Source organism: Aotus nancymaae, unplaced genomic scaffold (genome assembly GCF_030222135.1).
Source record: "Aotus nancymaae isolate 86718 unplaced genomic scaffold, 86718_ANA_hifiasm-v0.15.2.pri h1tg000111l, whole genome shotgun sequence".
NCBI lineage: Eukaryota > Metazoa > Chordata > Mammalia > Primates > Aotidae > Aotus > Aotus nancymaae.
Window position 1 is genome coordinate 1,328,186 of NW_026988526.1, and position 71,422 is coordinate 1,399,607.

Genomic DNA, 71,422 nt, shown 5'->3' on the forward strand with positions numbered 1-71,422 from the left:
TTCACCATGTTGGCCAGGCCCAGGCTGGTCTCCAACTCCTGACCCCAGGGGATAAACCCGCCTCGGCCTCCCCAAAGTGCTGGGATTACAGGCATGAGCCACCGCGCCTGGCCCCAAATATCATATTTTTAAATAAAAATATACGCCGGGCGCGGTGGCTCCCGCCTGCAATCCCAGCACTTTGGGGAGGCCGAGGTGGGTGTAGCACAAGGTCAGGAGTTCGAGACCAGCCTGGCCAACATGTTGAAACTCCGTCTCTACTAAAAACACACAAATTAGCCGGGTGAGGTGGTGGGTGCCTGTAGTCCCAGCTACTCAGGAGGCTGAGGCGGGAGAATGGCTTGAACCCGGGAGGCTGAGGTTGCGGTGAGCCGAGATCGCGCCACTGCACTCCAGCCTGGGCGACAGAGCGAGACTCTGTTGCAAAAACAAACAAAAAAAAATACAGTTTCTGAGTGTCTCGGGGCAGAGACGCGTCTGCTATTCCTACACCCTCTGAGTCTCATGTAACTTCTTTCACGGTCAAGATCTCTTCGCGGTAGACCTTCCCTTCCTCTCCGGCGAATTCCTCCCAGATGATCTGAAAAAAAGAAGGATGATCACTGCAAACTCCACCTCCCGGGTTCAAGCGGTTCTCCTGCCTCAGCCTCCCAAGTAGCTGGGATGACAGACGCCTGCCACCGTGCCCGGCTAACTTTTGTATTTTTAGTAGAGATGGCGTTTCACCCTGTTGGCCAGGCTGGTCTTGAACTCCTGACCTCAAGGTGATCCCCCCGCCTCAGCCTCCCAAAGTGCTGGGATGACAGGCGTGAGCCACCGCACCCGGCCGGGGGTTGGTTTTTCCTGGGGTGAAGATCTGAGACAGATCCACCCATGTCATCTCATGGTTGGCGATGAACAGGGTGGCCTTGGGAAGAGCTTCTGAGCCTGAAGTCAGGGCAGGGAACGGGAGGTGATAAGGCCGTGAGGCCGGCGGAGCTAGGAGGACAAGGGGGGGGTTAGAGCCTGTAGCCACGGTCCTGGCAACTCGAGGTGGGGGACCCCTGGGGGTCAGTGGAAAGTGGGGGTCAGGGAGGAAGCTAGCATGGGGGTGGAAGGGAACAGAATGACAGATGGCCGGGGATGCAGGTGGGCCTCATCTAATCAGTTGAAGGTGCAAAGGGGAGAGTTGAGCCTCATCTAATCAGTCGAAGGGTTAAAAGGGGGAATGGTGGGCCTCATCTAAATAGTGGAAGGTCTAAGGTGAAGGGTGGGCCTCATCTAATCAGTCTAAGGCCTAAGGGGGGAGGGCAGGCCTCATCTAATCAGTCCAAGAGCTAAAGAAGAAGGTTGGGCGTCATCTAATCAGTCGAAGGGCTAAACCGGGAAGGTGGGCCTCATCTAAATAGTTGAAGATTTAAGGGGAAGGTGGGCCTCATCTAATCAGTCTAAGGCCTAAGGGGGGAGGGACGGCCTCATCTAATCAGTCTAAGGCCTAAGGGGGGAGGGAGGGTCTCATCTAATCACTCTAAGGCCTAAGAGGGCAGGCCTCATCTAATCAGCTGAAGGTCTAAAAGGGAAGGTGGGCCTCATGTAATCAGTTGAAGGTCTAAACAGGAAAAGGTGGGCCTCATCTAATCAGTCTAAGGCCTAAGGGGGGAGGGAGGGCCTCATCTAATCAATCTAAGGCCTAAGAGGGGAGGGAGGGCCTCATCTAATCAGTCTAAGGCCTAACGGAGGAGGGAGGGCCTCATCTAATCAGTCTAAGGCCTAAGGGGGGAGGGAGGGCCTCATCTAATCAGTCTAAGGCCTAAGGAGGGAGGGAGGGCCTCATCTAATCAGTCTAAGGCCCAAAAGGGGAGGGCAGGCCTCATTTAATCAGCTGAAGGTCTAAAAGGGAAGGTAGGCCTCATGTAATCAGTTGAAGGTCTCAACAGGAAAAGGTGGGCCTCATCTAATCAGTCTAAGGCCTAAGCGGGGAGGGAGGGCCTCATCTGATCAGTCTAAGGCCTAATGGAGGAGGGAGGGCCTCATCTAATCAGTCTAAGGCCTAAGGAGGGAGGGAGGGCCTCATCTAATCAGTCTAAGGCCCAAAAGGGGAGGGCAGGCCTCATTTAATCAGCTGAAGGTCTAAAAGGGAAGGTGGGCCTCATGTAATCAGTTGAAGGTCTCAACAGGAAAAGGTGGGCCTCATCTAATCAGTCTAAGGCCTAAGCGGGGAGGGAGGGCCTCATCTGATCAGTCTAAGGCCTAATGGAGGAGGGAGGGCCTCATCTAATCAGTCTAAGGCCTAAGGGGGGAGGGACAGCCTCATCTAATCAGTCTAAGGCCTAAGGAGGGAGGCAGGGCCTCATCTAATCAGCTGAAGGTCTAAAAGGGAAGGTGGGCCTCATGTAATCAGTTGAAGGTCTAAACAGGAAAAGGTGGGCCTCATCTAATCAGTCTAAGGTCTGAAGGGGAGGGTAGGCCTCATCTAATCAGTCTAAGGTCTGAAGGGGAGGGTAGGCCTCATCTAATCAGTCTAAGGCCTAAGAAGGGAGGGACGGCCTCTTCTAATCAGTCTAAGGCCCAAAGGGGGAGGGCAGGCCTCATCTAATCAGCTGAAGGTCTAAAAGGGAAGGTGGGCCTCATGTAATCAGTTGAAGGTCTCAACAGGAAAAGGTGGGCGTCATCTAATCAGTCTAAGGTCTGATGGGGAGGGTGGGCCTCATCTAATCAGTTGAAGATTCTAAAGAGGAAAAGGTGGGCCTCGTCTAATCAGTCTAAGGTCTAAATGATAAAAGCTGAGGTTTTCTGGAGGAGAGGTTTTTTTTTTTTGTTTTGACACATAGTCTCACTCTGTCACCAGGCTGGAGTACATGGCGTGATCTCGGCTCACTGCAATCTCCGCCTCCCGGGTTCAAGCGATCCTCCTGCCTCAGTCTCCCGAGTAGCTGGGATTACAGGCGCCCAACACCACGCCCGGCTAATTTTGTATTTTTAGTAGAGACGGGGTTTCACCATGTTGGCCAGGATGGTCTCAAACTCGTGACCTCAGGTGATCCAGCCGCCTCGGCCTCCCACAGTGCAGGGATGACAGGCGTGAGCCCCCGCGCCCAGCCCAGCCTACCTCCTTCTCTTGCTTTTCTTGACCACCCACCCGCCTCAGCTTCTCCTGAGGGAGCTCACAGAGAAAACGCTGGCCACGACCTGCCTACACCCTGACTCAAACCCAGGTGCAAGGGCCAGGAGCTGGATACAGATTCCCGCCTCAGCCCGTGGTGACGCTGAGGTCCCAGCTGGTGGCGAAGCAGGGCGGCTGACACTCGGCACCCGTGTCCCCGTTCCCCGGCTTCCCGCCCCAGCTCTCCGCTCCGCCCACCCCTACCCACCTGGTCCTCCGCCTGATTCTCGTCGTTGAGCTTGTCTTTGATTTTTGGAACTGGGGGGAAGAGTCGCTGCATCCGGACACATCTGAAGGACAGAGAGAGAAAGTGTGGAGGGGGCCCCAGGCCGCCAGAGTGTCATCCCAGCACTTTGCGAGGCCGAGGCGGGCGGATCACCCGAGGTCGGCAGTTCGAGACCAGCCCGGCCAACATGGGGAAACGCCGTCTCCACTAAAAATACAAAAAATTAGCCGGGTGTGGTGGCGGGTGTCAACCCAGCCACTCTGGAGGCTGAGGCAGGAGGATCGCTTGAACCCAGGAGGCGGAGGCTGCAGTGAGCTGAGATCTCGCCATTGCACTCCAGCCTGGGTGACAGGAGCGACACTCCATCTCAGAAAAAAAAAAAGAAAAAAGATCATTGCAAATGTAATTAGTTAAGGATGTCAAGATGACGTGATCCTGGATTGGAGACAGCGGCCGAGACAGCAGTGATGGGGCCACAAGCCCAGGACACCTGGTGCCCCCAGGAGCTGGGCGAGGCAGGAAGCATCCTCCCCTGGAGGCTCCGGAGGGAAGATGATACCATTGTTCTGAATCGAACTATCGTCCCCTTCAAAGCTGTCTGTACAGCCTCATTTCCAGAATTTGTGAATGGGGCCTTATTAGAGATACGATCTCTGCAAATGTCACTAAGTCAAGGATTTTGACATGAGATCGTCGTGCATCTCATAAATGCAATGACAGGCGTTCTCTTAAGAGACAGAGGACGGCCGGGTGTGGTGGCTCACGCCTGTAATACCAGCACTTTGGGAGGCCGAGGCGGGTGGATCACGAGGTCGAGAGACCGAGACCATCCTGGTCAACATGGTGAAACCCCGCCTCTACTAAAAATACAAAAAATTAGCTGGGCACGGTGGTGCGTGCCTGTAATCCCAGCTACTCAGGAGGCTGAGGCGTGAGAATTGCCTAGACCCAGGAGGCGGAGGTTGCGGTGAGCCGAGATCGTGCCATTGCACTCCAGCCTGGGTAACAAGAGCAAAACTCCGTCTCAAAAAAAAAAAAAAAAAAAAAAAGAATACATTTTGTGCCGGGCACAGTGGCTCATGCCTGTCATCCCAGCACTTTGGGAGGCTGAGGTGGGGAGGATCATGAGGTCAGGAGTTCTAGACCAGCCTGGCCAACATGGTGAAACTCCGTCTAGAGCAGAAGCCACACAGGGCATGAAGGCACCACCTCTGTGCCCACAGCTCAGCTCTGTGGGGGGCACGGGTGATCTCACGTCCGGCAAAAAGGCGGCGTCCCAGGTAAGTTCCCCGTATTACCGGATGGGTGACGGGACCAGTAACTATCTTTACAGGCTGTCTTTGTGTTTCTGAGAAACACAGACACGCTCTGGAGAGAGCGCCGTCCCCCCTGGGGGATGCCGAGGGGTTCCAGCGATTACCTTTTAAAGAGGAAGCCGAGGACCAGGGCGCACACCAGGGTCCCCAGGATCAACAGCACGTAAATGTGCACGGAACTGGTCTTCCTGTCATCAGACCCTACAGAGACACAGGAATGCATCTGCCGTGAATCGCTGACGGACGTGGGAAAGGAAATCAACTTTCTTCTTTTTAGTGGGGTGCAGTGGCTCACGCCTGTCATCCCGGCACTTTGGGAGGCCGAGGTGGATGGATCAGAAGGCCAGGAGTTCGAGACCAGCCTGACCGAAATAGTAAAACCCTGTCTCTACTAAAAATAAATTAGGTGGGTGGATTGCTCGAGGTCAGGAGTTCAAGACCAGCCTGACCGAGATAGTAAAACCCTGTCTCTACTAAAAATAAATTAGCCGAGCATGGTGGTGCACCTGTAGTCCCAGCTACTCGGGAGGCTGAGGCAGGAGAATTGCCTGAACCCGAGGGATGGCGCTTTCAGCAAGTCAAAGTTGACCCACTGCACTCCAGCCTGGGCAACAGAGCAAGATTCTGTCTCAAAAAACAAACAAAAAAAGAAAATCTAAAAGAGACCAAGCGTGGTGGCTCGTGCCTGTAATCCCAGCACTTTAGGAGGCCGAGGCGGGCGGATTGCTTGGGGTCAGGAGTTCGAGACCAGCCTGACCAAAATGGAGAAATCCTGTGTCTACTAAAAATGTTAAATTATCCAGGTGCAGCCGGGCGCGGTGGCTCATGCCTGAAATCCAGCGCTTTGGGAGGCTGGGGCAGGCAGCTCACTTGAGGTCAGGAGTTCGAGACCAGACTGAACAACATGGAGACATTCCGTCTCTACTAAAAATGTAATCCAGCTACTCGGGAGGCTGAGGCAGGAGAATCGCCTGAACCTGGGGGATGGAGGTTGCAGTGAGCTGAGATCGCGACACTGCACTCCAGACTGGGTGACAGAGTGAGGAGCTCCACCTCAAAAAAAAATAGGCCGGGAGTGGTGGCTCACACCCGTAATCCCAGCACTTGGGAGGCTGAGGTGGGCGGATCATCTGAGGTCAGGAGTTCGAGACCAGCCTGGCCAACATGGAGAAACCCTGTCTCTATATAAAAAAGTAAGAGGACATGACAGTATTCCTAACCATATTCTGTCTCTCTTTTTTTCTGACACGGAGTCTCGCTCTGTCACCCAGGCTGGACTGCAGTGACACGATCTTAGCTCTCTGCAACCTCTGTCTCCTGGGTTCAAGCGGTTCTCCTGCCTCAGCCTCTGGAGTGGCTGGGATTACAGGTGCCCGCCACCACGCCCAGCTAATTTTTCTCTTTTTAGTAGAGACGGGGTTTCACCATGTTGGCCAGGCTGGTCTTGAACTCCTGACCTGGTGATCCGCACGCCTTGATCTTCCAAAGTGCTGGGGTTACAGGCGTGAGCCACTGCTCCCGGCCTTTACCGATACTCAAAATCAAATCTCAGCACCCAGGACAGGGTAGCTGATCTCTGTTCCGCCTTCAAGGTGGTGTGGCAGATGGCACGAATGTCCCCGACATCCCCGCAGCACGCCCCAGGGCTTACCAAATTCAGTGGGATTGCTCCAGGGACCCCAGGTCAGAATGCGGAAGTCAGCGGCTCTGATCTTCACAGTGCGCTTAGCTCTGGGCTCAGAGCTTGGAAGGTTGTATGTATTATCCAAGTCACCCGGAACTGTAATCTTTGGGCGAAAAAAATAAAGGTTTTTTTTTTTTGTTTTTTTGCTTTTTTCAAGGGAGTTTCAAGTTTCTCTTGAAAACCTTCAAGAAACTTCATGACAAAGTTTTTCTTTTTTTTTTCTTTTTCTTTTTATTTTATTTATTTATTTTTTAATAAAGATGGGGTTTCACCATATTGGTCAGGCTGGTCTCGAACTCCTGACCTCAGGTGATCCGCCCACCTCAGCCTCCTAAAGTGCTGGGATGACAGGCGTGAGCCACCGCGCCCGGCTAAGACAAAGGTTTTCAACGGATGTTAAGAGAACGGTCTTCTACGTCGAGGAAAACCTTGTCTTCTTTTTATTCCTTTGTCTTTTAGATTTTTTTCTACTTTTTTTCTCTTTCTTTTTTGAGACAGAGTCTCGGTCTGTCGCCCAGGCTGGAGTGCAGTGGCGCGATCTCGGCTCACTGCAACCTCCGCCTCCCGGGTTCAATCGACTCTCCTGCCTCAGCCTCCTGAGAAGCTGGGATTACAGACGCCCACCACCACGCCCGGCTACTTTTTGTATTTTTAGTAGAGACGGGTTTTCACTATATTGGCCAGGCTGGTCTCAAGCGTCTGACCTCAGGCAATCTGACCGCCTCAGCCTCCCAAAGTGCTGGGATGACAGGTGTGAGTCACCGCACCCGGCTTTTCCTTTTTTTCTGAAACTCTGAATGTACCTGCTCTGATCTGGAACAGAGTTAACCCTGGTTAGTATTTAGATGGGACATTATCTGGGAAAACCTGGGTGATTTCTATTCTATTCTATTCCATTTTATTTTCTTTTATATCGACACAGAGTCTCACTCTGTCACCCAGGCTGGACTGCAGTGGCACGATCTCGGCTCACTGCAACCTCCCCCTCCTGGGTTCAAGCGATTCTCCTGCCTCAGCCTTCCGAGTAGCTGGGATTACAGGCGCCCACCACCACACCCAGCTGATTCTTGCATTTTCAGTAGACACAGGGCTTCTCCATGTTGGCCAGGCTGGTCTCGAACTCCTGCCGTCAAGTGATTTGTGGATGGTCGGAAACTCCTGACCTCATGATTCGCCCACGTCGGCCTCTCAGTGCTGGGATTACAGGCTTGAGCCACCGTGCCTGGCTAAAATTTTACTTTTCAAAACAGAAGGGGCGGGCACGGTGAGCCACACCTCTAATTCCATCACTTTGGGAGGCCCAGGTGGGTGGATCACCTGAGGTCAGGAGTTTGAGACCGGCCTGGACAACATCGTGAAACCCCGTCTCTACTAAAAATACAAACATTAGTTGGGTGTGGTGGTGGTGGGCGTCTGTAGTCCCAGCTACTCGGGAGGCTGAGGCAGGAGACTCGCTTGAATCCAGAAGGCAGAGGTTGCGGGGAGCCGAGATCGCGCCACTGCACTCCAGCCTGGGTGACAGAGTGAGACTCAGTCTCAAAAATAAATACACAAATAAATAATTCAGGAGCAACAGCTGATATTAACAGGCCTTCAGATGGATAGTTTGGCAGGGGATGTTAATATCACAATGTCCAGCATACTCACTGCACAGAGAAAGATACTGAGGGTCAGAGTGGCAGGGGGATTTGGAAAACATCCCACAAAAGTATTCAATCTGAAAGCATTTAGAGGAAGAAGTTATCTCCTGAAACATCCACGGAGATGTAGTCTTAACACGCCCAGAGGAAAGAGGAAAAAGATGTGAAGGTCAGTAGAAAAGGCTCAGCATCCATGTCTCAAACCCCGCGGCACGATGCTTGAGGCCAACAGCAGACCCCGCCCAGGGAGAACTGCGAGGTCTGTGTCTCCGGTTCAAGGTCACGGCCCATCCTGTCAACCCCTGGGTCACACTGGCAGTAAGAGTCCTGTAAACTCAAACTGTAGGGTGACCCTAGGGGTCCTGAGTTGGGGAGTGTGGGTTACGTGGGTGGTGAGTGTGGAGTGTGGGTCATGTGGGTGGTGAGTGTGGAGTGTGGGTCACGTGGGGTGGTCGGTGTGGAGTGTGGGTCATGTGGGTGGTGAATGTGGAGTGTGGGTCACGTGGGGTGGTCGCTCTGGAGTGTGGGTCATGTGGGTGGTGAGTGTGGAGTGTGGGTCACGTGGGTGGTGGGTGTGGAGTGTGGGTCATGTGGGGTGGTGAGTGTGGGTCATGTGGGTGCTGAGTGTGGAGTGTGGGTCATGTGGGTGCTGAGTGTGGAGTGTGGGTCATGTGGGGTGGTCGGTGTGGAGTGTGGGTGGTGAGTGTGGGTCAGGTGGGTGCTGAGTGTGGAGTGTGGGTCACGTGGGGTGGTCAGTGTGGAGTGTGGGTGGTGAGTGTGGGTCAGGTGGGTGCTGAATGTGGAGTGTGGGTCATGTGGGTGGTGAGTGTGGGTCATGTGGGTGGTGGGTGTGGAGTGTGGGTCATGTGGGGTGGTGAGTGTGGAGTGTGGGTCACGTGGGTGGTGAGTGTGGAGTGTGGGTCATGTGGGGTGGTGAGTGTGGAGTGTGGGTCACGTGGGGTGCTGAGTGTGGAGTGTGGGTCATGTGGGTGGTGAGTGTGGGTCACGTGAGGTGGTGAGTGTGGGTCACGTGGGTGGTGAGTGTGGAGTGTGGGTTATGTGGGTGGTTAGTGTGGAATGTGGGTCACGTGGGTGGTGAGTGTGGAGTGTAGGTCATGTGGGTGGTGAGTGGTGAGTGTGGGTCACGTGGGTGGTGAGTGTGGAGTGTGGGTCATGTGGGGTGGTGAGTGTGGAGTGTGGGTCACGTGGGTGGTGAGTGTGGAGTGTGGGTCGTGTGGAGTGGTGAGTGTGGAGTGTGGGTCACGTGGAGTGGTGAGTGTGGAGTGTAGGTTATGTGGGTGGTGAGTGGTGAGTGTGGGTCATGTGGGTGGTGAGTGTGGAGTGTAGGTTATGTGGGTGGTGAGTGGTGAGTGTGGGTCACGTGGGTGGTGAGTGTGGAGTGTGGGTCATGTGGGTGGTGAGTGTGGGTCATGAGGGGTGGTGAGTGTGGGTCACATGGGGTGGTGAGTGTGGGTCAGGTGGGTGCTGAGTGTGGAGTGTGGGTTATGTGGGTGGTGAGTGTGGGTTATGTGAGGTGTGGCGTGTGGGTCACGCAGGGTTGTGCCAGGGACTGTGGAGTTCCGGTAGCCGTGCTGACTAGCGGATTTGGGGTTGAACCGTGGGTTGTTTATGGGGCTATAGCGTCATGCTGGGGGTGGTGAGAACGGTCTGTGGTGTCACTTACCAGTGTGTTTTCAGCGTCAGGCTGGCAGTTCTGGAAACAGACAACACAGAATACAAGGCTGAGTGTTCAGGTTTCTAACACACTTCAGAAGGTGCATCCCCACATCCACCTCAACCCAGCGTCGACAAAAGGAGATCGTGTCCTCTGTCCATCCAAACCCAGTGTGGACAGGAGGAGACCCTGCCCTGCGTGTGAAGTTTCCAACCCACTTCACACGCTCTCCGTTTGTGTGGGCCCCGAATGTGTAGCGTCCTGAGTAGCTGCAGGCGGCTCTCCCTCCACAAACCCCAAAGCTCCAGGACACAGAGGTGAGGAGCTGCAAACACAGAATCCCTACCAGCCAGCGGTCTTCCTGTAACCACAGCTGCTGACCCACCCATGCAGCCCCCAGTGGGTCCACGTGGAGGTGGGGCAGGGTCCCCTCCTGTCTACACTGGGTGCAGGTGGAGGTGGGGCAGAGTCCCCTCCTGTCTACACTGGGTGCACGTGGAGGTGGGGCAGGGTCCCCTGCTGTCTACACTGGGTGCAGGTGGAGGTGGGGCCGGGTCCCCTCCTGTCTACACGGGGTGCAGGTGGAGGTGGGGCAGGGTCCTCTCCTGTCTACACTGGGTGCAGGTGGAGGTGGGCCAGGGTCTCCTCCTGTCTACACTGGGTGCAGGTGGAGGTGGGGCAGGGTCTCCTCCTGTCTACACTGGGTGCAGGTGGAGGTGGGCCAGGGTCTCCTCCTGTCTACACTGGGTGCAGGTGGAGGTGGGGCAGGGTCTCCTCCTGTCTACACTGGGTCCAGGTGGAGGTGGGGCTGGGTCTCCTCCTGTCTACACTGGGTGCAGGTGGAGGTGGGGCAGGGTCCCCTCCTGTCTACACTGGATGCAGGTGGAGGTGGGGCAGGGTCTCCTCCTGTCTACACTGGGTGCAGATGGAGGTGGGGCAGGGTCCCCTGCTGTCTACACTGCGTGGAGGTGGGGCAGGGTCCCCTCCTGTCTACACTGGGCTCCCGGGTGCTGGCACCCACCTCTCTGCACACGTGCAGCTGGTAGCGGAACTCCAGGTAGGGCAGGCGCTGGTGGGTCCTGGGCTGTCTCCACCGCACCACACACTGCGTGTTGTTGCAGGTCACCGTGACGTTGCTGGGCGGGTCGAAGCGTTCTGTAACGAGGGTGCAGGACTCACCCGTGAACCCGGGACCCACACGCCCGCCCGCTCCCTCCCAGACAAAGTGGGTCACGCCTGTGATCCCAGCACTCTGGGAGGCCGAGGCGGGCGCATCCCCTGAGGTCAGGAGTTCGAGACCAGCCTGGCCAACGTGGAGAAATCCCATCTCTACTAAAAATACAAAAATTAGCTCATTGGGAGGCTGAGGAAGGAGAATTGCTTGAACCCCGGAGGCGAATCGTTCATGAACAGCCACGGAAGGGGAGGCTGTGGGAGCCGGGCAGGACGTCCGAGCAGGTGCCAGGCACAGCAGAGGCGCCCATGGGGGCAGGGCCCCGGGTGGGAGCTGGGGATGGGCTGGGCGAGCGTCCGGGGCCTGAAGAGGCCGGGGGGGGCGCCGAGGGGATGAAAGAGGCCGTGGGTGGGGTGAGGTGGGCTTGGGAAGAGGACAGAGTGTGGGTGTGGGGGGGCCGCCTACAACAGCCAGCCTGGGGGGCGGCCTGGGCACGGAGAAGGAGCTGCTCAGGAAGGAAGGAACGGGGAGAGGGAGGAAGGAGGGATGGAGTGAAGAAGGGAGGGGAGGAAAGAATGAGGGGGGAGAGAGAGAGAGGGAGGGAGGAATGAATGAATGAAGGGAGGGAGGAGTGAATGAAGGAACGAAGGGAGGGAGGGAGGAATGAAGGAACGGAGGGAGGGAGGAAGGAATGAAGGAAGGAAGCGAGGGAGGGAGGAATGAAGGGAGGGAGGAATCAATGAAGGAAGGAAGGGAGGGAGGGAGGAATGAATGAATGAAGGGAGGGAGGGAGGAATAAATGAATGAAGGGAGGGAGGAATGAATGAACGAAGGGAGGGAGGGAGGAATGGAGGAGTGAGGGAAGGAAGAAAGGAAGGAGGAAGGGTGATGAGGAGGGAGGTAGAGAAGGAATGCGAAGTCAGGCAGGGAGGGAGGGATAGACGGAAGCGAAAGCCAGTTTTCAGATGTGCCGCCGTCATTCCCTCATTGACGCAGCCACAAATGAGAGAAAGCGTTTATCCATTAAGTATGGTCACGTCTTTTTTTCTTTTTCTTTCTCTCTTTCCTTTTTTTTTTTTTTTTTTTTTTTTTGAGATGGAATCTAGCTCTGTCCCCCAGGCTGGAGTGCAGTGGCGTGATCTCGGCTCACTGCAACCACCGCCTCCCGGGTTCAAGCGATTCTCCTGCCTGAGCCTCCTGAGTACCTGGGATGACAGGCGCCCACCACCACGCCCGCCTAACTTCTGTATTTTTACTAGAGATGGGGTTTCGCCATGCTGCCCAGGCTGGTCTCGAACTCCTGACCTTGTGATCCACCCGCCTCGGCCTCCCAAAGTGCTGGGATGACGGGCATGAGCCGCTGCGCCCGGCTGTGAGTTCGATTCTAAAACTCGAGTCTTGATTCCCTGACTGGAGCCTTCTAAGGTGTGTTTGCACAACTGGGCCCTGAAAACTTCTCCTGACACCTGAAATGTTACCCAGTCTACAAGCACCTGTGCAAACGTGACCCGCTTAGCTTCTATTGAAAAAAGGTTTTCTTGAATTTTCTTTCTTACCTCCCTCCCTCCTTCCTCCCTTCCCTTCTTTCTCTTCTTCCTTCCTTCCTCCCCTCCTTCCTCTCTTTCTTCCCTTCTTTCTCTTCTTCCTTCCTTCCTTCCAAGAATCTGGCTCTGTCACCCAGGCTGGCGTACAGTGGCGTGATCTCGTCTCACTGCAACCTCCACCTCTCACATTCCAGCGATTCTCCTGCCTCAGCCTCTCAAATAGCTGGGATTACAGGCACCTGCCACCACGCCCGGCTAATTTTGTATTTTTATTAGAGATTTGGTTTCTCCATGTTGGCCAGGCTGGTCTCGAACTCCTGACCTTGTGATCCGCCCAGCTCGGCCTCCCAAAGTGCGGGGATGACAGGCGTGAGCCACCATTCCCAGACTGATTATTATAGTTTTTAGTAGAGATGGGGTTTCTCCATGTTGGCCAGGCTGGTCTCGAACTCCCGACCTCAGGTGATCCACCCGCCTCGGCTTCCCAAAGTGCTGGGATGACAGAAGTGAGCCAGCGCCCCTGGCCAGTTACACAGATTTTAACGCAAATTCCATCTCACCTATAAACAGCAGGAAATCATACGTTTTATTCTCTGTCTCTCTCTCTCTTTTTTTGGTCCACATGTTTGCAAGCAAGTTATTCTCACCTATTTTGTTTGTGTCCAAAAGTGAATCGAAGAACTGGATCCCGACTTCTCGGCTGCTTCCAGTAACCAGGAAGTAATTGCGGGAGGTTAATCCCGTCAGGTTGTGCAGGTGACAGCCCACGTGGGTTCCCGAGTCCTTCATGTAATAAGGACATCGAATCTCCCTCCTGCCCCTGAAGGGTTACAAAGTGTTTAGAGAGCAGTGAGGAACATCAAACAGAACAAAAACGCAAACCCACAAAGCAGAACCACAAAACCACAAACACACAAAACAAAACAAAACAAAAAAACAGGCCAGGCGCGGTGGCTCACACTTGTAACCTCCGCACTTTGAGAGGCCGAAGCGGTGGAACCACGAGGTCAGGAGTTCGAGACCAGCCTGGCCCACATGGCGAAACTCCCGTCTCTAATAAAAACACAAAAATTAACCTGGGCACGGTGGCTCATGCCTGTAATCCCAGCGCTTTGAGAGGCGAGGTGGACGGATCCCTTGAGGTCAGGAGTTCGAGACCAGCCTGGCCCACATGGTGAAACTCCCATCTCTAATAAAAACACAAAAATTAACCTGGGCACGGTGGCTCACACTTGTAACCTCCGCACTTTGAGAGGCCGAGGCGGTGGAACCACGAGGTCAGGAATTCGAGACCAGCCTGGCCCACATGGCGAAACTCCCATCTCTAATAAAAACACAAAAATTAACCTGGGCACGGTGGCTCATGCCTGTAATCCCAGCGCTTTGAGAGGCGAGGTGGACGGATCACTTGAGGTCAGGAGTTCGAGACCAGCCTGGCCAGATGGTGAAACCCCGTCTCTACTAAAAATATAAAAATTAGCCAGCATGGTGGTGGGTGCCTGTAGTCCCAGCTACTCAGGAGGCTGAGGCAGGAGAATCGCTTGAACCCAGGAGGTGGATGTTGCAGTGACCTGAGATCACACCACTGCACTCCAGCCTAGGCGACAGAGTGAGACTCTGCCTCAAAAAAAGAAAGAGAAAAAAAATTAACAGCATTATTTTTCCCCTATCCCTGCCTTCCTCATCATTCTTCACATGAGGTGAACACTTACTTTGCATCTTGCATGGACAAAAAATACTGGACATCGCGGGGGGCGGTCGGACCCCTCGCCCAGCTACAGTTCATGAAATCCGCGTTGTAGATGAAGCAAGAGAAATTCCGGGCAGCGGTACCCTCCCTCCCTGGGGAGAGGCAGAAAGAAAACAATTTTCACTCAAAAGTTAAACGGGGCCGGGAGTGACGGCTCACGCCTGTCACCCCAGCACTTTGGGAGGCCGAGACAGACAGATCACCTGAGGTCAGGAGTTCGAGACCAGCCTGGCCAACATGGTGAAACCCCGTCTCTACTAAAAATACAAAAAATTAGCCTGGTGTGGTGGCAGGCGCCTGTAATCCCAGCTACTCGGGAGGCTGAGGCAGGAGAGTTGCTTGAACCCAGGAGGTGGAGGTTGCAATGATCCAAGATGGTGCCACTGAACTCCAGCCTGGGCAACAAGAATGAAACTGTGTCTCAAAAATAAAAGATAAAAAAGCCAAAAGTTAGGTGTGGTAGCACATGCCTGTAATCCCAGCTACTCGGGAGGCTGAGGCAGGAGAATCGCTTGTGCCCAGGAGGTGGAGGTTGCAGTGAGATGAGATCACATCACCGCATTCCAGCCTGGGGGACAGAGCCAAACTCCAGCTCAAAAGAAAAAAAAAGAAGTTAAATGGGGTGTAGTTTGATGGTCTTGGGTGTGGCTTGGAGAGATTCCTGCGCTGTCTCCCTTACCAGAGTTTGGATAAGGCATTTTTTCTTGAAATACTCCTTGGCTGGTATGCACGTGAACCTCAAAAGTGACTCCTCCATGTAGAGTGACCTCACGAAACGTGCACGAGCATTCTTTGTTCCTGAGCTGAGAAGTTGGAGCACGTCAGAGCAGATTAGGAAACGAATTTGTCTCTCCTCTGCTGTCCATGGTGCTGGTTTCTCCCCGGACTCGGAGACACCCACCTGCCTCCCTTCCTCAGATCGTCCCCCTGCGCCTCCTCCGAGGAGTCTGAGTGGATACCCCAAATACCAGCTGGCAGGTGGAAAACGAATGTCAGAATCGAGCAGTGTTTAGAATATCAGACTAAGGCAGGGTGGGGAGGCTCAGGCCTGTCATCCCAGCACTTTGGGAGGCTGAAGCAGGCGGATCACAAGGTCAGGAGTTCGAGACCAGCCTGGCCAACAAGGTGAAACCCCGTCTCTACTACAAATACCAAAATTAGCTGGGCATGGTGGCGCGTGCCTGTAATCCCAGCTACTCAGTCAGCAGAGGCAGGAGAATCACTTGTGTAAGGCCGGTCGCCTCGCTGGGAGCTCGGACACACCCCCTCCTCGCCGGGACCTCGGACATGCCCACCCCCCTCACACAGCCTAGCCCTCCCTTAAAGAACCCCGCCAAAATGCAAAAGAAGTCTTGTAAATCTACCCAATAGCATTCGAGTCTTGTAAACCTACCCAATAGCATTCGAGTCTTGTAAACCTACCCAATAGCATTCGAGTCTTGTAAACCTACCCAATAGCATTCGAGTCTTGTAAACCTACCCAATAGCATTCGAGTCTTGTAAACCTACCCAATAGCATTCGAGTCTTGTAAACCTACCCAATAGCATTTGAGTCTTGTAAACCTACCCAATAGCATTCGAGTCTTGTAAACCTACCCAATAGCATTCGAGTCTTGTAAACCTACCCAATAGCATTCGAGTCTTGTAAACCTACCCAATAGCATTCGAGTCTTGTAAATCTACCCAATAGCAGTCGAGTCTTGTAAACCTACCCAATAGCATTCGAGTCTTGTAAACCTACCCAATAGCATTCGAGTCTTGTAAACCTACCCAATAGCATTCGAGTCTTGTAAACCTACCCAATAGCATTCGAGTCTTGTAAACCTACCCAATAGCATTCGAGTCTTGTAAATCTACCCAATAGCATTCGAGTCTTGTAAACCTACCCAATAGCATTCGAGTCTTGTAAATCTACCCAATAGCATTCGAGTCTTGTAAATCTACCCAATAGCAGTCGAGTCTTGTAAATCTACCCAATAGCATTCGAGTCTTGTAAACCTACCCAATGGCATTCGAGTCTTGTAAATCTACCCAATGGCATTCGAGTCTTGTAAATCTACCCAATAGCAGTCGAGTCTTGTAAATCTACCCAATAGCAGTCGAGTCTTGTAAATCTACCCAATAGCAGTCGAGTCTTGTAAATCTACCCAATAGCAGTCGAGTCTTGTAAATCTACCCAATAGCAGTTGAGTCTTGTAAATCTACCCAATAGCATTCGAGTCTTGTAAATCTACCCAATAGCATTCAAACCCTGCCTACCTGCCAATAGCAAGCTTGCCTGCTCCCTTTAACACCCCACGTCTGAGAGGAATCCGTGCAACTTCTCTGGCCCCTCCTGTCGGACCGCAGAACCTCGCCCTGGAGCTGAATAAATTTGCATTGGATCTTCTTGTGCTGGCCTCAGTTTCTTCATTTTAAACTCAGCAAGAACCCAAGGACCCTTACAGCTTGAACCTGAGAGGCAGAGGTTGCAGTGAGCTGAGATCACACCACTGCACTCCAGCCTGGGCAACAGAGTGAGACTCCATCTCAAAAAAAAAAAAAAAAAAAATCCTCCACAGACCCAGGCTCCCATCCAATTGCCCTCGCCAGGATTTGGCATCTCTTGGGGTGAAATACGCTCTGCCCCAGGGAGTCAGGCTGCCAGACCAGACACATCGCAGACACAAGCCAGAAGGACCTCCCTGGGTTCTTAATGTTTGTTGTGTGTTTTCTTGTTTCTGTTTTTGGTTATTGAAAGTGAATTTTGCTCGTCACCCAGGCTGGAGTGCAGTGGCGTGATCTCGGCTCCCTACAACCTCCGCCTCCCGTGTTCAAGTGATTCTCCTGCCTCAGCGTGCCGAGTAGCTGGGATTACAGGCGCCTGCCAGCACGCCTGGCTGATTTTTGTATTTTTAGTAGAGAGAGTTTCGCCATGTTGGCCAGGCTGGTCTCGAACTCCTTACCTTGTGATCCGCCTGCCTCGGCCTCCCAAAGTGCTGGATTAAAGGTGTGAGCCAGTGTGCTCTGCCTAATTTTTTTTCTTTTTTCTTTTTTTATTTTTATGTTTTGATATGTAGTCTTGCTCTGTTGCCCAGGCTGGAGTTCAGTAACTCGATCTCAGCTCACTGCAACCTCTGCCTCCCAGGTTCAAGCGATTCTCCTGCCTCAGCCTCCCGAGTAGCTGGGATTACAGGTGCCCCCCACCACACCGGGCTAATTTTTTATATTTTTAGTAGAGATGGGGTTTCACCATGTTGGCCAGGCTGGTCTCGAACTCCTGACCTCAGATGATCCACCCGCCTCGGTCTCCCAAAGTGCTGGGATGACAGGCGTGAGCCACCGTGTCCAGCGCTTGTATTGTTAGTAGAGATGGGGTTTCAGCGTGTTGGCCAGGCTGACCCTGAACTCCTGATCTCAGGTGATCCCCCTGCCCCGGCTTTCCAAAGTGCTGGGATGCCAGGCGTGAGCCGCTGTGCCCAGCCGGCCGGCCCCGGTGCTTTTAAGTCAGCGAGTGCTGTGCCCGCCTCACCCTGTACTCGATGGGTCCGTCCTTCTTGTGTATTAAGATACACCTGCTGAGGGTCGTGTTTTCAATACAGTTCCAGCTTAATTTCATTGTCCTGGAGTCGAATGTGATGTTCAGACCAGAGGCTGGGGCCACAGTCGGTCGCCCTGCAAGAAAGGGCCAGCGGATTCAGAATTTCCTCTTTTCCTGTTTTTTCTTTTCTTTCTTTTTAATGAGACAGAGTTTCATTCTTGTTGCCCAGGCTGGAGTGCAGTGGCGTGATCTCGGCTCACCGCAACCTCCGTCTCCCGGGTTCAAGCCGTTCTCCTGCCTCAGCCTCTCGAGTAGCTGGGACTACAGGCATGCACCACCACCACACCCGGCTAATTTTGTTTTTAGGGACGGGGTTTCTCCATGTCGGCCAGGCTGCTCTCGAACTCCCGACCTCAGGTGATCCGCCGGCCTCGGCCTCCCGAAGTGCTGGGATGACAGCCATGAGCCACCGCGCCCGGCCGTTCCTCTTTTTGCTCCTCCCACCCAGCTCTGGGGGCTGAAGTTCAGGGCTGGAGCCTGGTCACTGTCCTCTGTCCCCCATGTGGCCCCAGGATGTCCCACATCCTCAGGAGTCTCCTCCCTTCTCCATCTTCCCTCCGGTTCTCACTTCCCTGGCTGTTTCTGCAAAAGGAGAGGTCTTCCACAGAACTATTCAAAAAGCACCTGAAGGCCAGTCTCGGTGGCTCACGCCTCTAATGCCAGAGCTTTGGGACTTTGAGGCAGGCAGATTACGAGGTCACGAGTTCAAGACCAGCCTGGCCAACAGAGTGAAACCCTGTCTCTAGTAAAAATCAAAAAATTAGCTGGTCGTGCTGGCTGGCACCTGTTATCCCACCTACTTAGGAGGCTGAGGCAGGAGGATCGCTTGAACCCGGAGGCGGAGGTTGCAGTGAGCCGAGATCACGCCACTGCACTCCAGCCTGGGAGACAGAGCGAGAGTCTGTCTCAAAACAAACAAACAAACAAACAAAAAACACATGAACACTGGGGGCGGTGGCTCATGCCTCTAATCCCAGCATTTTGGGAGGCTGAGGGAAAAAGATGAGTTCAACCCAGCAGGTGGAGATCAGCCTCGGAAATGCAGCAAGATCCCATTTCTTAAAAAAAAATTTTTTTTCTTTAAATTAGGCTGGCATGGTCATGCACCTCCATACTCCCAGCTTGCTGTTTCTCCACATGGACAACTTTACTGCAGAATTCATCAAAAACCAGCTGGGCACAGTGGCTCACGCCTGTAATCCCAGCACTTTGGGAGGCTGAGGTGGGTGGATCACTTGAGGTCGGGAGTTGAAACCAGCCTGGGCAACGTGGCGAAAGCCTGTCTCTAATAAAAATATGAAACATTAGCCGGGCGTAGTGGCTGGTACCTATAATCCCAGCTACTCGCGAGGCTCAAGAGGGGAAGTCCTTGAACCCAGGAGCTGGAGGCTGCAGTGAGCCTAGATCATGCCCCTGCACTCCAGCCTGGGCGACAGAGCAAGATTCCGTCTAAAAATAAAAATAAAAATAAAAATGAAAACCCGTCTGAAGGCCGAGTGCGGCAGCTGACGCCTGTAATCACCCAGCACTTGGGGAGGCTGAGGCAGAAACATGACTTCAGTGCAGCAGGTTGAGACCAGTCTTGGCAACCCAGCAATATCCCATCTCTACAAAGAAAAGATAAAAATGAATTGAAAATTAGCTTGGCGTGGTGAACCACGTGTGTCGTCCCAGCTACGTGGGCAGCTGAAGTGGGAGGGTCACTTCATCCCAGAAAGTCGTAGCTGCCGTGAGCTGAAATCACGCCACTGCCTGACACAGTGACACCCTGTCTTAAAAAAAAAAAAAAGAAAGAAAGAAAGAAAAGAAAAGAAAAGAAGGAAAAAGAAAACCATTTGAATGAGAACAGGCAAACGCTCTTTATCCGGAGTGATGAGGCTCGGAACACGCATCCCAGATTACGGAACCTGGCTGGGCGCGGTGACTCAGGCCTGTAATCACAGCACTTTGGGACCCCAAGGCGAGGGGATCATGAGGATGAGAGAAAGAATGGAAAGAGAGAGAGAGAGAGACAGGGGAGAGAGGGAGGGAAGCAGGGAGGGAGGGAGGGAGGAAGGGAGGGAAGGAAGGAGGGATGGAGGGAGGGAGGGAGGGAGGCAGGCAGGGATGGAGGGAGGGAGGGAGGGAGGCAGGCAGGGATGGAGGGAGGGAGGGAGGGAGGCAGGCAGGGAGGGAAGGAGGGAGGAAGGGAGGGAAGGAGGGAGAGAGGGAAGGAGGGAGGGAGGCAGGGAGGGAGGGAGGGAGGGAGGCAGGCAGAGAAGGAGGGAAGGATGGAGGGAGGGAGGGAGGGAAGGAAGGAGGGAGGGAGGGAGGCAGGCAGGGAGGGAGGCAGGCAAGGAGGGAAGGAGGTAGTCAGGCAGGGAGGGAAGGAGGGAAGGAGGGAAGAAAGGAAGGAAAAATGGAAAAAGGAAGGATAAATGGAAGGAAAGAAGGAAGGATGGGAGGGAGGAAGCAAGGAAGGAAGGAAACAGTGGAAGGAAAAAAGAGAGAAGGAAGGAGGGAAGGAGGGAAGGAAGAAAAACAGAAGGAAGGAAGGAAGGAAAGAAGGAAGGAAAGAATGGAGGAAGGAAGGAGACGATGGAAGGAAAGAGAAGGAAGGAGGAAAAAAGAAAAAATAGAAGAAAGGAAGAAAAGAAAGGAAAGAAGAAAGAAAAGAAAAAAGAAAGAAAGAAAGGAAGAAAAGAAGGAAGAAAGAAAGAAAAAAGAAGTAAATCCGGAGGGAGAAATGGAAGGAAGGAGGGAGGGAGGGAGGAAGAGAAGGAAGGAGGGAGGGAAGAAGGGACGAAGAAGGAAGAAACACTTTGGCACTGTGCAGAGCTCAGTCCTGATCCCGGCCCCACGGCTACCTGGATGGTCTCTGGGTTAAACCGTGGAGGCCTCTGAGCCTTCGTTTTCTCGTCTGTAGAATGGGTGGACGGGCATGAACACAGGAAAGCAGGGGAGGCCAGTGAAGCTCTCACCGTCTGCTGGGTGGGCTGGTGCCTACGGGGTCCCTAATCAACATGACAGATAAAATGCAAGACATCTAAGCCGGAGCCACAGAGAGGGTTCAGCCAGGTTTCCATACTTACCCGAGTTCCCCGTGCTGAGGAGGACTGCGGCATGCAGCAACCCAGAGAGGAGAAGCGTTGTCACCAGGAGAAACTTCATGCTGACCAGAGAGAAGAGCTGCAGAGGGGCTGCCGGACAGAAAGTGTCACACGGTGAGGAGCAGGCTTAGCCAGGGCACTCCTGGCAGGGGGCCCCAGGGAACGTCCCCAAGATGTCCACATCCTGATCCCCATGTGGGAGACAGAATAATGGCCCCCAAGATGTCCACGTCCTAATCCCCATGTGGGAGACAGAATAATGGCCCCAAAGATGTCCACGTCCTGATCCCATGTGGGAGACAGAATAATGGCCCCCAAGATGTCCACGTCCTAATACCCATGTGACAGAGGGAATAATGGCTCCCAAAGATGTCCACGTCCTAATCCCCATGTGGGAGACAGAATAATGGCCCCAAAGATGTCCACATCCTGATCCCATGTGGGAGACAGAATAATGGACCCAAAGATGTCCACGTCCTAATCCCATGTGGGAGACAGAATAATGGACCCAAAGATGTCCACATCCTAATCCCATGTGGGAGACAGAATCATGGCCCCAAAGATGTCCACATCCTAATCCCCATGTGGGAGACAGAATCATGGCCCCAGTGATGTCCACATCCTATTCCCCATGTGGGACACAGAATAATGGCCCCAAAGATGTCCACGTCCTAATCCCCATGTGGGAGACAGAATAATGGCCCCAAAGATGTCCACGTCCTAATCCCATGTGGGAGACAGAATAATGGCCCCAAAGATGTCCACGTCCTAATCCCATGTGGGAGACAGAATAATTACCCAAAGATGTCCACGTCCTAATCCCATGTGGGAGACAGAATAATGGCCCCAAAGATGTCCACGTCCTAATCCCATGTGGGAGACAGAATAATTACCCAAAGATGTCCACATCCTAATCCCCATGTGAGAGACAGAATAATGGTTCCGAAAAATGTTTACAGTCTAATTCCTATAACCTTTGAGCATATGACCTTACATGCCAAAGGGACTTTGCAGATGTAATTAAATAAGGAACTCTGAGATAATCCTGAATCACGTAGATGAGCCCAAGGTAATCAATCACAAAGGTCCCATAGCTAGAAACAGAGATGTCTCTGAAGAGGAACGGAAAAAGTCTGACTTGGAAAAAGAAGATGCAGTTGGCTTTAAAGGTGGAATAAGCAATCCCGTAACTGGATATAAAGACACATGCCCATCGATGATAGACTCGATAAAGAAAATGTGTCACACAGACACCATGGAATACTATGCAGCCATGAAAAAGGATGAGTTCATGTCCTTTGCAGGGGCGTGACTTCATCTCCAAGCTCTTTATCTCAACCCACCTGCCCTCCATGACCTAATCCCCATGTGGCCCCAAGGAGGAAGAGGAGGAGGAGGAGGAAAACCTACAAATGGTGAATTCACGTAATTACACTTTTTTCTTTGAGTCAGAGTCTCACTCTTGTCGCCCAGGCTGGAGTGCAATGTCACAATCTCGGCTAACTGCCTCAGCCTCCCGAGTAGCTGGGACTTCAGGCGCCCGCCACCAAGCCCGGCTAATGTTTTGTATTTTCAGTAGAGACAGGCTTTCTCCATGTTGGTCAGGCTGGTCTCAAACTCCCGACCTCAGGTGATCCTCCCGCCTCGGCCTCCCAAAGTGCTGGGAGCGCCCGGCTCATGTCATTATACTTCTGTTCAAACCCATGGAATACACAATGAGAACTCTCTTGTAAACTGAACCGTCTCTGTGGCTCCTGCTGACGTGTGTGTAAGAGAAAAGACTGTATATTAACCCTTTGTAATTTCTGCACGTGGTGGAAACCACCCGGCCCCCCTGACATTCCTGCTCCAAACCTTCTTTCTCAAAGATTCCGTATTGCTGGGCGCGGTGGCTCACGCCTGTCATCCCAGCCCTTTAGGAGGCCGAGGCAGGTGAATCATGAGGTCAGGAGTTCGAGACCAGCCTGAGCCTCCGGAGTAGCTGGGATTACAGACCGAGGCAGGTGGATCACCTGGTTCGAGACCAGCCTGGGCAACATGGTGAAACCCCGTCTCTACTAAAAATTCAAAAATTAGCCTGGGGTGGTGGTGGGCACCTGTAATCCCAACTACTCAAAAGGCTGAGGCAGGAGAATCGCTTGAACCCGGGAAGTGGAGGTTGCAGTGAGCCAAGATCACGCTACTGCACTCCAGCCTGGGCAACAGAGCAGGCACATGTAATCCCAGATACTCACGAGGCTGAGGCAGGAGAATTGCTTGAACCCGGGAGGCGGAGGTTGCAGCGAGCTAAGATCGCACCACTGCACTCCAGCCTGGGTGACAGAGCGAAACTCAGTTTGCGTTGACTCAAACCTGCAATCCCAGCACTTTGGGAGGCCGAGAGGCAGGCGGATCACTGAGGTCAGGAGTTTGAGACCAGACTGGCCAACAAGATGAAACCCCATCCCTACTAAAAATACAAAAATAAAATAAAAAAAAAAGCCAGGCATGGTAGAGGGCGCTTGTAATCCCAGCTACTCTGGAGGGTGAGGAAGGAGACTCTCTTTATTTTTTTAATTGCATTTTAGGTTTTGGGGTGCATGTGAAGAACATGCAGGATTGTTGCATAGGTGCATACGTGGCAGTGTGATTTGCTGCCTTCCTCCCCTTCACCTATATGTGCCATTTCTCCCCATGCTATCTCTCCCCAACTCCCCACCTCCCTCTGTCCCTCCCCTATTTCCCCCTGACACACCCCAGTGTGTGATGCTCCCCTCCCTGTGTCCATGTGTTCTCATTGTTCAACACCCGCCTATGAGTGAGAACCGGGAGGCGGAGGTTGCAGGGAGCTGAGGTCACACCACAGCACTCCATGCTGGGTGACAGAGAGAGACTCCGTCTAAAAAAAAAAAAAAACAAATTGAAAAAAAAGAAAGAATAAAATAAAAAAAGAAAAAGAAAAAGAAAAAAAAACCCAAACAAGATTGTGTCTCTCAGAGCATTCCTCTCTAAGAGGAACCTCGCTGGCTGCAAAAGGGAAGTAAAAACGGACAGACCCTCTTCCCCTCCGCCCACTGCCCACGGCGACCGCCTGACGTGGACATGTGGCTGGCTTCCTCGTCTGGATGGCTGCATTCAGCTGTACCTGCCTCTGGGTCTTGAAACTGTTTCTCAGCCCTGGGCAGGCTCTCCTGAGGCACCCAGGCGGGTGGATCACGAGGTAAGAAGATCGAGACCATCCTGGCCAACATGGTGAAACCCCGTCTCTACTAAAAATACAAAAATTAGCCGGGCGTGGTGGTGGGCGCCTGTAATCCCAGCTACTCAGGAGGCTGAGGCAGGAGAATCGCTTGAACCCGGGAGGGAGAGTTTGCAGTGAGCTGAGATCGCGCCACTGCACTCCAGCCTGGGCCACAGAGTGAGAGTTCGTCTCATAAAATAGGTAAAAAATAAATAAATATAATTAGTAAAAAAAAATGTTTGTATTTTTAGTAGAGACGGGGTTTCACCATGTTGGTCAGGCTGGTCTTGAACTCCCGGACCTCAGGTGATCCAGCCGCCTCGGCCTCTGAAGGAGCTGGGATTACACACGTGCGCCAGCACGCCTGGCTAATTTTATATTTTTACTGGAGATGGGGTTTCTTCATGTTGCCCGGGCTGGTCTTGAACTCCCGACCTCAGGTGATTCACCTGCCTCGGCCTCCCAAAGTGCTGGAATTACAGGCATGAGCCACCTCCCCCGGCCACCGTTTGGGTCTTTATACACAGCTTCAAGCCTCTCCTCTGCCTGGAGACCCTTGTCAGGCTGCCTTGGGGGGATGCATGCCGTCTCAGAGGGAACGTGAGAGGCTACATCTGTCATAAGGCAGACGGCTCTCCATTCAGACTCCTCTGCCCTGAGCGCCCAGTTCCATCCTTCCGGTTCATCATTAGGGAGCAAAACATTTCAGTTCTTTATTTTTATTTTATTTTATTTTATTATTTATTTATTTATTTTTGAGACGGAGTTTCGCTCTCGTTACCCAGGCTGGAGTGCAATGGCGCGATCTCGGCTCACCGCAACCTCCGCCTCCTGGGTTCAGGCGATTCTCCTGCCTCAGCCTCCTGAGTAGCTGGGATTACAGGTGCGCGCCACCGTGCCCAGCTAATTTTTTGTATTTTTGGTAGACACGGGGTTTCGCCATGTTGACCAGGATGGTCTCGATCTCTTGACCTCGTGATCCACCCGCCTCGGCCTTATTTTATTTTTTTTAAAGACAGGGTTTCACCATATTGGCCAGGTTGGTCTCGAACTCCTGACCTCAGATGATCCACTCGCCTCAGGCTACCAAAGTGCTGGCATTACAGGCGTGAACCACTGCGCCCGGCACACTTCAGTTCTTTAGACTTAAGAACAATAAATCCCCCATCACAGACAGCCCAAAGGAGGCAACGTACCGCGTTCTAGGGAAGCATCTCCACCCCTCCACTCCGCGTTCTGTCTTCACGGGTTTCCTGCCATGAACTGAGAAAGGAAAATAAATCTCAGGACCCTGAAATCACGAAGCCGAGGTCAAGGTCATGCTGGAAGCCGTGTCGGGCAAACCTGCCTCTCATTTTATTCATAAACAAAAAAATACTACAGAGATTTTAAAAACTGCATCCCCGGGCTGGGTGCGGTGGCTCACTCCTGTCATCCCAGCACTTTGGGAGGCTGAGGCGGGCAGATCGCTTGAGTCCAGGAGTTCGAGACCAGCCTGGCCCACATGTGGAAACCCTGTCTCTACTAAAATTACAAAAAATTATAACTGGGCATGGTGGCCCATGCCTGTAATCCCAGCTACTAGGGAGGTTGAGGCAGGAGAATCGCTTGAACCCGGGAGGCGGAGGTTGCGGTGAGCTGAGATCTTGCTTCTGCACTCTAGCCTGGGTGACAGAGTGACACTCTGTCCCCCTCCCAAAAATAATAGTGATAATAAATAAATAAATATAAATATATACATTTTATTGGGCCTGGAGGTCAGGAGTTGGAGACCAGCCTGGCCAACATGGAGAAACCCCGTCTTTACTAAAAATACAAAAATTAGCCGGGCATGGTGGTGGGCACCTGTAATCCCAGCTACTCGGGAGGCTGAGGCAGGAGAATCACTTGAACCCAGGAGGTGGAGTTTCCAGTGAGCCGAGATCACACCACTGCACTCCAGCCTTGGCAACAGAGCGAGACTCCATCTCAAAAAAATAAATAAAATAAATAAAAATAAAAATACAAAAATTAGCTGGGCATGGTGGCGGGCGCCTGTAATCCCAGCTACTCGGGAGACTGAGGCAGGAGAATCACTTGAACCCGGGAGGCGGAGGCTGCAGAGAGCCGAGATCGCGCCACTGCACTCCAGCCTGGGTGACAGAGCGAGACTCCATTTCAAATAATAATAATAATAAATAATAATAATAAAATGTCTGAGCATCTCTGGCATCTGTCCTGGGTATTCCCTGAGGCTGTGCCACACCCAGACACCCGTAACCTTGGCAAAATAATCTTTCCAAAGGGACTGAGGCCTGACTCAGATAGGTCTTCCTGGTCTGCAACACGTGTTCTTCCAACAGAAAATTTTGCAACGGTTTTGGGTTCTGTAGGCACCACCTATATTTTCTCTTCTTCTTTTCACGTTCACAGACTGGGTTCTCTTTCCGCTTTCCACTGATTTCGGCTGATTCTGAAATAGAAGCCTCTGAGCTTCCTCCTCTGATTTAAACCAAGGATGATGGCGAGTGAGGAAAATGAAAATATTTCACCCCAAAACAGGGCTCCGTGCTATAAGGAGCATTTTGAATTAAAAACCCTTTGATATTACCAAGCTCTGGAAAACATTTCCTCTGATTTCAATAACAATAAAACTGACCTGCCCAGGAAAACAATCGTTTTTTTTGTTTTGTTTTGTTTTTGTTATTATGTTTCTCCGCTGGTCATCTCATTATCTGTTGCAGAAAAGAAGAGGAAGATTTTATTTTATTTTTTCTTTTTGAGACAGAGTCTCGCTCTGTCGCCCAGGCTGGAGTGCAGTTGCACAATCTCGGCTCCCTGCAACCTCCGCCTCCCGGGTTCAAGCGATTCTCCTGCCTCAGCCTCCCGAGTAGCTGGGATTACAGGCGCCCACCACCACGCCTGGCTAATTTTTGTATTTTTAGTAGAGACGGGTTTCCCCATGTTGGTCAGGCTGGTCTCAAACTCCCGACCTCAGGTGACCCGCCTGCCTCAGCCTCCCGAGTAGCCGGGTTTATAGGTATCCACCATGCCCGGCTAATTTTGGTATTTTGCATTTTTAGTACATTGGTCAGGCTGGTCTCGAACTCCTGACCTCAAGCGATCCACCAGCCTCAACGTCCCAAAGTGCTGGGATTACAGGCGTGAGCCACTGCGCCTGGCGTACTGAGATATTACCACACCTGAACAGACCATTTTACAGGGAAAAAGCCAAAATATCATTTACCATGACCCGTCCTGAGAACACGTGCCAAGGTGATCGGGAGGCAGCTTGGTTTTGTACATTTTAGGGGGGCATGGGATATCAGCCAAATACATTTAAGACACGCCTGTCATCCCAGCACTTTGGGAGGCCGAGGTGAGCGGATCACCTGAGGTCAGGAGTTCGAGACCAGTCTGCCCAAAATGGAGAAACTGTGTCTCTATTAAAAGCATAAAATTAGCCAGACCTGGTGGTGCATGCCTGTTATCCCAGCTACTCGGGAGGCTGAGGTGGGAGAATCGCTTGAACCCGGGAGGCGGAGGTCGCAGTGAGCCAAGATCATGCCATTGCCCTCCAGCCTGGGTGACAGAGCAAAACTCTATCACAAAATTTCCTTTTTAAATAAAAAAATAAAGTAAAATACATTGGTTTGGTCCAGAAAGGTGAGACAACTCAAAGTGCGGTCTTCCAGGCTATAAATGAATTTGAACATTTTCTGGTTGACAATTGGTTGACTTTGTCTAAAATCCTGGAATTGGCCGGGTTCAGTGGCTCATGCCTGTAATCCCAGCACTTTGGAGATCGAGGCAGGCACATCACCTGAGGTTGTGAGTTCAAGACCAGCCTGACCAGCATGGTGAAAGCCCGTGTTAAAAAAAAAAAACGAGTTTTTTTTTTTTTTTTTTTTTTGAGACGGAGTCTTGCTCTGTCACCAGGCTGGAGTGCAATGGCGCAATCTCGGCTCACTGCAACCTCCGCCTCCTGGATTCAAGCAATTCTTCCGCCTCAGCCTCCCGAGTAGCTGGGACCACAGGCACGTGCCACCATGCCCGGCTAGTTTTTGTATTTTTAGTAGAGACGAGGTTTCACCATGTTGGCCAGGCTGGTCTTGATCTCTTGACCTCGTGATCCGCCCAACTTGGCCTCCCAAAGTGCTAGGATTACAGGCGTGAGCCACCGCGCCCGGCCATCACCTGAGGTTGGGAGTTCAAGACCAGCCTGCCCAACATGGAGAAAACCCGTCTTAAAAAAATCAGAGGCTGGGTGTGGTGGCTCACGCCTGTAATCTCAGCACCTTGGGTGGCTGAGGTGGGTGGATCACTTGAAGTCAGGAGTTCAAGACCAGCCTGGTAAACATGGTGAAACCCCGTCTTTATTAAAAGTACAAAATTAGAGGCCTGGCACGGTGTCTCACGCCTGTAACCCTAGCACTTTGGGAGGCCAGGGCGGGTGGATTCCCTGAGCTGAGGAGTTCGAGGCCAGCCTGGGTGACAGAGGTGGTGGGTGCCTGTAATCTCAGCTACTTGGGAGACTGAGGCAGGAGAATCGCTTGAACCCAGGAGGCAGAGGTTGCGGTGAGCCGAGATCGCGCCATTGCACTCCAGCCTGGGTAACAAGAGTAAAATCTGACTCAGCACACCCAGAAAACACCCAACAAGCTGTGGAAATCCAGATTCTTACTACTCCCATCTGGGTGGTATCATATTGGCATTACAGGTGTGTGCCACCGTGCCCAGCCTGAAATGTTTTTGAGATGGAGTCTTGCTGTCACCCAGGCTGGAGGGCAATGGCGTGATCTCAGCTCACTGCAACCTCCGCCTCCCGGGTTCAAGTGATTCTCCTGCCTCAGCCTCTCAAGTAGCTGGGACCACAGGCACCCGTCACCACCCCTGGCTAATTTCTGTATTTTCAGTAGAGACAGAATTTTACTATGTTGGCCAGGCTGGTCTCGAACTCCTGACCTCAGGTGATCTGCCCGCCTCGGACTCCCCAAGTGCTGGGATTACACCACACCAGGTTTAGGGGACTCCATGTTGAAAGCGGGCTGGGAAAAATGAGGCTGGTGCCAGGGTGTTTGAGCAGATGAATGCTGTTTCCGAAACAGACCCAGAACTGAACAGACACAGCAACCTCCTGGTGTCTTGAGGTCTTCAGAATAAAAGACTTCCTAGTTTAAGAATACATTTTGTGGCCGGGCGCGGTGGCTCACGCCTGTAATCCCAGCACTTTGGGAGGCCGAGGCGGGTGGATCACGAGGTCAAGAGATCGAGACCATCCTGGTCAACATGGTGAAACCCCGTCTCTACTAAAAATACAAAAATTAGCTGGGCATGGTGGCGCGTGCCTGTAATCCCAGCTACTCAGGAGGCTGAGGCGTGAGAATTGCCTGGACCCAGGAGGCGGAGGTTGCGGTGAGCCGAGATCACGCCATTGCACTCCAGCCTGGGTAACAAGAGCGAGACTCCGTCTCAAAAAAAAAAGAATACATTTTGTGCCGGGCGCAGTGGCTCACGCCTGTCATCCCAGCACTTTGGGAGGCTGAGGCAGGTGGATCATGAGGAGTTTGAGGCAGGTGGATCATGAGGAGTTTGAGACCAGCCTGACCAACATGATGAAACCCCGTCTCTACTAAAAACACAAAAATTAGCCGGGCGTGGTGGCGGGCACCTGTAATCCCAGCTACTCAGGAGGCTGAGGCAGGAGAATCGCTTAAACCTAGGAGGCGGAGGTTGCAGGGAGCCGAGATCGCGCCATTGCACTCCAGCCTGGGCGACAGAGTGAGACTCCATCTCAAACAATAATAATAATAATAAATAATAAAATAATACGTTTTGCTTTAAAGATGCAAATACTGGCCCAGGTGCAGTGGCTCACACCTGTAATACCAGCACTTTGGGAGGCCGAGGCAGGAAGAGAGCTCAAGCCCAGGAGTTCAAGACCAGTCTGGGAAACACAGTGAGACTCCTGCCCCTACAAAAGTACAAATATTCGCACCACTGCCCTCCGACCTGGCTGACAGAACGAGACTGTCTAAAAAATAATAAAAGATCGGCCGGGCGTGGTGGCTCATGCCTGTCATCTCAGCAGTTTGGGAGGCCGAGGCAGGTGGATTATCTGAGGTCAGGAGTTCAAGACCAGCCTGGCAAAACACAGTGATTAATCGTTTATCACTTGAAGAGGAGCACATCTCCCCGTGATTTCTTTTTAATCATCTTTTTTTGAGGCGGAGTTTCGCTCTTGTTACTCAGGTAACCACAATCTCCACCTCCTGGGTTCAAGCCATTCTCCTGCCTCAGCCTCCCGAGTAGCTGGGACTGCAGGGGCCCACCACCACGCCCAGCTAATTTTTGTATTTTTAGTAGAGACGGGGTTTCGTCATGTTGGCCAGGCTGGTCTTGAACTCCCGACCTCATGATCCTCCCCACCTCAGCCTCCCAAAGTGCTGGGATGACAGGTGTGAGTCTCCACGGCTGGCCCCTTCAACTTATTAATAATCTTGCCTCCCGAGTAGCTGAGATTACCGGCACCTGGCAACACGTCCGGCTAATTATCGTACTGTTAGCAGAGACGGGGTTTCACCGTGTTGGCCGGGCTGGTGTCGAACTCCCGACGTCATGATCCTCCCCACCTCAGCCTCCCAAAGTGCTGGGATGACAGGCGACAGTGACCACACCCGGATTCCCTTTGGCGCAAACAGCTATGAATTCACCGGAGAACACCGAGCCAGACACTCCACCCAACTCCCTGCAGCTTAGCAATGTCTAGCCAATCATTCATCCGTTGTTTTTTTTTTAACCCGCTTATAACGAAGGCAGAATACAGTTTATAGCGGACTCGATCCCTGGGGCTGACTCTGCAGGGCAGCTGTGCTGACTTTTGCTCGAGCCAACGCAAGTTTCAAATCTGATTTTGTGTTTCTGTCTCTTTGTTTTAGATCGACAGGCAGAGGCAGAAACATGTCCCTGGTGGCTCCCTATGTGGAAAGACGAGGACATTAAAGAACGCGGCTTACCCCGCGGCCCCCGCTTCCCCGCCTTGCTCTGCTCCTCTTCTCGGGGGGACTCCGGCCCGGGCGCCTCCTTTCACGGCTCCTCGCTCTCCTGATGTCCTCGCCGCCTCCCGCCTCGGCTTCCTCATTTCACCGCATTGGGAAACGTCTAATTGTGACTCAGGTCATTGGCTCTTGACCTCCGCTCCAAAGAGCGGCTTGTTGGTCAGCTCAAGTGTGAGCGTTACACACACCTGCAGACACAGACACGCGCCGGCAAACACAGCTGCACACACATGCGGGCACACACACTCCTGCGCACACACCTGCATACATATCTGTACACACACCTGCACACAGACACACGGCGGCAAACACGACTGCACACACATGTGGGCACACAGACTCCTGCGCACCCACCTGCATACATATCTCTACACACACCTGCACACACACTCCTGCACACACACCTGAATACATCTGTACACGCAACTGCACACAGACACACCTGCACACACACCTGCATACATATCTCTACACACACCTGCATACATCTGTACACACAGCAGCACACAGACACACCTGCACACACACTCCTGTGCACACACCTGCATACATCTGTACACACACCTGCACACATACTCTGGCACATACTTATGCACACAGACCCTTGCACAGGCACACCTGTACACACACACTCCTGCGCACACACCTGCATACATATCTGTACACACCTGCACACACACTCCTGTGCACACACCTGCATATATCTGTACACACACCTGCACACACACTCCTGTGCACACACCTGCATACATCTGTACACGCACCTGCACACATACTCTGGCACATACTTATGCACACAGACCCTTGCACACGCACACCTGTACACACAGACTCCTGCGCACCCACCTGCATACATATCTCTACACACACCTGCACACACACTCCTGCGCACACACCTGAATACATCTGTACACGCAACTGCACACAGACACACCTGCACACACACCTGCATACATATCTCTACACACACCTGCATACATCTGTACACACAGCAGCACACAGACACACCTGCACACACACTCCTGTGCACACACCTGCATACATCTGTACACACACCTGCACACATACTCTGGCACATACTTATGCACACAGACCCTTGCACACGCACACCTGTACACACACACTCCTGCGCACACACCTGCATACATATCTCTACACACACCTGCACACACACTCCTGTGCACACACCTGAATACATCTGTACACGCACCTGCACACATACTCTGGCACATACGTATGCACACAGACCCTTGCACGCACACACCTGTACACACACACTCCTGCACACACACCTGCATACATATCTGTACACACAGCTGCACACAGACACACCTGCACACACACCTGAATACATATCTGTACACACACCTGCACATACAGCCTCCTGCACACACAGCTGCACACACATCTGCACATAAAAACACGTGCACACACGTGCACACATCTCCACATGCCCAAACACACTATACGTGCACATCTGCCTACACACCTATACACACACCTGCACAGAAATCTGTACACACACAAAAATAGAGATGCCTTTTGTGCTGTCTACAAAGTCCTAAGAAGAACCAAGCAGGTCAGGCTCAGTGGCTCCCTAAAAAAACAATAATACAAAACCTAGCCGGGAGCGGTGGCTGGTGCCTGTCATCCCAGCCACTCGGGAGGCTGAGGCAGGAGAATCCCTTGAACCCGGGAGACGGAGGTCGCAGCGAGCTGAGATCACGTCCGTGCACTCCAGCCCAGGCAAGAGCGAAACTCTCTCTCTCAAAAAAGAGAACGAAGCACAGCGGAGATGTCTGACCACAGGGCTTCATGCAACAGAAAATTTTTCTATTTTTAGTAGAGATAGGGTTTCTCCATGTTTGCCGGGCTGCTCTCGAACTCCCAATCTCAGGTGATCCACCCACCTCCGCCTCCCAAAGTGCTAAAATTACATCTGTGAGCCTCTGTGCCAGGAGGGAAGGGGGCTGGTCTAACGCTACGGGCTAGTGAGGAAACCCAGCCAGGCCTGTCCGTCCAGATTCTTCTCAGCCTCTCTGAGCAGCGTTCCTTTCTCTGGGTGAGGGTAGGACTGTCTCTGGAATGAGAGTCTTAGGACCTTTAGTCAAACAAGGTAGGTCATGGAATTTCCTTGTGGCCATTTTTATTTTTATTTTTGAGAAGGAGTTTCGCTCCTGTCGCCCAGTCTGGAGTGCAGTGGTGCAAACTTGGCTCACTGCAACCTCCACCTCCCAGGTTCAAGCGACTCTCCTGCCTCAGCCTCCTGAGTAGCTGGGATTACAGGCACCCGCCAGCATCCCCGGCTAAATTTTGTATATTTAGTAGAGATGGGGTTTTACCATGTTGGCCAGGCTGGTCTTGAACTCCCAACCTCAGGTGATCCGCCCGCCTCAGCTTCCCAAAGTGCTGGAATGACAGGCGGGAGCCACCGAGCCCAGTCTGTTTTGTTTTGAGACAAAGTCTCACTGTCACTCACGCTGGAGTGCCATGGTGTGATTTTTGCTCACTGCAACCTCCGCCTCCCGGGTTCAAGCGATTCTCCTGCCTCAGCCTCCCGAGTAGCTGGGACTACAGGTACCTGCCACCATGCCTGGCTAATTTTTTTTAACACTGGCCGTCACAAAAGATATGTCTGAATCCTAAAGCCCAGAACCTGGAAATGGGACCTTATTTGGAAATAGGGTGTTTGCAGATGTGATGACTTAAAGATCCCAAGACTGAAGAGGACACACAGACACAGAGGAGGAGGCAGGGACTGCATTGATGGGGCCGCAAGCCCAGGGATGCTGGAGTCCCCAGGAGCTGGAGAGGCAGGAAGGAGCCTCCCCTAGAGCCTCCAGAAAGAACGCAGCTGTGAGCCACCTAGATCTCAGACTTGTGGTCTCCAGGATGCGGAGAGGATAAATCTCTTTTTTTGAGAAGTTTCCTAATCTGTGTTAATTCATTATTGCAGACTTAAGAAAGTAACACAGCTGGGTGCGGTGGCTCAGGCCTGCAATCCCAGCACTTCGGGAGACTGAGGCGGGCGGATTGCCTGAAGTCAGGAGTTCAAGACCAGGTTGGCCAATCTGCTGAGACCCCGTTTCTACTAAAAATATTTTTAAAAAATGCCGGGCACAGTGGCTCATGCCTGTAATCCCGGCACTTTGGGAGGCCGAGGCAGGCAGAACACTTGAGGTCAGGAGTTCAAGACCAGCCTGGCCAACATAGTGCAACCCCATCTCTACTAAAAGTACAAAAATTAGCCGGGCATGGTGGTGCATGCCTGTAATCCCAGCTACTCAGGAGGCTGAAGCAGGAGAATCTCTTGAACCCGGGAGGCAGAGGTTGGGGTGAGTCGAGATGGCGCCATTGCACTCCAGCCTGGGCAACAGAGCAAGACTCCATGTCAAAGAAAAAAGAAAAAAAAAATTAGCCAGGCGTGGCAGTGGACACCAATAATCCCAGCTACTCAGGAGGCTGAGGCAGGAGAATGGCTTCAACCAGGGAGGTGAGGGTTGCGGTGAGCGGAGATCGTTCACTGCAGTGCAGTCTGGGCAACAGACTGAGACTTTGTCTCAAAAAAAAAACAGTGGCATATTTCCTGGTTTTGCTCGATGGCTTCATGTTGCAGGGTAAAGTGGGTCCCCACGATTCCATCTTGATGGAACGTATAGCTCTCAGTTCTCTGCCTCCCTCCCGTGTCACCTTTGGATGACATTATTTATTTATTTATACTTCCCTGCCTTTCCAGAAACCATGGTTCCATGAGCCCTGCACCTACCCCGCTAAGCCCAGAAAGTGGCTCTGACCCTCATCCCAGTACCTCTCAGCTAATTCCTGAAGGTGTCTGTCCTGATCTCTGAACATGGGGACGGGGACATCTTTTGCCTGATGAAAACGTGCCCCAGAGAATGTCACTGCTTAAACAGACTGAGCCTTCCCTGCGGCATCTCCATGTTGCAGGGTAAAGTGGGTCCCCACGATTCCATCTTGATGGAATGTATAGCTCTCAGTTCTCTGCCTCCCTCCCGTGTCACCTTTGGATGACATTATTTATTTATTTATACTTCCCTGCCTTTCCAGAAACCATGGTTCCGTGAGCCCTGCACCTACCCCGCTAAGCCCAGAAAGTGGCTCTGACCCTCATCCCAGTACCTCTCAGCTAATTCCTGTAGCTGCCTGTCCTGATCTCTGAACATGGGGACGGGGACATCTTTTGCCTGATGAAAACGTGCCCCAGAGAATGTCACTGCTTCAACAGACTCAGCCTTCCCTGCGGCATCTCCTCGGCATTTCCCTTGCTGGGAATCCCCACTTCTCTCTTTCGAATGAGGGGCGTGGGCTGAGCAGGGACTTTCTGTTTTCCTGCCCTCAAGTTTCCTCTTAGCTGAAAACAACGGTGCCTCTCTTTTCTCCGGGGAGGGAATGGGAGGCAGGAGACGGTAGGATATAAAGCTCAGAGACAGAATTTACATGCTGGTCTGGATACGGTGGCTCACGCTGGTAACTCCAGCACTTTGGGAGGCCGAGGCGGGTGGATCACTTGAGGTCAGGAGTTTCAGACCAGCTTGTCCAATATGGTGAAAGCCCGTCTGTACTAAAAATACAAAAATTAGCCGGGCATGGTGGTGGGTGCCTGTAATCCCAGCTACTCGGGAGTTTCAGGAAGGAGAATGGATTGAACCTGGGAGGCGGAGGTTGCGGTGAGCCGAGATCCAGCCACTGCGCTCCAGCCTGGGTGACACAGCGAGACTCCATCTCAAAAAAGAGAAAAAGAAAAATTGTTGTCAAATGTCACCACGCCCGGCTGATTTTTGTATTTTTAGTAGTGACGGGGGTTTCTCCACGTTGGCCAGGCTGGTCTCGAACTCCTGACCTTGTGATCCAGCCGCCTCGGCCTCCCAAAGTGCTGGGATTACAGGCGTGAGTCACAGTGCCCGGCCCTATTTTATTTTTTTACAATATCATACAGCCTCTCATTCCCTAAATACAAATAAATGTCATCTATGTATCTCTGTCTACTAGCAATGTATCATCTATCAATCAATCAATCATTTATGTATCTGTCATCTATCAATCATCTATCATCTATGTATCGTATATATAATGATCTATTGTATCTCTCTATCTGCTATTCCATCCATCCAAGTTTCTATTATCCACATACCTATCATCTGTGAATAACAGTGGTTCACAGGCCAGGGAGAAGTCTACACCCACGGCACACTTGGCCATGTTCGGGGACAATGTCAAAAGATTCACAGGCCGGGCGTGGAGGCTCACGCCTGTCACCTCAGCACTCTGGGAGGCCGAGGCGGGTGGATCACAAGGTCAGGAGTTCGAGACCAGACTGGCCAACATGGAGAAACCCCGTCTCTATTAAACATAAAAAACTTAGGCAGGTGTGGTGATGCATGCCTGTAATCACAGCTACTCGGGAGGCTGAGGCAGGATAATCACTTGAACCCAGGAGACGGACGTTGCAGTGAGCCGAGATCGCGCCACCGCACTCCAGCCTGGGCCACGGAGCGAGACATCATCTCAAAGATAAAATAAAATAAAAATAAGATAGATTGATATAAGTGGTCATTCCAGATATGATAGGTGATACACAGATGATGGATGATAGATTGGTCAGGTTGGTGGCTCACAGCTGTCATCCCAGCACTGTGGGAGGCCGAGGTGGGTGGATCACCTGACGTTGGGAGTTCAGGACCAGGCTGTCCAACATGGAGAAACCCCGTCTCTACTAAAAATACAAAAATCAGCCGGACGTGGTGGCCGGCACCTGTAGTCCCAGCTACTAGGGAGGCTGAGGCATGAGAATGGCTTGGACCCGGGAGGCGGAGGTTGCAGTGAGCCGGGGTGGCACCACCGCACTCCAGCCTGGGCCGCAGAGCGAGACTGTGTCTCAGCAACAAAAGATTCACCATTCATGGGCATTCCTGGCGTCATTCCTGGGAAGTCTGCTCCGGGGCCCCGGTGTGTGGGATGGAGCACACGATCGCGCTGTGGAGACACCGTGACTTCTGTTTTTCTGAGGCGACGCCGGCTCACTTTCCGCTGCACAGACCCTCCCCGCAGCCACGGCAGGAAGCAGGGTGTGACCCCAGCCTCCTATGCAGGGACAGGCAGGGCTGTGGCCAGGCAGCTCCCCAGGAAGCCGGAAACCAGCCCAAGCTTTCTGGGGAGGGTGGAGGCCGGGCGGGCAGGCGGGCGCGTGGCGACATCCTTTCCCAGAAGTGGAAGGACCCGCGATCAGACGCGTTTCCAAATCATCTCAGTGACCGTTGCTCAACTTCCTGAAAGGCAGTGGCCCCTTGATGCTTCACGGGAAGGGAAGGGGGTGCGGAGGCCCCGTGTCCCCCCCATGCTGGGGGCGCCTCTCACGTGGCACCTGCTGTCTGGAGCAGGGGAAGAAAGAACACACTGGGGGGAATGAATCTTTATCATCCATCTGTCATCTATCTATCTATCATCTATCAATCATTATCCATGTGTCATCTATGTACCTATCATGTATGTATCTATCATCTATGTATCTATTATCTATCTGTCATCTATCTATCTATCATCTATCAATCATTATCCATGTGTCATCTATCATCTATCTATCATATATCTATCCATCTATCTATCTATCTGTGTATCTATCATCTATCTATCTATCATCTATCTGTCATCTATCTATCATCTATGTATCTATCATGTATCTATCTATCATCTATGTATCTATAATCTATAATCTATCATCTATCATCTATCTATCCATCTATCTGTTTATCTATCATCTATCTATCATCTATCATCTATCAATCATTATCTATGTGTCATCTATGTACCTATCATCTATGTATCTATCATCTATCATCTATCTGTCATCTATCTATCTATCAACTATAAATCATTATCTATCATCTATCTATCTATCTATTATCTATCTGTCATCTATCTATCTATCATCTATAAATCATTATCTATCATATGTCCATCTGTAATCTATCTATTATCTATCTATCTATCACCTATCACCTATCATCTATCAATCATTATCTATCTGTCATCTATCTACCTATCATCTATGTATCTATCATCTGTCATCTATCTATCCATCTATCTATCTGTGTATCTATCTATCTATCATCTATCTACCTATCATCTATGAATCTATAATCTATCATCTATCTATCTATCTATCATCTATCTATCATCTATCTGTCTATCATCTATCAATCTATCTATCTACCTATCATCTATGTATCTATCATCTATCTATCTATCCATCTATCTATCTATCTGTGTATCTATCGTCTATCTATCATCTATGTATCTATCATCTATCATCTATCTACTTATCTATGTATCTATCATCTATCATCTATTTATCTATATATCTATCTATCATCTATTATCTATCTATCTATCATCTATCTATGTATCTATCATCTATCTATGTATCTATCATCTATCTATCTAAAAAATAGATCTAATAGACACTCCATCTAAAAATAATAATAATAAAATATTTATTTATTTGTTTTATTATTATTATTATTTTCCCATCAGATTCTTACGTTGCAATTCAATGTTTTTTTATTATTTTTTTTAGATGGAGTGTCGCTCTCTCTCCCAGGCTGGAGTGCAAAAAAGTTACTGTTTTTGTGTTTATTCATTCATTTATTTTTATGTATTTATTTATAATTAATTAATTTATTTTTCAGATGCAGTCTCACTCTGTCACCCAGGCTGGAGTGCAGAAATGTCACCAGTTTTTATTTATTTATAATTAATTAATTTACTTCTGAGATGGAGTCTTGCTCTGTTACCCAGGCTGCAGTGCAATGGCGCGATCTCGGCTCACTGCAACCTCCGCCTCCCGGGTTCAAACAATTCTCCTGCCTCAGCCTCCCGAGTAGCTGCGATTACAGGCGCCCAGCACCATGCCCAGCTAATTTTTGTATTTTTAATAGACACGGGGGTTTCACCGTGTTGGCCAGGCTGGTCTTGAACTCCTGAACTCAGGTGATCCACCCGCCTCGGCCTCCCAAAGTGCTGGATGACAGGCGTGAGTCACCGTGCCCATTTTTTTTTTTTTTTTTTTTACCCTCTGAGATGGAGTCTCACTCTGTCGCCCGGGCTGGAGTGCAGTGGTGCGATCTCAGCTCACTGCAACCTCCACCCTCCCGGGTTCGAGCGATTCTCCTGCCTCAGCCTCCTGAGTAGCTGGGATCACAGGCACCTGACACCATGCCTGGCTAAATTTTTTTGTATTTTTACTAGAGATGGGGTTTCACTGTGTTGGCCAGCCCGTTCTCGATCTCCTGACCTTGCGATCCACACGCCTAGGGCTCCCTAAGTTTTGGGATGACAGCCGTGAGCCACCGCACCCGGCCGAAGACTTCCAACTCAAAGGCCTGTCTCAGAGCAAAGGCTGGGCAGCTCAGGGCCGTGGGGCCTGTAGCGTAATAAACTCTGTCCAGACCCTTTAACCCCGTTCATGCCGGAGGTTGCAATCTTGTGAAGAACCAGACCTTGGCGATGACCTTCAGCAGCAGGTTATCAATCACACCCACAAGCTTAGTGTTCCAGTAATGGAACACTAGGCACACATAGGTTACTCATGAGCCCTCCACGCAGGAAAACTTGAAGGCTCCGGCACAGCCTCTCTGCAGCGGACGACAGATAGAGGCAGAAGACGGGACAGGCGCTGGGATCCTCCGGTGCTGGGGCACGGGGCCCCAAAACCTGTAGGTGGAGTTCCCAGCAGAGGTTCTCTGGGAATGAGACTTTATTTGGAAATAGCGTTCTTGCAGACGTGATTAGTTTCAGTAGGAAGTCATCAGGGCCAGCCCTCAGTTCAACAGGGCCCTGCAGCGGGCGTTCCTGCTAACAAGGAAATGGGTGCCCGGCCACGTCCTTGGAATTGCAGGAACTGGGGCAGGGATGCCTTTAACCCTTCCTTCTCCAGATTCGCTAGTGCTGAATCAAACACCCCAGGAGATTGAACAGCAGAAAAGGGACAGCTGTGACTTACCCGGGAATCCCTTCCCTCCAGCTCCACAGAAAAGTCTAGATTAGGCCGGGCGCGGTGGCTCACGCCTGCCATCCCAGCACTTTGGGAGGCCCAGGCGGGCGGATCACCTGAGGTCGGGAGTTTGAGACCAGCCTGCCCAACATGGAGAAAACCCATTTCTATTAAACATAAAAAAATTAGCAGGCCGTAGTGGTGTGTGCCTGTAATCTCAGCTACTCGGGAGGCTGAGACAGGAGAATCTCTTGAACCCGGGAGGCGGAGGTTACGGTGAGCCAAGATCATGCCACTGCACTCCAGCCTGGGCAACAGAGTGAGACTAATCTCAAAAAGATAAAAAATTTAATAAATAATAAAACTAGCCTGGCGGGGTGGCTCACGCCTGTAACCCCAGCACTTTGGGAGGCCGAGGCGGGCGGATCACCTGAGGTCGGGAGCTCGAGACCAGCATGGCCAACATGGAGAAACCCCGTCTCTATTAAACATAAAAAAATTAGCAGGCCGTAGTGGTGTGTGCCTGTAATCTCAGCTACTCGGGAGGCTGAGACAGGAGAATCTCTTGAACCCGGGAGGCGGAGGTTACGGTGAGCCAAGATCATGCCACTGCACTCCAGCCTGGGCAACAGAGTGAGACTAATCTCAAAAAAATAAAAAATTTAATAAATAATAAAACTAGCCAGGCGGGGTGGCTCACGCCTGTAACCCCAGCACTTTGGGAGGCCGAGGCGGGCAGATCACCTGAGGTCGGGAGCTCGAGACCAGCATGGCCAACATGGAGAAACCCCGTCTCTATTGAACATAAAAAAATTAGCAGGCCGTAGTGGTGTGTGCCTGTAATCCCAGCTACTCGGGAGGCTGAGACAGGAGAATCTCTTGAACCCGGGAGGCGGAGGTTACGGTGAGCCAAGATCATGCCACTGCACTCCAGCCTGGGTAACAAGAGCAAAACTCTTCAAGGACTTCATCCCACCTCACTCCTGGCCCCAGAAGTAGTCAAGGTTTCTGTGGTTTGGGGAATGGCAAAAACACGTTTCTTTTTTCCTCCTGCAAAGCAGAGAGTAGTTTTCTCTCTCCTTCCTTCCTTCTTTTTCTTTTTAAGGGGGAGAGGTTTCAATGGGGCATTTGTTGACTGCTTGAATTCTAACAAAGCCCCTCACCCCAGGGGCGTGGTGGCCTCCAGGGTGGGAGGGGTGACGCAGAAATACAGTCACACAGAGTTGCTATTGACGGCCCTCGGGCCCCCAAAGTTAGTAAAATTTGGAAAGAAAAGAAAGTTTACTAGACAGAAATCCAAGGCAGCCCCGGCATTCTTCATGGATTTGGGAGAGGGGGTTCAGAATTGAGGGGACAGGTCCCTTCCTGGGTGTTTTTTCAGATTCCTTTGAAAATGGTGGCCGGGCGGGGAGGCTCAGGTCTGTGATCTCACACGTGATGGGAGGCCGAGGCGGGTGGATCACTTGAGGTCAGGAGTTTGAGACCAGCCTGGCCAACATAGTGAAACCCAGTCTCTACTAAAAATACAAAAATCAGCTGGGCATGATGGGCGCCTGTAGTCCCAGCTACTCAGGAGTCTGACACGGGAGATCTCTTGAACCCGGGAGGCGGAAGTTGCAGTGAGTGTCAGACCTGCTGGTTAAAGAATTCCGAGTCGCGGAATGAGGCAGGAGGTTGGCAGAAAATACGGACATAAAGACCTCGCTGATGAAACAGGCTGCCATAAAGAAGCCGGATGGAACCCAGCAGAACCAAGATGGCCACCAGAGTGACCTCTGGCCGTCCTCCCTGCCACACTCCCACCGGCACGAGGACAGTTTCATCAGCGAGGTCTTGCTCAGTCATGCAGGCTGGAGTGCAGTGGTGCAATCTCAGCTCACTGCAACCTCCGCCTCCCGGGTTCAAGCCATTCTCCTGCCTCAGCCTCCCGAGTAGCTGGAATTACAGGCACGCACCACCATGCCCGGCTAATTTTGGTATTTTTAGTAGAGACAGGAGGTTGGCAGAAGATACAGACATAAAGACTCATCTTTCACCCCCGAAAAAGGAATGGCTACTCCATAGGCCGAGCAGCCTGGAGGGCCGCTGGGACCCGGTTTTACGGTTATTTCTTGATGATATTCTCCTGCCTCAGCCTCCCGAGTAGCTGGAATTACAGGCATGCACCACCACACCCAGCTCGAATTCTCTCTTGCACAAAATCAAAAACCTTCTGTTGGAGTCTACACTGTCAGTCCCCTCCTTTAACAGTTCACGGCCCTGAAGGCCTGAAGGCTGCACAGAGACGCTGTTTTATTTTTTTCCTTTCTTTGTTCTGAGATAGTCTCTATTGCCCAGGCTGGAGTGCAGTGGTTCCATCTCAGCTCACTGTAACCTCCGCCTCCTCCCAGGTTAAAGCGATTCTCCCATTTCAGCCACCCAGCCACCATGCCCAGCTAATTTTTTTTTTTTTTTGACGGAGTCTCACTCCGTCACCCAGGCTGGAGTGCAATGGCGCAATCTCTGCTGACTGCAACTTCCGCCTCCTGAGTGCAAGCGATTCTCCTGTCTCAGCCTCCCGAGTAGCTGAGATGACACAGGCACCCGCCACCATGCCCGGCTAACTTTGTATTTCTAGTAGACACGGGGTTTCACCGTGTTAGCCAGGCTGGTCTCGAACTCCTTACGTCAAGTGATCCACCCAGCTCGGCCTCCCAAAGTGCCAGAATTGCAGGCATGAGCCACGTGCCCGGCTCAAATTATTTCTTCTACGTCATTTTTTCTGCATTGGGACCCGTTACCTTTAACAGTTTCAGGCCCTAAAGTGGGGTGTAAAGAGAAACTGTTTTTTTTTTTTTTGTCTTTGAGACCACTCCCGGCTAAGTTTTGTATTTTTAGTAGACAAAGGGGTTCACCGTGTTGGCCAGGCTGGTCTCGAACTCCCGACTTCATGATCCGCCCACCTTGGCCTCCCAAAGTCCTGGGATTCACGGCGTGAGCCACCTCCCCGGCGGAGAAGCTGGTTTTTATTACCGTATTTACCCAAATCCCGCAACCTTAAAGCGAACCAGGCACGCGTTATTTTCCCCGTGGACTCGACTGCCCCCTGCTGGCTAATTCCTGTGATTGCAGGCGTGCGGTGCTGGGAGAATCAGGCTTTGAGTTCTCATTTGCTGGGTGGAAATTTTCCGGGACAGATGGAGCAAAAGGGCCTTAAAACTACTGGAATCGGCCCGGCGCGGTGGCTCACGCCTGTCATCCCAGCACTTTGGGAGGCTGAGGCAGGCGGAACACCTGAGGTCAGGAGTTCGAGACCAGCCTGTCCAACATGGTGAAACCCCATCTCTACTAAAAACACAAAAACTGGCCAGGTGTGGTGTCTCACACCTGTAATCTCAGCACTCTGGCGTGATGGCAGGTGCCTGTCATCCCAGCTTCTCAGGAGGCTGAGACAGGAGAATCGCTTGAACCCGTGAGGCGGAAGTTGTAGTGAGCCAAGATTGCACCACTGCACTCCAGCCTGGGCCACAGAGCGAGACTCTGTTTCAAAAAAAAAAAAATTAATAAAAACCCATTTATGCCTAGTGTTCCATTATTGGAATGCCAAGCTTGTGGGACTTATTTATATCTTACTGCTCAAGGTCATCGTCAAGGTCTCATTTTTCTTTTCTTTTCTTTTTTTTTGAGACTGAGTCTCGCTCTGTCGCCGAGGCTGGAGTGCAGTGGTGCGATCTCGGCTCACTGCAACCTCCGCCTCCCGGGTTCAAGCGATTCTCCTGCCTCAGCCTCCTGAGTAGCTGGGATGACAGGCGCCCACCACCATGCCTGGTTAATTTTTTGTATTTTTAGTAGAGACAGGGTTTTACGATGTTGGCCAGGCTGGTCTCGAACTCCTGACCTCAGGTGATCCACCTGCCTCGGCCTCCCAAGGTGCTGGGATGGCAGGTGTGAGCCACCGTGCCCGGCCAGGTCTGATTTTTCACGAAACAGTTCACAACCTCTGGCATAAATGAGTTAGTTTTAATTTTATTTTCATCTTTTAGTTTTTGGAGACAGACTCTCTGCTGGACTGCAGAAGTGAGATCTCAGTTCACTGCAACCTCCCCCACCTGGGTTCAAGCAATTCTCCTGCCTCAGCCTCCTGAGTAGCTGGGATTACAGGCACGTGCCACCACGCCCAGCTAATTCTTTGTATTTTTAGTACAGACGCGGTTTCACTATGTTGAGCAGGCTGGTCTCGAACTCCTGACCTCAGGTGAATTGCCATACTCAGCCTCCCAAAGTGCTGGGGTGATAGGCATGAGCCACGTCGCCCGGCCACACGTGGGTTAAAGTGTCTGTGCTGAAGTCGTTAAACTGCAGGACCCTGTCACCCGCCACTCCCCCCACCCCGCACCCCGCCCACCCCTTGCTCCGGGAAGCACACCTTTAATTTAGAAGTTTCAGACACTAGGGGGCAAAAGCGTCCTCTGCAAATCCGGCCCAGGCAGGCTCAGCCCCCGGCCATGAAGGGGGTCACAGGATGAACTGGAAAATCCGGTCTGGGGGGTTGGGGCTGGAGCCGGGCTGCCTCTCCAGCCTGAAAGGCACCCAGCAAGTTGGCTTCACCCCTCATCTGGGAGGCGCTGAGCTGTGGAAGGAATTTGGGGTGAGGATATCTGGGGATGCCCCTGAGACAGAACCTGTCATCAAGGAACTCTCTTTCTGGGACCTCCCTCCGTGTGGACTGAAGCCCAGGAGAGCATGTCTTGGCATTCCTGGTTTTACTTCACTTTGAGACACCGAGGCGGGCGGATCACCTGAGGTCGGTAGTTTGAGACCAGCCTGGCCAACATAGTGAAACCCCGTCTCTACTAAAAATACAAAAAATTAACCAGGCCTGGTGGCGAGTGCCTGTAATCCCAGCACCTTGGGAGGCTGAGGCAGGTGGATCACCTGAGGTTGGGAGTTAGAGACCAGCCTAGCCAACATGGAGAAACCCCGTCTTAAGCCGGACGTGGTAGCTCACACCTGTCATCCCAGCACTTTGGGAGGCCGAGGCAGGTGGATCATGAGGTCAGGAGTTCGAGACCGGCCTGGCCAACATGGAGAAACCCTGTCTCACTAAAAATACAAAAATTAGCTAGGCCTGGTGGCAGGTGCCTGTAATCCCAGCTACTCGGGAGGCTGAGGCAGGAGACTCTCTTAAATCTGGGAGGTGGAAGTTTAGGCGCTGAAACTTTACCCAAAGCTGCTTAGGAGGAGGCAGTGGTTTCAGAAATTCAGTCCGAACTGACAAGCCGGACAGGGAACCCCTGGCCCCTCAAACCCCAACAAGCATTACATTGGACACCCCCTCTTGGCTCATACGCCCTGGGGGTGTCTGAAGCAGGTGTAAAAGTCTAGGTAGCTTACTTTTACTTTTTTTTTTTTTTTTTTTTTGAGAGGGTATTTCACTCATGTCACCCAGGCTGGAGTGCAATGGCACGATCTCGGCTCACTGCGACTTCTGGCATAAATGAGTTTATTTTAATTTAATTTTAATTTTAATTTTAATTTTTTTGAGATGGAGTCTCAGTCTGTCTCCCAGGCTGGAGTGCAGTGGTGCGATCTCAGCTCACTGCAGCCTCCGCCTCCCGGGTTCAAGCAATTCTCCTGCCTCAGCCTCCCGAGTAGCTGGGATTACAGGCGCCCACAACCACGCGTGGCTAATTTTTGTATTTTTAGTAGAGACGGGGTTTCACCACATTGGCCAGGCTGGTCTCAAACTCCAGACCTCAGGTGATCTGTCCATCTTAGCGTCCTGAAGTGGTGGAATTATAGGTGTAGGCTACCACGCCTGACCAAAATGGGTTTATTTTAATTTAATTTTATTTATTTAGTTTTTAGATGGAGTTTCGCTCTGGTTGCCCAGGCTGGAGTGCAATGGCGCGATCTCCGCTCACTGCAAGCTCTGTCTCCCTGATTGAAACGATTCTCCCGTCTCAGCCTCCCAAGTAGCTGGGATTACAGGCATGCACCACCATGCCTGGCTAATTTTTGTTTTTTTTTTTTTTTTAGAGACAGGATTTTCCCATGTTGGTCCGACTGGTCTCGAACTCCTGACCTCGTGATCCAGCCGCCTTGGCCTCCCAAACTGCTGGATGACAGGTGTGACCCAACACGCCTGGCTAGTTTTTGTAGTTTTAGTAGAAATGATTTTGGGAGGTGGGTTTCACCACATTGGCCAGGCTGGTCTCGAACTCCTGACCTCAGGAGATGCACCCGCCTCGGCCTCCCAAAGTGCTGGGATGACAGGCGTGAGCTTGGTAGGTATCTTCCTTTATCGCCTTTTGTATCTATTTCTTGCTGGTCGCCGAACCGGCTCTTCGGGCTCTTCGCATTAAAACTCTCAGAAATCTTATCTGCTGGAGTTATCGCCTCTGTTGCAGCCACGGAAACCCCCTTCCCGCCTCGAGCGCTGGGCTTGAAACACATCTTCACAAGAAAAGAGAAATCCGATGCCTTCAAGAAGAAGGCTGTGGTGGGGGGATCTCTGGTTTGCTGGGTTTTGAGAAAACTTTCCGGGCTGGGAGACCCCAAAACTGGGGGGGCCACTCCCAAGCGCCGGGGTCCTTCCTGGGTGGGAGAGTCTCCCAGTATCTTTGTGGCAACCCCGTTCCCTTCACCCCCGCTGTTTTCTCCCATGGGGCTCTGCCCCAGCCCTCAGGACAGACTCCCACACCCTGAAACCAAATACTGAGTGTTGGATGAGTCAGCTAAGAAGGGGAGGGGTTGCAGCGTTTTTTTAAAAAATTTATTTTGAGACAGAGTGTCCCTGTGTCTCCAGGCTGGAGTGCAGTGGTGTGATCTCGGCTCACTGCAACCTCCGCCTCCCGGGTTCAAGCGATTCTCCTGCCTCAGCCTCCCGAGTAGCTGGGATTACAGGCACGCGCCACCACCACGCCTGGCTAATTTTGTATTTTTAGTAGCGATGGTGTTTCTCCATGTTGGCCAGGCTGGTTTCGAACTCCTGACCTCAGGTGATCCACCCGCCTCAGCCTCACAAAGTGCTGGGATCACAGGCGCCCACCACCACCACACCTGGCTAATTTTGTATTTTTAGTAGAGACGGTGTTTCTCCATGTTGGCCAGGCTGGTTTCGAACTCCTGACGTCAGGTGATCCGCCCACCTCGGCCTCCCAAAGTGCTGGGATGACAGGTGTGAGCCACTGTGCCTGGCAAACGGTTTTTTTTATCTTTTTGTTTTTCTTTTCAGATGGGGTGTGGGTAACACCCCCCATGGGCACCGAGGAAGGATAACTGTCCAGGCACAAATAGTGTCTGAATAGTATCTTAGTTTATAGTGTCATTACTCAGCTATTTCCTTTATGTAATCCTTCTTATATAATCATCTATTAGCTCATAGAATTAGTGCCTGAATTATAATTTACTGCTTACATTACATCTAGCTTACATAATCATACCTAATACTTACATCTACTTAGTTCTGTGTAACGTGTCTATATGATCGTATAATAACTTCCCGCTTAGCTTACTGGGTTATATATATCTAACACCCTTAGTTCTGTGTCACGTGTCTATATAATCGTATAATACCTTCCCGCTTAGCTTACTGGGTTATATATATCTAGCATATTTAGTCCCATATAATCTTTCTTTCTTTTTTTTTTTTTTTTTTTTTTTTTTTTTTGAGACGGAGTTTCGCTCTTGTTACCCAGGCTGGAGTGCAATGGCGCGATCTCGGCTCACCGCAACCTCCGCCTCTTGGGTTCAGGCGATTCTCCTGCCTCAGCCTCCTGAGTAGCTGGGATTACAGGCACGCGCCACCGTGCCCAGCTAATTTTTTGTATTTTTAGTAGAGACGGGGTTTCACAATGTTGACCAGGATGGTCTCGATCTCTCAACCTCGTGATGCACCCGCTTCGGCCTCCCAAAGTGCTGGGATTACAGGCTTGAGCCACCGCGCCCGGCTAATCTTTCTTTCTTTCTTTTTTTTAAAGACAGGGTTTCACCGTGTTGGTCAGGCTGGTCTTGAAATCCCGACCTCAGGTGATCTGCCCGCCGTGGCCTCCAAAGTGCTTGGATTACAGGCGTGAGGCATGATGCCCGGCCCGTATAATCTTTCTATATAATCACATAGGTATTGTAGTCGGAGCTGTACCGACACATTTAGTGCTGATTTATAGAATCCTTCCATATAACCGTATAGTAGTCTGTAGTAGGAGGAATGCCTAGAGCAGTCACAGAACAGAAGCAGTTCATGGGAAAACAGCCAGACCAGGACGAGAACCCAAGACCCAGGCGGTGGCGGCCCTGCCTGAAAGGGCACACGCTGTATGGCAGGCTTGGAGCAGGAGCCTCTCCTCCTGATAGAGGAGTTGTAGCACCTTGCATCCAGTTCCTGTGGAAAGTAGGCCTCAGGCCTGAGATCCCGGAAATAAGGGAGGGAGAAGAACCCTCTGGTGTGACCAGTCACGGGTCTGTACACCCAGTCACTCTTTTCTTGCTTCTGTGCCAGCTCAAATCATCCTCCCATAAATATCTTAAGAGAAGAGCACGTGTCTGTCAGTCCCACTGCATTGGCTTACAGTATCCTTCTGTTAGAAATCCTTTGAGGTCTCCAGCCCCCAGGTAAGAAGCGTTGTGCACGACACCTGTTGCACACGGCCCACCTGCTTGCCTGGGTGACCTAATGGGGGTGGGACCCCTGTTCTGTACACGACCCTCTACTACTGCACACAGCACGGCATGGACCCCTGCTGCGCACAGCCCACCTGCTTGCCTGGGTGACCTAGTGGGGGTGGGACCCCTTTTCTGTACACGACCCAGTACTGCTGCTCACGGCACGGCCCCCTGCTGCACAAGGCCCACATCTCTGCCCAGGTGACATAACAGGGTGGCCCCCTTTTCTGTACACGACCCTCTACTGCTGCACACGGCACGGCCCCCTGCTGCACACGGCCCACATCTCTGCCCAGGTGACATAACAGGGTGGCCCCCTTTTCTGTACACGACCCTCTACTGCTGCACACGGCACGGCCCCCTGCTGCACACGGCCCACCTGCTTGCCTCGGTGACCTAATGGGGGTGGGACCCCTTTTCTGTACACGACCCTCTACTGCTGCACACGGCATGGCCCCCTGCTCCACACAGCCCACCTGCTTGCCTGGGTGACCTAGACGGGGTGGGACCCCTTTTCTGTATACGACCCAGTACTGCTGCTCACGGCACGGCCCCCTGCTGCACACGGCCCACATCTCTGCCCAGGTGACATAACAGGGTGGCCCCCTTTTCTGTACACGACCCTCTACTGCTGCACACGGCACGGCCCCCTGCTGCACACGGCCCACATCTCTGCCCAGGTGACATAACAGGGTGGCCCCCTTTTCTGTACACGACCCTCTACTACTGCACACGGCACGGCCCCCTGCTGCACACGGCCCACCTGCTTGCCTCGGTGACCTAATGGGGGTGGGACCCCTTTTCTGTACACGACCCTCTACTGCTGCACACGGCATGGCCCCCTGCTCCACACAGCCCACCTGCTTGCCTGGGTGACCTAGAGGGGGTGGGACCCCTTTTCTGTATACGACCCAGTACTGCTGCTCACGGCACGGCCCCCTGCTGCACACGGCCCACATCTCTGCCCAGGTGACATAACAGGGTGGGACCCCTTTTCTGTACACGACCCTCTACTGCTGCACACGGCACGGCCCCCTGCTGCACACGGCCCACCTGCTTGCCTCGGTGACCTAATGGGGGTGGGACCCCTTTTCTGTACACGACCCTCTACTGCTGCACACGGCACGGCCCCCTGCTGCACACGGCCCACCTGCTTGCCTCGGTGACCTAATGGGGGTGGGACCCCTTTTCTGTACACTACCCAGTACTGCTGCACACGGCACGGCCCCCTACTGCACACAGCTCACGTCTCTGCCCGGGTGACATAATGGAGAGGCCTCCTTGCTTGTGACTCATGTGATTATGTATGTCCTGTCACTAAGCCTATAGATGATGACCTCACCCACGCACCTGCCCCCTGTGTGTACCTAATAAATACAGACGCTTCTGGGCGTTTGGGGACCGTCGCAAATCTCCACTCATAGGCGGTGTGGCCCCCCGAGTCCAGATGCTCTTCACCAGTTCTTCAGTGTCCTGTCTCTTGAGTTCTCCGACCCTGCACCTCAGCACAGCATAAGGGACACCCCTCCCCTCCCCTCCCCTCCCCAGCTAAATCCTTCCCTCCCCAAAAAATAAAATAATAAAAATAAAATAAATGAAAACGAACACATTTATGCCTAGTGTTCCGTTATTGGAACGGTAAGCTTGTGGGAGTTATTTATATCTTACCTGCTCAAGGTCGTTGTCAAGGGCTCATTTTTATTTTATTTTATTTTATTTTTTGAGACTGAGTCTCGCTCTGTCACCCAGGCTGGAGTGCAGTGGCGAGATCTCGGCTCCCTGCAACCTCCGCCTCCCGGGTTCAAGAGATTCTCCTGCCTCAGCCTCCTGAGTAGCTGGGATTACAGTCGCCCGCCACCACGCCTGGCTAATTTTTCTGTGTTTTTAGTAGAGACGGGGTTTCTCCATGTTGGCCAGGCTGGTCTCAAACTACTGATCTCAGGTGATCCGCCTGCCTCGGCCTCCCACAGTGCTGGGGTGACAGGCGTGGGCCACAGAGCCCGGCTAGTTTGACTCTTTTTCTGGACAAGGCCCAGGAACGGAGGACGGCTCCAGAGGTGTCTCTGTCCCATCCGTGCGTCAGACTGTCCTGGGTGGTTGGGAATATTCCTACCTGATCCTCACAGCACCTTGGAAGGCCAGAAGGCCGTGAGCCAGGCCTGCCTGTGACATGGAACCGCGTGGACACACCCCTCAAAGGCCGCTCGCCAGGCGACCCCAGGCCAAGGTCCTCCTCTGCGAATCCCCAAAAGCCTACCCTCTCACCCAGACCCGCCCCACACGTGGGGAAGTGGAACAGGGGAAGTCGCAGTGGACAGAAACCACAGCTTAATCGGGCCTAGGTGTCTAATTTTGGCCGCTTCACAAAGCCCGTGATTCTCTGAAGTCACAGCCAGACCCTTCCCGGAGCCCGAGATGAGCCGCCGTCCTGCGTGATTCACCTGTCTCTGACTTTGGTGGGTTTTTCTGGAGGGTGAGTGGGTTTTTCATTGCTGTGTGGACCCAGAAAACCTGACACAGCTGTCAGTTACCCTTCCCTCACCTCCTCTCCCTTCCCCTCCCTTCCCATCCCCTCCCTTACCTTCCCCTCCCTCCCCTCCCCTTCCCTCCCCTCCACTCCCCTTCCTTCCCCTCTCCTCTCCCTCCCTTCCCCTTCTCTCCCCTCCCCTCCCCTTCCCCTCCCTTCCCATCCCCTCCCCCTCCCCTCCCCTCCCATCCCCTTCCCCTCCCTTCCCCTCCCCTGCCCTCCTCTCCCCTCCCCTCTCCTCCCCCTCCCCTCCTCTCCCCTCCCCTCCCCTCCTCTCCCCTCCCTCCCCTCCCCCTCCCCTCCCTTCCCCTTCTCCTTCTCTTTTTTCTCTTCTTTTATTCTTTATGTGTGGTTCTTTGTTTTTGTTTTTTATTTGTTTGTCTTTATCGAGATGGAGTCTCTCTCTGTCACCCAGGCTGGAGTTCTGTGGTGCTCACTGCAACCACCACCTCCCAGGTTCAAGCCATTCTCCTGCCTAAGCCTCCCGAGTAGCTGAGATTACAGGTGGCCGCCACCACGCCTGGATATATATATATATATAATTTTTGTATTTTTAGTACAGACAGAGTTTTGCCATGTTGGTCGGACTGGTCTTGAACTCCTGACTTCAGGTGATCCGCCCGCCTCGGCCTCCCAAAGTGCTGGGATAACAGGCATGAGCCAATGCACCCAGGTGGAAATTTCTTAAGTGTTTTCTGTGGCTTGTGATGTCAGCGTTCAGCACAGGTCCACGCCTCATTGCGCGGTCCTCAGAGAGAAGGGTGGACAGGCATAGCCACATGTGGGCAGTAGAAAAGTCCCTTTTTAAAGTTTCCTTTCTGGTTAAAGGGCAATTGTGCTAATAACTCTCTGTGAAGCCCCATCCGGTGCAGCTGTTAGACACGCCGTGCTCACAGGCACGTGGTACATTCTACGTCCTTGTACTTTCACCGAGATCTCAGTGCTGGACGTGCTCACAGGCGTGCCCCAGCTCTCCACGGCTCTCACCTGTGTAGAAAAGTTTTAAGTTGTCAGCCGGTCGGGTTTTAGTTTAGATGGTGAGGTCTGGCTGCGGCCCACGGAGATCAGACACGGCAGGAAGGACGACCCCACATGCGTCAGGGATAAACGTGCGTGTTTTCCTTTGTTCATTGCACTCTCGTGGCACGATGGCGAGTGAGGGTCCCCTCCCTGCAGCCCGGGAAGTAAAAACTGCGTTGCTGAGAGATCCTCTGTCTCAGGGCTGATTTTTCTTTGCAGCAATGAGCCTCTGTTTCCAACATATATTCCCGACACCACACATAAGCCACCGTGGACAAGGTGGGTACCAGGCCTCCTTCTCCCCGGCATGTACAGCCCCCTGGCCTCCTCAGGCTGTGTCTGAAGCCGACTCTGTCTCTCTGCACCCTGAAACATTCAGGATCAGAACCAAATCTTCACTCACACAAATGAAATCACAACACACTCCTCACATTATTCTGTACTATAAAAAAACACGGCTGTCATCCCAGCACTTTGGGAGGCCGAAGTGGGTGGATCACAAGGTCAGGAGTTCGAGACCAGCCTGGCCAAGATGGTGAAACCCTGTCTCTTCTAAAAATACAAAAGTTAGCCGGGCGTGGTGGCGGGTGCCTGTAATATCAGCTGCTAGGGAGGCTGACGCAGGAGGATCACTTGAACCCAGGAGGTCGAGGGTGCAGTGAGCCAAGATCACACCACTGCACTCCGGCCTGGGCAACAGAGTGATGATCTGTCTCAAAATAAATAAATAAATGTGAAAACAAAAATAAACCGGGCGCCGTGGCTCATGCCTGTCATCCCAGCACTTTGAGAGGCCAAGGCAGGTGGATCACGAGGTCAGGAGTTCAACACCAGCCTGGTCAAGATGGTGAAACCCTGTCTTTACTAAAAATAGCAAAAATTAGCCTGGCTTGGTGGCGGGCACCTCTAATCCCAGCTACTTAAGAAGTAGAGGCAGGAGAATCACTTGAACCAGGGCGGCGGAGGCTGCAGTGAGCTGAGATCGCACCACTGCACTCCAGCCTGGGCGGCAGAGCAAGACTCTGCCTCAAAATAAATAGATAAAAATAAAAATAAATAATAAGACACCCTTGCACTATACACGGCGCTCCTCTGCTGGGGCGAGGAAAACACTTTACTTATGTAATGGTTCTAACAAGTCAGTAGCGTTTCGCTCAGCAATTAATCTGATAGCAGACCGCACGGCTCACGGCAGGGAGCCCTTCTTTCTTTTGACGATTAGATCCGGCTGGTTTGGCAGATTTTTGAAATAGAAACGGCGAGACCAGAGATAAGACATCACCTCAGCGTGCATGTGCTCCCTCAGTGAAATACAGAAGGGGGCCTAACGTTTCAGGCGCAGGCATGGGGCTTGCGATGACCACAGCTGATCTTCTGTTAATGCTAGGAGCTGACTGTTCTTTTTCTGTTTGAGTAACACTAGACTTTACTTTATGTTTTATTTAATAAATTAATTTTTTTTCAGACAGAGTCTCGCTCTGTCGCCCAGGCTTGAGTCTGGAGTGCAGTGGCACGCTCTCGGCTCACCGAAACCTCCACCTCCCGGGTTCAAGCGATTCTCCTGCCTCAGCCTCCCGAGTACCTGGGATTGCAGGCGCACGGCACCATGCCCTGCTAATTTATTTATTTTTCTATTTTTAGTAGAGATGGGGTTTTACCATGTTGGCCAGGATGGTCTCAAATGCCTGACCTCAAGTGATCCACCCGCCTCGGCTTCCCAAAGTGCTGGGATTACAGGTGAGCCACGACACCTGGCCAGTTTTATTTTATTTTATTTTATTTTGAGACAGAGTCTTGCTCTGTCACCCAGGCTGGAGGGCAGTGGTGTGGTCTTGGGTCACTGCAACCTCCTCCTCCCGGATTCAAGCGATTCTCCTGCCTCAGCCTCTTCAGTAGCTGAGATTACAGGTGCCTGCCACCGTGCCCAGCTAATGTTTGTATTTTTAGTAGAGTCAGGGTATCACTTCGTTGACCAGGCGGTTCCAAACTCCTGACGTCCTAATGCAGCAGCCTGTGTCTCCCAAACTGCTGGGATTACAGGCGTGAGCCGCTGTGCCTGGCTAACACTAGACTTTATTAAAAGGACATACCTATTGTCGAGAAATAAGGGTGGGTGTAGATGGTTCACAGAGCCCTTTCCCCAACCCCCAGGAGAGCTGGAGTACACTTTCCCTCCCACCGAGTCTGCGGTAACCCGTGATTTTCTTTGCCCAATAGAATGTGGTAGAAATGGGCTGGGCTCGGTGGCTCACACCTGTCATCCCAGCACTTTGGGAGGCCGAGGCAGACAGATCGCCTGAGGTCAGGAGTTCGAGACCAGCCTGGCCAACACGGTGAAACCCCGTCTCTACTAAAAATACAAAAATTAACCAGGTGTGGTGGCAGGCGCCTGTAACCGCAGCTACTCGGGAGGCTGAGGCAGGAGAATCGCTTGAACCCAGGAGGCGGAGGTTTCACTGAGCCGAAATCATAACACTGCACTCCAGCCTGGTGAGAGAGCAGACTTCGTCTCAAAAAATAATAATAATAATAATAACAAAACTTTGCCAGGTACAGTGGCTCACGCCTGTAATCCCAGCACTTTGGGAGGCTGAGGTAGGTGGATCACCTGAGGTCAGGAGTTCGAGACTGGCCTGGTCAAGACAGTGAAACCCTGTCTCTACTAAAAATACAAAACATTAGCCAGGCACAGTGGCGGGTGCCTGTAATCCCAGCTACTTGGGAGGCTCAGGCAGGAGAATCACTTGAACCCGGGAGGCGGAGGTTGCGGTGAGCCGAGATTGCGCCATTGCACTCTAGGCTGGGCAAGAAGAGTGAAACTCCGTCTCAAAAAAAAAAAAAAAAAGTGGTAGAAATGAAAGTCATGTCAGTGCGACATCTAGAATGTTCTGGTTCTATCAGCCTTCCAGACGACCTCATTTTATTTTTATTTATTTTTTATTCTTTTGAGATGGAGTCTCACTCTGTCACCAGGCTGGAGTGCAGTGGTGTGATCTCAGCTCACTGCAACCTCTGCATCCCGGGTTCAAGCGATGCTCCTGCCTCAGCCTCCCGAGTAGCTGGGATTACAGACACCCGCCACCACGCCTGGCTAATTTTTGTATTTTTAGTAGAGACGGGGTTTCACTGTGTTGGCCAGCATGGTCTTGAACTCCCGACCTCAGGTGATCCGCCCGCCTCAGCCTCCCAAAGTGCTGGGATTACAGGTGTGAGACACCGCACCTGGGCAGATGCTGCATTTATTAAGGCTGCACAGAGATACAAGCCAGATGAGCTTTCAAACGAATGGAGCATTGAGAATGTTCTGGATCTACTAAGCTTGCAGATAGATATGGCCCAACTCACACTCAGATGACATCCAGCCCAGCTTCCTGGGAGCTGAGTGAGCCATGTAGAATGTTCTAGATCAGTTAAGCCAGCAGATTAATATACCCCAAGTCAGCTGACATCCAGCCCAGCTTCCAGCTATATGAGTGAATCATCTAGAATGTTCTAGATCTATTAAGCCAGCAGATAGATATACCCCAAGTCAGCTGACATCCAGCCCAGCCTCCAAGTTTGTGAGTGACCCACCTAGAATGTTCTGGATACATTAAGCCAGCAGATAGATACAGCCCAAGTCACCTCACAGCCAGCCCAACTTCCAGGCATGTGACTGAGCCATCTAGAATGTTCTAGATCTATTAAGCCAGCAGATAGACACATGCCAGGTCAAGCTCTCAGTTGAACTTCAGCCCAGCTAGAAGACATGTGATCGAAGCACCTGAAACAGACGTGCCCAGTCCACCCTCCAGCTCCCTACTGCCCCAGTCAACGCCACGTGCAGCGGAAGACCCGCCCGGCTGAGCCCCGTCAGCCCTCACAATCACAGCACACATCAACAAGTTGCAGTTCATCAGTGCCTCTACGTTTCCAGTTTAATCTACGTATCTATCTATGTATCTATCTGTCTATGTATCTATCTATCCATCTATGTGTCTATCTATCTGTCTATGTATCTATCTGTCTATGTATCTATCTGTGTGTCTATCTGTCTATGTATCTATGTATCTATCTATCTATGTATCTATCTATCCATCTATGTGTCTATGTATGCATGTATGTATGTATCTATATATGTATCTATCTATCTATGTATCTATCTATACATCTATGTGTCTCTGTATGTATGTATGTATCTATCTATCTATGTATGTGTCTATGTATCTATCTATGTATCTATGTATCTATCTATCTGTCTATCTATGTATCTATCTATGTGTCTGTCTATCTATCTATCTATGTATCTATCTGTATATGTATCTATCTATGTGTCTGTCTATGTATCTATGTATCTATCTATCTATGTACCTATCTATCCATCTATGTGTCTATGTATGTATGTATGTATGTATGTATCTATCTATCTATCTATGTATCTATCTATCTATGTATCTATCTGTGTGTGTGTCTATCTATCTATCTATGTGTCTATCTATGTATCTATCCATCTGTGTGTCTATGTATGTATGTATCTATCTATCTATGTATGTATCTATCTATGTGTCTGTCTATCTATGTATTCATGTATATATGTATGTATCTATCTATGTGTCTATCTATCTAGGTATCTATGTATGTATCTATCTATCTATGTATCTATCAATGTGTCTATCTATCTATCTATCGATCTATGTGTCTATCTATCTATGTATCTATCTATCTATGTGTCTGTCTATGTATCTATGTGTCTATCTATGTGTCTATCTATCTATGTGTCTATCTATCTATCTAGGTATGTCTGTATGTCTGTCTGTCTGTATGTATGTATGTATCTATCTATCTATGTGTCTATCTATCTGGGTATCTATGTATGTATGTATCTATCTATGTATCTATCAATGTGTCTATCTATCTATCTATCGATCTATGTGTCTATCAATCTATCAATCTATCTATCTATCTATCTATGTATCTATCTATCTGTGTATCTATGTATCTATCTGTGTGTCTATCTATCTGTCTATGTATCTATGTATCTATCTATCTATGTATGTATCTATCCATCTACGTGTCTATCTATCTATCTATGTATCTATCTATCTATGTGTCTATCTATCTATCCATCTATGTGTCTATCTATCTATTTATCTATGTATCTATTTATCTATCTATGTGTCTATCTATCCATGTATCTATCTATCATCTATCTATCTATCTTTGTGTCTATCTATCTATATATCTATTTATGTATCTATATATCTATCTATCTATGTATCTATCTATCTATCTATCTATTTATCCATGTATCTATCTGTCTATCTATCTATCTATCTATCTATCTATGTATCTACCTATCTAGGTATCTATGTATGTATCTATCTATGTATCTATCAATGTGTCTGTCTATCTATCTATCTATCTATCCATGTATCTATGTATCTATCTATATGTCTCTCTAGGTATCTATGTATGTATCTATCCATGTGTCTGTCTATCTATCTATCTATCCATGTATCTATCTATCTATTTATCTATGTGTCTATCTATCTATCTATGTATCTATCTATCTATCTATGTATCCATTCAACTATTTATTCAACCATCTTCTATCATTCTATGTATCTATTAGTATCATCTATCTACCCATTTATCTGTCTATTCATCATTCTTCCACCTTTCTATGTATCTATCTAACCAATTATCCATCTATTCATCTATCATCATATCTGTCTCTCTATCTATCTGCCCACTCATCTGTCTATTCCTCTATCTATGTATCTATCTATCATGTATCTATTTGTCAACTGATCGTCAAAACAGTCCACCCACTCAGGATTAGATATCTTCCCGTTTTCCCCCCAGCTGACTCATCGTCCGTGCCTGCTGTTGTGAAGGCAGGCGACAGTATGTTGGTTTGTGGTTGGGGATGCAGATGATGAAGAAAAGGAAGCGGGAGAGGCGGGAGCGTGTCATCGGCATGACAGACAGGATGACCTTCAGAGCACACGGAGAGGCAGTTCCCACTCTGCGTTCCAGAAGGGAGGACGTGCTTCGCCTGCCCCATGCAGACCTCAGTGATGAAACTGATACCCTGCCCCACCTCCACCTAGACCCAGTGTAGACAGGACAGCCTGCCCCAACTCAACCTGCACCCAGTGTAGACAGGAGGAGACCCTGCCCCACCTCCACCTGCACCCAGCGTAGACAGGAGACCCTGCCCCACCTCCACCTGGACCCAGTGTAGACAGGAGGAGAGCCTGCCCCACCTCCACCTGGACCCAGTGTAGACAGGAGACCCTGCCCCACCTCCACCTGCACCCAGTGTAGACAGGAGGGGACCCTGCCCCACCTCCACCTGCACTCAGTGTAGACAGGAGGAGACCCTGCCCCACCTGCATCTGGACCCAGTGTAGACAGGAGGAGAGCCTGCCCCACCTCCACCTGCACCCAGTGTAGACAGGAGGAGACCCTGCCCCACCTCCACCTGAACCCAGTATAGACAGGAGACCCTGCCCCACCTGTATCCGGACCCAGTGTAGACAGGAGGAGAGCCTGCCCCACCTCCACCTGCACCCAGTGTACACAGGAGACCCTACCCCACCTCCACCTGGACCCAGTGTAGACAAGAAGGAGACCCTACTCCATGTCCACCTGGACCCAGTGTAGACAGGAAGAGATTCTGCCCCACCTCCACCTGGACCCCGTGTAGACAGCAGACCCTGCCCCACATCCACCAGGACCCAGTGTAGACAGGAAGAGACCCTGCCCCACCTCCACCTGCATCCAGTGTAGACAGGAAGAGACCTTTCAGTGGATGGATCTATGAAGTGTGGGGGAAACAGATTCTGTAATTTACAAGGAGAGGCAAGAGAACATGGGATGTTCTGAGTTTCTCATGAGGCATTGAGGGGGGGACCCCGTTGCTTCCTTCTGTTTCCACCTCCTCCCTCCTGTCCCCTCCAGATGGGAAGGAGGGTGAAAAAGAAAAAAAAATGGAATTTCTATTTCTAAATCCCTGAGGAATCGCCACACTGTCTTCCACAATGGCTGAACTAATTTACACTCCCACCAACTGTGTAAAAGTGTTCCTATTTCTCCACATCCTCTCCAGCATCTGTTGTCTCTAGATTTTTTAATGATCGTCGTTCTAACTGGCGTGAGATGGAATCTCAATGTGGTTTTGATCTGCATTTCTCTAATGACCAGTGATGATGAGCATTTTTTCATATGTTTTTTGGCCTCACGTATGTCTTCTTTTGTAATGGTGGGACTGCAAATTAGTGCAAACATTGTGGAAGACAGTGTGGCGATTCCTCAAGGACCTAGAAATAGAAATTCCATTTGACCCAGCAATCCCATTACTGGGTATATATCCAAAGGATTATACATCGTTCTACTATAAGGACACATGCACACGAATGTTCATTGCAGCACAGTTTACAATAGCAAAGACCTGGAACCAGCCCAAATGCCCATCGATGATAGACTGGACAGGAAAAATGTGGCACATAGACACACCATGGAATATTATGCAGCCATTAAAAACGATGAGTTCGCGTCCTTTGCAGGGACATGGATGAACCTGGAAACCATCATTCTCAGCAAACTGACACAAGAACAGAAAACCAAACACCGCATGTTCTCACTCATAGGTGGGTGTTGAACAATGAGAAGGCCTGGGGACAGGGAGGGGAAGAAGACTCCCAGGACTAGGTGAGGGGCTGGAAGGGAGGGAAGGGGAGGGACAGGGATGGGGGTGCGGGGAGGCTGGTAGGAATAACACCGGGAGAAATGCCTGATGTAGGAGATGGTGGAGCGGGGGATGGAGACAGGATATTGCCAGGCATCACCAATTCACTGCACGGTGTCAGAGAGAGAGCGGGAGGGGAGACTCCCTCCCTCCTTCTGTTTGCCGGTCTCTACCTCCTCCCTCCCCTCCCCTCCACGAGGGAAGGAGGGTGAAAAACAAAAATTCCGAGAGCTGGGAAGATGCCTCCCTTTGTGGTTCCCAGCGTCTCTGCTATCCGTAAGCCTTGAACGGGCTGCAAATGAATGTCCTCCCTGCCAACTGGAGCCCGGCGGCTCTGGGTCAGGCCCCCAGGTCTGCATGGCCCGGGGTCCCTCCTGGAAACGCCTCTGCCAGCTAATAATTCACTGCCTTTGTCCTGCCTCTGTAAGCCCCCTCCCCTGCGGGTATCCGCTCACACTGCATAGGAACTAGCAAATCAATGAACCCAAAGCATTGTCAGGTCGGACGTCCAGCCAATGGGCGGTGACATAGTTCTGCCTCAGTTTCCCCTTCAGCGCCGTAAGCCTATGAAAGGTGAGAGAAGCTGCTTCCCGGGGAGCTCGGTGAATGAGGCTGTAGCCGCTGCAGCTCCTGGCCGAATAAAAGGCCCCTTGCTTCCTCACTTCGGTGTTGGAGACGTTTGCGTCCCACCCCTCCTGTTTCAGAATCACAGATTTCCCCAAATTAATGGACCTGAGTAGCTGTAAGAACCCACTTTCAGGAAACACACGTTTCTGATTCCAGATGCCCATTCCTGACTCTCAGAAGAGCCAAGGGGAAGCCTCTGCGGCCCAGCACGTGTCTCCCGGTCATCAGCCTGCGATGCTGTCCCCTTCGTGCGTCACATTCCTGAAATGACAGCTCTCAGAAGGGAACGGGGTGACACCGGGGAGCCCCACTTACCCTGAGGCCCTGGGGACATGGGGGGCTCGGGAGGGGAGAGGAAGGGAGGTCTGTCTCTCTCAACTTTCAGGGGACATTTGGAAAAGGATGGCGACGTTTCTGCTTGTCGTGACTTGCTGGGGGGATACTGCTGACGGGTCCCTTGAGAAGCCCTGAATGAGCACGAGAAATTCTCTCTTTTTTTTTCTCTTTTTGAGACGGAGTTTCGCTCTTGTTACCCAGGCTGGAGTGCAATGGCGCGATCTCGGCTCACCGCAACCTCCGCCTCCTGGGTTCAGGCAATTCTCCTGCCTCAGCCTCCTGAGTAGCTGGGATTACAGGCATGCGCCACCATGCCCAGCTAATTTTTTGTATTAGTAGAGTCGGGGTTTCACCATGTTCACCAGGATGGTCTTGATCTCTTGACCTCGTCATCCACCCGCCTCGGCCTCCCAAAGTGCTGGGATTACAGGTGTGAGCCACCGCGCCCAGCCTGAGAAATTCTCTTTATCTTGTGTTCTTCCTCTCAGTATCTCTATGTTTTATGTATGTATGTATGTATGTAGTATCATCTGTCTATCCATTTATCTATTCATCCATTCTTCTATGTTTCTGTGTATGTATCTATCATCTATCTGCCCATTCATCTATGTATTTATCTAAGTATCTATCTATCATGTATCTATGTATGTATCTATCATCTATCTAACCACTTATCCATCTATTCATCTATCTATTATTATATCTACCTGTCTGTGTATCTATCTATGTATCTATGTATCTATCACCTATCTGCCTATTAATCTATGTATTTATCTATCTATGAATCCATCATGTATCTATATATGTATCTATCATCTAACCACTTATCCATGTATTCATCTATCTATCATCCTATCTGTCTATCTTCTATCTGCCCATTCATCTATGTATTTATCTATGAATCTGTCTATCATGTATCTATGTATGTATCTATCATCTATCTAACCACTTATCCATGTATTCATCTATGTATCTACCAATCAATTCTATTATCTATGTATCTATCAATGAACCATCTACCCATTCATTCATCTATGGTTCTATCATCTATCCATTCATCTATTTATCCATCATCCATCTGTCCATTTACCTATCTATTCATCTATCTATCTATCATCTATCATCTATCTATCTATCTATCATCTACCATCTATCCATCTATCTATCTATCATCTATCTATCTATCATCTATCTATCTATCATCTATCTGTCTATCTATCATCTATCTATCTATCATCTATCTATCTATCTATCTATCATCTATCATCTATCTATCTATCTATCTATCTATCTATCTATCATCTATCTACCTACCTATCATCTATCTGTCTATCTATCTACATATCTATCGTCTATCTAACCATTTATCCTTCTATGCATCTATTCATCTATTTATCCATTCTGTCCTTTTTAACTTTTTATATTTTGTTTTTGAGACCGACTTTCACTCTGTCGCCAACCTGGAGTGCAGTGGCGCGATCTCGGCTCACCGCAGCCTCCGCCTCCCAGGTTCAAGCGATTCTCCTGCCTCAGCCTCCTGAGTAGCTGGGATTACAGGTGCACACCACCACGCCCAGCTAAGTTTTGTATTTTTAGTAGACACGGGGTTTCACCATGTTGGCCAGGATGGTCTCGATCTCTTGGCCTGATGATACACCCACTTCAGCCTCCCAAAGTGCTGGGATGACGGGCGTGAGCCACCGCGCCCGGCCATTCTATCTGTCTGTTTATCCACTCATTCATGTATGTATCTATGTATTTGTCTAGTATCTACGTATGTATGCATGTATGTATCTACCCACTCATTCATGCATCTGCTATGTATCTGTGTACGTGCCTATCCTCTATTTATCCATTCATGTATCTGTCTATCTATCATCTATCCATTCATTTATCTATGTATCTATCATCTATGCATTCATCCCACTATTTATCCATTTATCTATCTATTATCTATCATTCATTTATCCATGTGTCTATGTATCTATCATCTATCCATTCATCTATCTATCCATCTATCCATTCATCTATCTATCCATCTATCTAATCTATCCATCATCTATCTATTCGTCTATTATCTATCCATTCCTTTGTCCATGTATGTATGTATTTATCCATCATCTATCTATCCATCTATCCATCTTTCTAGCTATGTATCTATCTAATCTATCTATCTATCCATCTATCCATCCATCTATCTAATCTATCCATCATGTATCTGTCTGTCTATCCATCTATCTATCTAATCTATCTATCCATCATCTATCTATCTATTATCTATCTATCCATTCATTTATCCACGTATCTATGTATCTACCCATCATCTATCTATCCATCTATCTTTCCATCTATCTAATCTATCCATCATGTATCTGTCTGTCTATCTATCTATCTATCTAATCTATCTATCCATCATCTATCTATTATCTATCTATCCATTCATTTATCCATGTATCTATGTATCTATCCATCATCTATCTATCCATCTATCTATCCATCTATCTAATCTATCCATCATGTATCTGTCTGTCTATCCATCTATCTATCTAATCTATCTATCCATCATCTATCTATTATCTATCTATCCATTCATTTATCCATGTATCTATGTGTCTACCCATCATCTATCTATCCATCTATCATCTATCCATCTATCTAATCTATCCATCATGTATCTGTCTGTCTATCCATCTATCTATCTAATCTATCTATCCATCATCTATCTATTATCTATCTATCCATTCATTTATCCACGTATCTATGTATCTACCCATCATCTATCTATCCATCTATCTATCCATCATCTATCTATCCATCTATCCATCTATCTAGCTATATATCTATCTAATCTATCTATCCATCATCTATCTATCTACTATCTATCTATCCATTCATTTATCCATGTATCTATGTATCTATCCATCATCTATCTATCCATCTATCTATCCATCTATCTAATCTATCCATCATGTATCTGTCTGTCTATCCATCTATCTATCTAATCTATCTATCCATCATCTATCTATTATCTATCTATCCATTCATTTATCCATGTATCTATGTATGTACCCATCATCTATCTATCCATCTATCTTTCCATCTATCTAATCTATCCATCATGTATCTGTCTGTCTATCCATCTATCTATCTAATCTATCTATCCATCATCTATCTATCTATTATCTATCTAGCCATTCATTTATCCATGTATCTATGTATCTACCCATCATCTATCTATCCATCTATCTTTCCATCTATCTAATCTATCCATCATGTATCTGTCTGTCTATCCATCTATCTATCTAATCTATCTATCCATCATCTATCTATCTATTATCTATCTATCCATTCATTTATCCACGTATCTATGTATCTACCCATCATCTATCTATCCATCTATCATCTATCCATCTATCTAATCTATCCATCATGTATCTGTCTGTCTATCCATCTATCTATCTAATCTATCTATCCATCATCTATCTATCTATTATCTATCTATCCATTCATTTATCCACGTATCTATGTATCTACCCATCATCTATATATCCATCTATCCATCCATCATCCATCCATCTATTTAAGGCAGTGGTGAACAGTCATCAGGGGTGATTCCACCCCCCAGGGAACTCTGGGCAACGTCAGTGGAATTTTTGGTTGTCACAGCTGAGAGGGAGGAGGTTGCAGCTGACATTTAGTGAGTGGAGGTCATGGGTCCCGCCCAACACCCTGTGATACACAGCACAGCTCAAATACCACTAGGGCAGAGGCCACGGCATCTTCCTTTACGTCTGAAGCTCCCCGATCCAAAAACCTTCCTGACCACAGAAATCAGCACTCGTGCCTCTGCCCTCCCTCCCCCTCCACTTCCCCAGCGCTCGCCATGACCATGCACAGGGCATACGTGTTTACTTATGATTCATCTCCTCCTACAGAACACGTTTTTTTTTAAAAAAATTTTTCACACAGAGTTTCGCTCTTGTCACCCAGGCCAGAGGGCAGTGGCATGATCTTGGCTCACTGCAACCTCCGCCTTCAGGGTTCAAGGGATTCTCCAGCCTCAGCGTCCTGAGTAGCTGGGATTACAGGGGCCTGCCACCACATCTGGCTAATTTTTGTATTTTATTTATTTATCTTTTTGAGATGGAGTTTCACTCTTGTTGCCCAGGCTGGAGTGCAGTGGCACGATCTCGGCTCACCGCAACCTCTGCCTCCCGGGTTCAAGCGATTCTCCTGCCTCAGTCTCCCGAGTAGCTGGGATTACAGGTGCCCAGCAGCACGCCTGGCTACTTTTTTGTATTTTTGGTGGAGATGGAGTTTCTCCATGTTGGTCAGGCTGGTCTCGAACTCCAACCTCAGGTGATCCACCTGCCTCAGCCTCCCAGAGTGCTGGGATTACAGGTGTGAGTCACCACGTCCAGCTAATTTTTGTATTTTTAGTAGAGATGGGGTTTTGCCATGTTGTCTAGGCTGGGCTTGAACTCTCGACCTCAGGTGCTCTACCCACCTCGGCCTCCCAGAGTGCTGGGGTTACAGGCGTGAGCGAATGTACTCGGCCCTCTACAGTCTTTTTTTATTTTTTAAGATGGAGTTTCACCATATTGGTCAGGCTGGTCTCGAACTCCCGACCTCAGGTGATCCAGGCCCTTACAGTCTTAAACTGGGACGCCACCTATCCAGCGTGTTACCATCAAAGTGTTTGTGGGTCACGAGGAGAATGCCCACCAGCTGAGTCCCTTGTTCTGGGAAGCTGGTCTGCGGTGAAGGTGAACTCTGCGTGTGGCTGGAGATAGATGAGCTCTCAATTCCTGGATGCCCAGCCCAGCTTGAGTGCAGAGAAACGTCACACACCGCAGACCACACAACCGCACACTCATTCGAGATTCTCATAGTTTAGCAGACAACGTGATTCCCAGGCTTACAAAGTTAGCCTGTGTGCCGGGCGAGGCGGCTCACACCTGTCATCCCAGCACTTTGGGAGGCCGAGGCACGCGGATCACCTGAGGTTGGGAGTTCAGGACCAGCCTGGCCAACATGGAGAAACCCCGTCTCTACTAAAAATACAAAACTTAGCTGGACATGGTGACTCACACCTGTAATCCCAGCACTTTGGGAGGCTGAGGCAGGAGGAAGGGAGGGAGGGGAGGAGATGGAGGGAGGGGAGGGGAGGGAGGGGAGGGGAGCAGTGGAGAGAAGGGGAGGGGAGGGGAGGGAAGGTGAGGGAGGGGAGGGGAGGGGAGGGGAGGGGAAGGGGAGGGGAGGGGAGGGGAGGGGAGGAGTAGAGAGGAGAGAAGAGGGGAGGAGAGGGGAGGGGAAAGGAGGGAAGGGGAGGGGAGGGGAGTGGAGAGGAGGAGGGGAGGGGAAAGCAGGGGAGGGGAGAGGAGAGAGGGGAGGGGAAAGCAGGGAAGGGGAGGGAAGGGAGGGAAGGCAGAGGACGGAATGGGAGGGGAGGGGAGGGCCGGGAAGGGCAGGGAGGGGAGGGGAGGGGGGGAGGGGAGGGGAGGAGAGGGAGGGAGGGGAGGGGAGCAGTGGAGAGAAGGGGAGGAGAGGAGGGGAGGGGAGGGGAGGGGAGAGGAGGGGAGGGGAAAGCAGGGAAGGGGAGGGAAGGGAGGGGAGGGGAGGGCCGGGAAGGGCAGGGAGGGGAGGGGAGGGGAGGGAAGGGAAGGGAAGGTAGCACCTGTGTAAATCCTGATCGTGGATTGCTTGTGTGTGTGTGTGTGTGTGTGTGTGTGTGTGTTCCTGTCAATTGTATCTTTCAAAACGAAGCGTCACTGTGTTTCCTGCGTGTTATCATTTCCCGAGCTTCCTTTCTGCCTTTTTAAAAAGGGAGTGAGCCGTGCCCGTGAGTCACACGCGGTCTCCTCCACGTAGGTGCCCGAGGGGCCTCACTTCTCGCTCCTGCTCCAGGCATGAGGACGTTCCTTCTGCTGTGGGGAGCTGCAGTCTTCCTGCAGGGAGGCCGGGTGACTTCGGGGCAAGCGGCAGCAGGTAAGACACGACCCCTCGCCTGCGTAAAGTGTGCTTTATTCAAACGTCCTCTTCTTGTATGTTTGCTGTGGGGTTTCCTTTGTAACCAGGCTCTGCTTTCTTGTAAAACTTAGTGACGGTGGAGGTTTCATTCATTCATTTTTTTTTTTTTGAGACTGAGTCTCACTCTGTTGCTCACTGCAACCTCCCCCTCCCAAGTTCAAGAAATTTTCCTGCCTCAACTTCCCAAGTAGCTGGGATGAGACATATGCCTTCTTGGTGGCCAGAACTACACTAGGAATTCTGTGTGTGTGTGTGTGTGTGTGTGTGTCTGTGTGTCTGAGTGTTTATCTATTGATGCATTGATTGGCAGATATATTAATTTTTAATCTCTCCATCAATTTATCTCATCTGTCTTTTCCCATTCGTCATCTATTATTCATCCATCCATCCACCATCCATCCACCCACTCATGCATTTACCCAGCCATAAACCCACCCACCCACCCACGCATCCATCCAGCCACCCACCCACACATCCATCCACTCACCCTTTCACACACATATCCATCTATCCACTTGTCCATCTATCCAACCATCCACCTACCATCCACCCATCTATTATCCATCCATCCATCCATCCTCTAGTCCACTCATCAATCCATCATCCACCCATCTACCATCTATCCATCCATCCATCCACCCATCAATCTGTCATCCACCCATCTACCCCCCTTCCATCCATCCATCCATCAATCAACCCATCCATGCATCCGTCCATCCATCCATCCATCAATCAACCCATCCATGCATCCGTCCATCCATCCATCCACCCACCCATCCATCCATCTAGCAATACATACATGCACCCACCCATCAAACTATCCATCCACCCATGCATTTACCCACACTTTTATCCATCCATCCCTCCATCCACCAATACATCCATGCACCCACCCATTCTGTCATCCAGTTATCCATCCATGCATCCATCCATGCATCCATCCATCCATCAATACATCCATGCACCCACCCATTCTGTCATCCACTTATCCATCCATCCATGCATCCACCCATCAATCTGTCATCAACCCATCTACTATCTATCCATCCATCCATCCACCAATTTATCCATGCACCCACCCATCCACCAATCCATCCATCCATCCATCCACCAATTCATCCATGCACCCAGCCATCCACCCACCAATCCATCCATCCACCCACCCATTAATCCATCATCCACACATCTACTATCCATCCATCCACCCATCCATCCATCCACCAATACATCCATCCACCTACCCATCAAACCATGCATCCACCCATGCATTTACCCACACTTTTATCCATCCATCCATGCATCAATCCACCAGTACATCCATCTACCCATCCATTCTTTCATCCACTTATCCATCCATCCATCCATCCACCCATCAATCCATCATCCACCCATCTACCATCCATCCATCCATCCATCCACCAATACATCCATGCACCCACCCATTCTGTCATCCACTTATCCATCCATCCACCCATCAATCCATCATCCACCCATATACCATCCATCCATCCATCCATCCATCCCTCCATCCAATACATCCATGCACCCACCCATTCTGTCATCCACTTATCCATCCATCCATCCATCCATCCCTCCATCCAATACATCCATGCACCCACCCATTCTGTCATCCACTTATCCATCCATCCACCCATCAATCCATCATCCACCCATATACCATCCATCCATCCATCCATCCATCCCTCCATCCAATACATCCAGGCACGCACTCATTCTGTCATCCACTTATCCATCCATCCATCCATCCATCCATCCATCCATCCATCCACCAATACATCCATGCACCCACCCATTCTGTCATCCACTTATCCATCCATCCACCCATCAATCCATCATCCACCCATATACCATCCATCCATCCATCCATCCATCCATCCATCCCTCCATCCAATACATCCATGCACCCACCCATCCTGTCATCCACTTATCCATCCATCCATCCATCCATCCATCCATCCCTCCATCCAATACATCCATGCACCCACCCATCCTGTCATCCACTTATCCATCCATCCATCCATCCATCCCTCCATCCAATACATCCATGCACCCACCCATTCTGTCATCCACTTATCCATCCATGCATCTATCCATCCATCCACCTATCTATCTGCTCATCCATTTATCCATGCATCCACTCACCCATCCACCCATCCATCCACTTGGCTCCCGTCTGTACACCCACCTGTCCATCTATTCATCCACCCACCCAGCCATCCCTATCTATCTGTGTCTGTCTATTTCTATCATCATCTATATAACTATTTATCTAACATTACTATGTATCCATCTACCCTGCAGGTACCTCCACTTAGACTCCAGCATGGCAAGTTTCACTCTAGCCTATATTCTAAACCTGTAACTGACTTCTCTCACAGTGACAGATGTGGCTCCCCTCGTCCAAAATATGGTTATAAAACATCCCCATTTACCACTTTCAGAATTGCAAACCAAGCCATCCTGAAACCTCAAACCTACTGAAGTCTCAGTAACCTTTCAAGCAAAGATGGAAGGACTTCTCATTTCTTTTTCTTTTCTTTTGAGAAACATCAAGATGTTAAAAATTCAATCACTTCACTTTTTGTTTGTTTGTTTGTTTGTTTGTTTTTTGATATCGAGTTTCACCCTTGTTGCCCAGGCTGGAGTGCAGTGGTGCGATCTCAGCTCACTGCAACCTCCGCCTCCTGGGTTCAAGCGATTCTCCTGCCTCAGCCTCCCGAGCAGCTGGGATTACAGAAGTGCTCCAGCGCACGTCCGGCTAATTTTTTGTATTTTTAGTAGAGACGGCGTTTCACCAAGTTGCCCAGGATGGTCTCGAACTCCTGACCTCAGGTGATCCGCCCGCCTCAGCCTCGCAAAGTGCTGGGATGACAGCTGTGGCCAGTCCTCTGTGGTTTTTAAATCAGCATCTCATTGTTAGGAAGAAAGTGCTTTTAGAGTGAACTTCACGTGTCTCTTTGTGTCCAGGAGAAGGAATACAGGTTCAGATAATCTACTTCAATTTAGAAGTCGTGCAAGTCACGTGGAATGCCAGCGACTACTCTGGGACCAGCTTGACTTTCTTTTACAGGTAAATGATCTCTTCTGAGCGGTCTGCAATTTGGGAATGACAGAAATCGAAGGTGTGAGGCTTCACGGTCTGAAAGTCTCAATGTTTGTTCTCTGCAACCCTCAGCCCTCACTAAAACCACAAGCCCGTTTCCCCAACCTTCTTGCTAAGGGATAGCTGAGTCATGGTTGAAAATCACCTACATTATTAATTTTTATGTTTTTTTGAGATGGAGTCTCACTGTATCCCCAGTCTGGAGTGCAGTGGCGTGATCTCGGCTCACTGCAACCTCCGCCTCCCGGGTTCAAGCGATTCTCCTGACTCAGCCTCCTGAGTAGCTGGGATTACTGGTGCGTGCCCCCACATTCGGCTAATTTTTGCATTTTTAGTAGAGACGGGGTTTCACCATGTTGGCCAGGCTGGTCTCGAACTCCTGACCTCAGGTGATCCACCCGCCTCGGCCTCCCAAAATGCTACGATTATAGGTGTGAGCCCCCACGCCCAGCATGTATTTATTTATTTTTTGAGGTGGAGTCTCATTCTGTTCCCCAGGCTGGAGTGCCGTGGCGAGATCTTGGCTCACTGCAACCTCCGCCTCCCGGGTTCAAGCGATTCTCCTGCCTCGGCCTCCTGTGTGGCTGCGATTACAGGCGCCCACCACCACGCCTGGCTATTATTCTGTATTTTTAGTAGAGACGGGGTTTCACCTTCTTGGCCAGGCTGCTTTCAAACTCCTGACCTCAGGTGATCCACCCGCCTCAGCCTTCTAAAGTGCTGGCATTAGAACTTGGGGAGGCCGAGGCATGTGGATCACAAGGTCAGGAGTTCAAGACCAGCCTGGCCAACATGGTGAAACCCAGTCTCTACTAAAAATACAAAAAAAAAAAAAAAAAAAAAATAGCTGGGCGTGGTGGCAGGCGCCTGTAATCAATCTCAGCTACTCAGGAGGCTGAGGCAGGAGAATGTCTTGAACCCGGCAGGTGAAGGTTGCAGTGAGCCGAGATCTTGACACTGCACTCCAGCCTGGGCGACAGAGACTCCATCTCAAAAAGGGAAAAAAAAGGCCGGGTGCGGTGGCTCACGCCTGTAATTCCAGCACTGTGGGAGTCCGAGGCGGGTGGATCACGAGGTCAGGAGTTTGAGACCAGCTTGACCAACATGGTGAAACTCTGTCTCTACCAAAAATGCAAAAATTAGCCGGGTGTGGTGGCAGGTGCCTGTAACCCCAGCTACGCAGGAGGCTGAGGCAGGAGAATCGCTTGAACCCGGGAGGCAGAGGTTGCAGTGAGCCGAGATCGCGCCACTGCACTCCAGCCTGGGTGACAGAGTGAGACTCCGTCTCAAAAAAAA

At 50.7% G+C, this 71,422-nt stretch overlaps 2 protein-coding genes across 6 annotated transcripts in view; one reads left to right on the forward strand and one right to left on the reverse strand.

Annotated features, from left to right (window-relative positions):
- Positions 1-421: 421 nt before the first annotated feature.
- CSF2RA (colony stimulating factor 2 receptor subunit alpha) lies at positions 422-31,420 on the reverse strand. 5 transcript variants are annotated; one of them, XM_064370936.1, is made up of 14 exons: positions 31,036-31,420; positions 25,237-25,303; positions 23,945-24,065; positions 20,803-20,910; positions 17,663-17,805; positions 14,831-14,954; positions 14,114-14,243; positions 13,049-13,221; positions 10,705-10,838; positions 9,693-9,722; positions 6,336-6,471; positions 4,789-4,885; positions 3,351-3,432; positions 422-580 (listed from the first exon to the last, which is right to left on the reverse strand). In XM_064370936.1, the coding sequence occupies exons 3-14, from the start codon at positions 24,048-24,050 to the stop codon at positions 503-505; spliced, it is 1,341 nt and encodes a 446-aa protein (XP_064227006.1). In that variant the 5' UTR covers positions 24,051-24,065; positions 25,237-25,303; positions 31,036-31,420; the 3' UTR covers positions 422-502. The 5 variants fall into 5 exon arrangements, with proteins under 5 accessions (XP_064227006.1, XP_064227005.1, XP_064227007.1 ...); XM_064370935.1 differs by having other exon boundaries at positions 23,945-24,068; XM_064370937.1 differs by lacking the exon at positions 23,945-24,065 and having other exon boundaries at positions 31,036-31,397.
- A 35,299-nt stretch (positions 31,421-66,719) lies between these two features.
- Positions 66,720-71,422, forward strand: part of CRLF2 (cytokine receptor like factor 2) — a 20,450-nt gene continuing 15,747 nt past the window's right edge. Inside the window, exons 1-2 of the mRNA XM_064370952.1 lie at positions 66,720-66,960; positions 69,991-70,093. Of these exons, the coding sequence (XP_064227022.1) occupies positions 66,882-66,960; positions 69,991-70,093 (182 nt within the window). The 5' untranslated portion in view covers positions 66,720-66,881. The remainder of the gene's footprint in view (positions 66,961-69,990; positions 70,094-71,422) is intronic.

Excerpts from the sequence above, each read along its gene's own strand:
- CSF2RA (XM_064370936.1), bottom strand. The coding sequence starts at position 24,050 with ATGTTGGCCAGGATGGTCTCGATCTTCTTACCTCGTGATCCACCCGCC. Across the intron at positions 9,723-10,704 it reads AGCTGCACGTGTGCAGAGAG|AACTGCCAGCCTGACGCTGA; the intron begins GTGGGTGCCAGC and ends GTCTGTTTCCAG. Across the intron at positions 6,472-9,692 it reads CTGACGCTGAAAACACACTG|ATTACAGTTCCGGGTGACTT; the intron begins GTAAGTGACACC and ends TTTCGCCCAAAG.